The 57205-nt window shown below is 38.4% G+C and overlaps 1 protein-coding gene and 1 long non-coding RNA gene across 3 annotated transcripts; one reads left to right on the top strand and one right to left on the bottom strand.

Annotated features, from left to right (window-relative positions):
* Positions 1-479: 479 nt before the first annotated feature.
* On the top strand, positions 480-26644 carry LOC124144620. Its single transcript, XR_007219410.1, has 3 exons — positions 480-663; positions 25663-25721; positions 26025-26644. It is a non-coding gene; the product is annotated as an uncharacterized LOC124144620 (long non-coding RNA).
* Positions 23488-38649, bottom strand: LOC124144621 (glycoprotein 3-alpha-L-fucosyltransferase A-like). Of its 2 annotated transcripts, none has more exons than XM_048389536.1 (2): positions 38474-38568; positions 23488-24768 (listed from the first exon to the last, which is right to left on the bottom strand). In XM_048389536.1, exons 1-2 carry the CDS (start codon positions 38482-38484, stop codon positions 23586-23588), a joined length of 1194 nt encoding a protein of 397 aa, XP_048245493.1. In that variant the 5' UTR covers positions 38485-38568; the 3' UTR covers positions 23488-23585. The 2 variants fall into 2 exon arrangements, with proteins under 2 accessions (XP_048245493.1, XP_046370065.2); XM_046514109.2 differs by lacking the exon at positions 38474-38568 and adding an exon at positions 38589-38649 and having other exon boundaries at positions 23489-24768.
* Between the last annotated feature and the right edge of the window lie 18556 nt (positions 38650-57205).

The following is a 57205-nucleotide window of genomic DNA, read 5'->3' as shown; positions in this document are numbered from 1 at the left end:
CCAATAGAGCTACTCGTGCTTACATAAAGTTGTAGTTATTATTTCACCGTTTTATTTATTTAAAAATATATTACGTGTTCATCAATAACAATTGTGATGAACATTCAATTTCCGATCCAAGTTAATGAATAAGTGTGTTTTGCATTCTCTACCTTAAGAATATCATAGTCAACATGCTTATCCATCTCGAACTACCATCCCGCTCAAGAGGAATGTTTTATGTGTTTTATGTAATGTACAACACACACAAACACACACACACACACACACACACACACACACACACACACACACACATTAATTGTTTTATTAAATGTATCCTCGAGAGTCATGTGTTCTGTGTATCTCACAAAGTTTCAGCTTTCGCCTCTTCCTTTGTTGAATGAGGTTTCACATTTGTAAAATGAACTCTCTTATCTGCCTGTACCATCAACTTAACTGCCCTTACCTCGTGCAGTTTTCCCGTCTCATATTGCCAAACAGGTGACTCCGCCCTCCCTCAGTCCAGTTATACTGTGCCTAGCACAATATGTTGGGAATACGTAACGTTTCTGTGGCCAAACATTTTGTACCAATTTGGGAAACTTTCAAACCCTCCTGTTCATAAAATGGAATTATCTGGCATTGCCACGGACGGATTCTATTCAGGGAGTCATCATCAGGGTAAATATTTTTAAAGCGTGCACTTTTTCCTAATCTAACAACCTTAATAAGAAATAAACGAGTCGTGGTCGTTGTTTATCGTGCAATAAACAACTCCCACTCGCCGTTTGTTTCTTAATTACATGCCCATATACACTGTTATTATATTTCATGTTTATCAGTTAAAAAAAGCGATAAACTGCACGATTCCGACAACACCAGGAGCATGTTTCATTATTCACCATAAAAATGATGACACTGGGTGCTCGCAAAACGGCAAGCTCATGCCGATCCACTAGTGGCACCCGCCACAATCACATGCAAAGGCAAGCCAAATGTTCACCCGAAAAGGCACGGAAACACACGGTACAAGTCAAATTAGAGAATTGCATTAGACATCATTTTGGTCATTGATACGTGAAACCTGGAAATGCCGTCTTCACGTCCAACACAAAGACCAAGCCAGGACCCGAATCCTTCAACCCGCCCAAACAACCCCCTGAGCACGAAGCTTGCCGAAATCCAAATTTTTGTTAATTACATACATTTTCCCCTAACCTAAAGTAATCTATACCAGTTCTGAAGTAAATCGTATTTACCCGCATGAATCGTCTTATGTCATGTATTGCCCATAAACAGAATATGCACACTTTCTGACAGTAATGTGTGATAAGTCACGCATCAAACCTATACTCTCGATATCCATGTTTCATACTTAAAAAACTATTTGGCTAACAAGATACGTATATTAAAGTGCCATGCTTTCCTGATGTGCTATCATTCTAATTTGAAAGAATGACATAAATAGTTACTACTCATCCTTCAATATTTTTCAACAAACATATTGAATATATGCAAAAGCTATATTTACTTATCTTTATACTTAAAAGCATTAGGTTTGTCTGTCATACAGACCACGAAACAAATATGTTCAATACAGCCCAAAATTTGGCAATATGAAGAAAGTCTCTTTGCTCCTTTTTATTATATTTTATAACTATTGTTTAACAACTGGGTTTTTTCTGTAAAATATTTTCATTTCAGAGATAAGATGTTATTCTAGCATCAGGTCTGTGGTACGTGCGCTGTATCAGCGTTGACATTAAAACGATATTTACATATATAAATACATACAGAAGAAATGCTTAGCATTTATCTTTTAAGGAAGAATGTGGGACATGCTTAATACATATATATGTGGACATATATGTATGGACATTTGGATGAACATAGATATACCTCCTTATAAGATAGTGATCGTAGATGATTGTAGAACGTGCATGAAGAAAACGGAATCATTATGTGAGTAATCGGGTAAATACCACGTTTAGCAATATTCAGTCATTTTGCGATATTGGTTTCCAACACACAAGACGGACCATGGAATAATGACTTGAATTTGGACCTGGCTTTCTGGTGTGATGTAACACCCCATAATCTAATGTAGAAAAAGAGCTAAAAGCACGAATAAAGATCACGAGATGAAACTTATGTATACATCTTGATATATATTTGCGTAGTATTACTACGTTAATTCATCAGTATATATGTATTTTGCGCAAAAGGATATTGTAGGATCGACGCTGACATGCCCATACAACCTTTTCACCAGTGCTGTAATATTTAATTCATTTGTCTTTTGATACATATCGATAGAAACATCATGGAGAGTTTGTCTGAAGAACTTACATGCATGGGATCTTTTAGGTAGTTGTACTTCACGGTTAGACGAACGCTTAGTCTCTGAAAATATATTTTTTTGGTTAAAACGAGACACTATATTTAAATTTAAAAGGAGCCTAAGTGAGATGGAAATTTCAGCCTGAACCTGTGGAACATCTAGACTTGTTTCATTTGGGGGTATGGCATTGCAGTAAAGCCAGGGCGGAAGGGAAAATAATATGGTTCAGGGACTGTGAGACAAACTACTTCACGGTCTGTATCGCCGTCGTGATCCTTAGAGCTACGAAATTAGAGCAATATGAGACAGTGACTCGACACCTGTTGGCACCCATTAGGCACCAGTCACTACTCTCACTACTTCTCTCTCCAAACGAAGAAAAATACGAAAAATGTCGGAAGTGTATAATTTTAATCCTTCTAATTTACTATTTAGATACATGATTTAACTTTAAGGAATTGTATGTATCTCATGTTCAAAAATGTATTATCGGTAGCTGTGACGCTGGTACCGTTTTGTCGCCATTGTGTAGATTGTGTGGAGTTATTATGACTATCAAATACATGTCTTGAAATATGGACTTGTAAAAGAGTTCATCATTGAATCATATGCAGTCTAACCCATTTAATTGGCGTGTATGGATATATTATCCATTTACTTATACACACTTATTATGGACATATACAGAATTTCATTGTACCTTATTATTAAAAAGAATAAATGTGAAGATCCGGGATAGAAGAGGCCTTCAACAACCCATGCTTGTACGAAGGCGACTAACATAATCGGGTGGTCAGACTCGCTGACTTGGTTGATGCATGTCATCGTATCCCAATTGCGTAGATCGGTGCTCTTGATGTCAAAACTGGATTGTCCGGCCCAGACTGGATTATTTACAAACCACCGTTGAGTGCAGCGTTTAACAACAAACAATCAAACAAAAACTATTATTAAACACCTTCCAACAATGAGAAATTAAACATTTATTTTCTATATATTAGGTTTTATCTATAAAATAATTTGATTCATAATTTAATCATTGCGTTGCTTTCTTGTCTGTCATTCAAGGCACATGTTCAAACCCCTGATCTTTGAATATTTGATTTTTCACAAATGGTTACGTTAGTGAGTTGCCTCGATCTTTCGTTACCTACTAAACACGACCAGATTAAAATAATTTGTTTGTACAGTCATATTTCAGTTTATTTAATTCATAATACGAAATTAATAATTCATTTATCACAGTATAGATCATATTTGTTTATATCACTATCTGATGTTAAGGTTTTATTGCAGAAATTATAATGAATTCAAAATGTAGAAAGATACACAATTTGCCATCGTTTGAAATGCAACATTTCTCAACTTTTAAACGATACAAAGTACAATATAATGATTAGAAAGCCTGTAACGGACAGTGTTTAAGAAAGAAATACAAGTCGATTAGTCCGATTTTTCAGATATGCCCTTCAGTAGTATTATTGTATATCTCCAGATAGATGTTTACATTGTAGTTCTCATTATGTGTGGATAATTAAAAAAACAACATAGAAAATATATATGCTACCATGACGAAAGAATACAGAGTATACAATAGCTCGCAATTGTTCAAAAATAAATTTCAAATCACAATAACATATCTGATATAAACAGAGGTGGTAATGTTTTAATCTCTTCATTGTGCCCTTGTTCGTGAGCCCTTGTTCTATTCAGCAAACAGCCCAAACCCGAAACTCCACAATATATCCGATTACACTGACCCACACTGGCCCCAGCTGGATTCTCCCAAACGTCAGTCCTCCATGCGATACTGACGCCCTTGTACGTCTCCCAGACCATAGAAATTGCTGACAAGTGAGGATATCATATAGTAATCGTTGATGCCGCGCTACACTATAATAAACATTATAATCAAGCTGACTAGTATGTACATAACTACAGTAAACATAATACCTGATCATGTCCTGTGTAATATCAAATACTAATATGATATTGTGTGATGAATTTAACTGGTTCATTGGTGACATGTGATATTTATATTCCTTCAATTTCTTTCCTGGTTGGTCTATCCATGTCTACAAAATAAAAATGATAAAAAATTCTAACAATTCTTAATTTCAGGCTAGAGCTGGGGAAATCTAGACTTTCCCAATCATTGTAGCCTTGCGTTGGTCTCATTTTTTACTTTATTCTCTTGGGTCTACGTCACAGCTCATACCACACAATAACAAGACCAGTTATGAAAACAAATTGGTCTAACGCCGCTCTCAGAATATTCCAGTGACATATGAGGGCGGTCTGATGTATTTGAAATAAATGCAAATTGAATCTTGAATCTTTCCTTTATGTAATTGTGATTTATCACATCCTTTAACATAAAAGGCACGTTACTATTTTTATGTTAAGAAGGCTGACTCAACTTGCACCAATAACTTGCCATTCTTTAAGCAAACGCTTATACGGAGCGGTTCGCCTCCTACCATGAAGTTTGGCGGGGCCCGTCTAATACCTGCAGCTAATTTTTTAGAATTTTAGATGTACCCTTTCGACTATTTTGGTGTTATGAATGACCCATATTTCCGAATCAAAGAGAAAGATAGGGACAACAATTGTATCAAACGTTTCGATAAGGCAGTCCAGTGGTAAATGTAAATTGATGGAACGTTTTAATAGGCTCATTATAACATTCCTGCCAATTTCAGCAATATATTTAACATATGTATTCATTTTAGTATTTCGGTGTAAAGGGATACCTAAATTATTATAAATTAAATTTGTCTTTTCACCTCGAGCTGGTCTAACTAGTACTTGTTTGGCAGATAGGTTTCGTTAAGACTTTTAATCTATTTGTCTCTTGTTACCTTGGACTTTCTTAATGACAAGTCAATACGCTAGAATCCCATTGACTCTTAAATTGTCTATATGGTCTAGCAATTGTAGACCCTCTTCTTCAGTATTTACTGGGTTTTTTTCCGTAATGGTCACACATCTCATACGAATGAGTTAGGTATGGTAGTCAAAGCTATCTGACATGTTTTTTATTGACAGTTTATAAAGCTACATACCGTCCAAAATGTGTTTTTTTTCTATGATAACACACATGCTCTGTCCATTTTAAAGTATTCTTGTGGTATGAAGGTTGGTATGTGACCTGTCCCCTCCCTGTTCCGAAACATCTTTGTAAATAAATATATCTCATGATATATATTATAACAAGGATAAAATATACTCGATGTTATTAGTATGCTCAAAATACCATGCTAGGTTTTATTCCACTGATTCAAGTATGCACTAGCGCACACGCTACACAGAACGGCAGATAACCAACGAAGCATAGCACCGTGTCCTGGGGTCGGTGGAATAAAACGCCATATCGACTGTCAGCTATATAATTCAGTGAAAGAAGCATGACAAAACTTAACGATCGTGACATTTATATTACGCATCATTAATCTGACTGGGGGTGATTAAATCATGCTGTAGTGTGATAACTATTTCAGGACATCGTCCGGTGTTGTGTTCATGTTATTCACAGTTACAAACCAATCTTATGAAACCTGTATCCGGTTAAAAAGCAGTAACTTAACTTACTGTAAGAGACACCAGACTATCGTTGTCACAGCAAAATATTTCTTTTACGGCTATGTCCGGCGTGATATTGCTGGAATATTGCTAAAAGCGGCGTAAAACCATATTCACTCACTTTTACGGCTATGTAAAATTGCATTGTTTGTCAACTGCACATCAACGTTCAAGGTGACGATATAATTTATTCATCTGGAATATATAGAGGCAAACAAGAGTGGTCCACTTTCACGAGAACCGTTATATGGATTATGCTACATTTCAGTGCATTTTAGTGTAAATATTTCACCAAGTACTGTTGTTGTGTTGTTATGGTTGTCTCAAACAACAAACCTTTGGAATCGGTGGCGTTGTCTTTCAGAGGCGAAATCGAGTGCCAACAGTGGCCTGTTCGTAGCATTGATCGCTCAGCCAGACTCGAGTTCCATTCCAGATATATATCTCACTAATTTCAGAGGCGTTATCATTTTTGTCTGTACATTGCCGATATTCTCAGGGAGAAAATCACTTTGGTTTAGACAGTTATTGCAAATTAAAGTAAACTAGGCTTTTATCTATATTGTCAAAATTAAGCGAATATGACATGTGTGCAGTATATCGAGAGTTTCAGAAAAAAACGTGGTACAATCAGAAATGAGAATGAAATATTACATGCTTTTGCTTCATGTTAGAAAGCATAATTTGTATAAAGTATGTTCAATACTGTATCAGAGTCATTGTAGCTACAGTTCGGTGTGACGAGGTGGTAGAGTACTTAAAAGTAACTACAACAACAACAACAACAACAACAACAACAATGCCAGCAAATGAATTATAATGTATCATGATATAAAAGAACCCTGCACCTATCCTGCCATATTGCGTTCGAGCCATTTCTTCCATGAATAATATACTAACTGTGCACGGTTTAGTAGAACCGTTTATACTCGTCCGGACTAATGCCGGTTTTAGAATGCTAGTCCACTGAGATATTCGCCGACGGCAGGTACGAACTTTTAACGTCTTTTGGAAAGACGTGGCCCGTGATAATATTACGAAACATCGCAATGATTAATTAACGAAGATAGCTGCATTGTGCTTATATTTATACAGGTAAAACATCACCACGGAGTTTTGATCACGTTGTTACAAATTGACTGAGGACCGTCTGTCAGGTGACCACTAACGGTTGTATCCAGCTCTAAAAATCCAAATGAAATCATATCAATACGAAAAAGGAAACCCTATCAATACAAAATCAGAAACATTATCACAAATAAAACTCACAATTGATGTGTACCCTCTTCAACTCACACGCATGAGTCCCAAAGAGGGACTGGTCAGCCGAAATTGCTGAGGCAGAAGGCGACCTCTTAAACACCTAAAGCGAAAACAACAGGATTGACGTTTGAATATGGGACGGACTACATCAGGGAGTTTGAGAAACATTACTGGAATCCTTTCTACAATTTAATACAAGAAGGTTGAACACTGTTTTTAAGTGGTTGATTTTTTCTTTGTTCGTATGTAGCAATCCTGACAATATGAATACATTCTCGTCACGTGTACCTAATCACTTACCTTATTTATTTCACGGACATGTCCACTTGGTTGATATATATGATATATAGTTTATGCCATTCGATGTATGAATTCACAACGAGGTAGACTTTTGTAAGGTATCAAAGTAATCCGCCAATCGTCCGGAGAAAATTTACCATCATTTTATTTAATCCACAAAACACACATGCACGCTAAACATTATGTTCTTACCAAATGTGTTTGTCATCCAGTCGATGGTATACTTCGGAATTGGCAGGAACAAACTAAGTCTGCAACGTCTTTTAGACGATCCAAGACACAAGGGTATGTAGATATTCCTAACTTCTCCAATTTTGTACAATATGAGGATAAAAAGTATATGTTTTTTTTCGATTTGTTGTTTAGAAAGAACGTCTGAACGCTGCATCCTGACGACGGCCTCATTGATTATAGGAAGGCACTGTTCAGGATACGGATCTCCACCGCCCTATAATTTACAAAAATAACATACAAAAATAATATACAAACACGATTAACGAACGCCGATTAATAATCAAAACACAATTCGCTATCGCAGAGCATTTATTTATTTATTAGATGATGATATAATTTATGTTGAAATTTATTCGTATTTAAAGTGTTGAATTTTAGGATATCCAATATAGCTGAATTATTTCACTACCAAAATGTATTGGCAATATAATTAAAAACAAAAACACAAATAAAAAATATATTTCTTCTAAAGGGTAGAGGGGCGCCTTTATAACCCTGAGCATGGTCGGAATTGCCACAATCATGTATCTCAGTCTATTTTCTCGACTGAACTCGGGCTGTAATGGAAAGCTATTATAACTCATCCGAATTAGATATAGTATAATTTTAATCTAGTAATCATAAAATTTATTATCACTAAATATTAAATCGCCAAGCTAGTGAGTTTCCAATGAAAGATCCCCTCGTCTGTCTACTGGGTAAAGGCAACTCGCAACTGAAAATAACGACAATTCACCTCGAATAGTCTTATTTGAACGGCGTCTTTGTTTACTTAAAAGTAAAACGCACCAAATTGTTAATTATATATCTTCTTATTCTTTTGTTTCTCGTTGTAGATTAAGTACAACATTACCCTTTTATGTTTACGTCCTAATTTTATCCAAATGATACCAAAGAAACAACATTTTCGTCAGTGAATATGCGAATATATTCAAACTACCGTGCAAAAAGATTAATGGTTGTTAAGAAATACGTTGCCATAAGTATTATATGTAACCCGTTATTATTAAATAATAAACGTATTAAACTTATCGTACTATTTACGTATTTGTTTAGTCACTGATCAATCATGACTTGTCTCATCTTAAACTGTTCACTCAGAGGGCTATCCGAGCAATGTGTAGAAACGATAGGAGTGCCAAGAATAGAATGTCACGGGTATAGTAGCAACAAGAACATGCGTGAATCAGTTTTTGATAGGAAATCTCTGAAAGGAAAATCCCATCTATAGTACCTTTTTCACATTGGCAACTAATAAGATAAAAGCGACAAAACCCTGTCAAAATTGCTGAGTCCATTGTGCAAGTCCGACTATATCATGAGCATGTGTTTATGAATCCCTATCAAATAGTTATGATACCAGATGTTGGCGAAAGAATGAGCGTATCCTGCCAAACCGGGGGCAACCCGTCACAAACACGCAAAGGCCAGTCATTTGTTCACCCGAAAGACAACAACACTGAAAGAGCTAATGCTAAAGGTTTAATTCCATGGCAGAGAAGGTCCCCCTGCTTGCTGTGAGACTAAAATGGGGACAGCTTTATTACAATGGTTGATATGGTACAACGTTCATACACCCCGATGGAAAATGCCTGATATCGAACCAATGCTGTGTCAAACTTGTTGATCAGTCGATCTGCTTACCTTAAAAAGCCTCACGAAAATAACAAGTTGTGATTTCCGTAACGGCAATATATATATATATATATATATATATATATATATATATATATATATATATATGCATGCGCTTTACAGAACATTGACTGATACTATTATGGCTGCTATTGGTAGAGTAGGTTTATTAAGAAAGCCTAATGATGCCACTTTGGTACCAGATTTTAATTTTTTCAAATCGAAATTTCTCGTTATTTTAATTATTTTCTTGTTGCTTCGATTATGTTCTCGCTACTTCGAGTTTATTTCAAAAAACTCAAAATTTGATTATTTTCTCGTTAGGTCGATTATTTTCTCATTTTTTCATTTACTTTCTCCTTACTTCGATTATTTTCTCGTTATTTCAATTATTTTCTTGAAATTTCGATTTGTATCTTGTTATTTCAAGTTTATTTCAAAAACTCAAAATTCCGATTGTTTTTTCGTTTCTTCGATAATTTTCTCGTCATTTCAAGTTATTTCAAAACCTCGAAATTTCGACGATTTTCGCAAAACTTTGTAATGTTTGTTTTGACCGTCATAATGTAACATAAGGACAAAGCTTTTAAGTTTAGTTCTTGTTTGAAACGATCGAGACATTCTTGTATCACAGGTGATAGCCTGAAATATTGAAATATTGTACGGGTCTGACAAAGCCTGCGTTTCTTCATAATTATCTTTTCCCAACAAAACAATAACATTTAAATATTATAGCGTTGTGTTTAGCAAAATGATTTGATTGATATAGCCTCGACTGGTTTTTGAAAAAACAACGAGAATATTTTATGTTATTCCTCTTTAAAACATGGGCCTTTACAAGGCTTGTATACAAAACTATTTGATTGAACTATGACATAAACATACATTAAAATAATAATGAGTATCATTTGTATTCCGTGACTTTCTTTTAACAACGTAGGGACAAAACAGTGTGTATTTGTTCACTATATACGCATATGTTTGCAAGTTTGGTAAATTAAAACAATTAGTACAATAATTAGATTTTGTAACCCAAAATTGAGAAACCAGAGAATATCCATGTGGATAAACAGTTAAAAAGATAAATATATCACTGGATCACTGACGTACTGAAACTGACCTTATGAAATGCTAGTCGACAGTCATCATCCTTAAACAGCGTACGCGTGTGCTCGTCCCTGGGGGAAACATACGGGAGCTGCACATACAACTGGCGTTTAAACCAACACAAAGCTCTTTCACAGTTGAGCAGTCACTTGAATAATTGCAGTCAATTGCAAGGACGATAGACGGGTGGTGAGACGATAGATTCATTGCTTGTCACAAGGGCAAGGGAATAAAGAACACCTGGTATAGTTATCATCCCAGTGTTAGTTTTGGGGTCTTTTCTTTCACTCTATTTATACAACGCCAAGGCCAAAAGGACAACTGTAACATGAACCAGTTGACGTAACCTAATTTACTTCTGTGTGTTATTCAAAAGCCTGGACTAAACTTTCGCAACGAGGACAGAGGCAGAAATATATTGTAATGATATCTGATAAGATTGTTGCAAGGAAATTACTTCAAGATAGAGAAATGTTAACAAATGATCGGATCTGTTCTCGTTATAAGTTAAAATTATATTTATCTTTAATAAAAATGTTTCAACAAATATAAACATAACATACGTTCAGTTCTCATTGTTAGTTTACTTAATATTTTTATTCCTTAACAAATGATCGGATCTGTTCTCGTAATTAGTTAAAATATTATTTATCCTTGATAAAAATGTTTCAACAAAGATGAACATAACATACGTTTAGTTCCCATTGTTAGTTAACTTAATGTTATTAGGTTAACAAAGAAGATTGCTTTATGTCAACAAAAGACGTGTTCTATTCCTATTGCTAGTTAACGTAACAACATCCTCACAAAACGTATAGGCTGTGGTCAGTGCTAGTTAACGTAACACCAGCGTCATAAAACGTATAGGCTGTTGTCAGTGCTAGTGAACGTAACACCAGCGTCATAAAACGTATAGGCTGTTGTCAGTGCTAGTGAACGTAACACCAGCGTCATAAAACGTATAGCTATATAGGCTGTGGTCAGTGCTAGTGAACGTAACACCAGCGTCATAAAACGTATAGCTATATAGGCTGTGGTCAGTGCTAGTGAACGTAACACCAGCGTCATAAAACGTATAGGCTGTGGTCAGTGCTAGTGAACGTAACAACATCGTCATAAAACGTATAGGCTGTGGTCAGTGCTAGTGAACGTAACACCAGCGTCATAAAACGTATAGGTTGTGGTCAGTGCTAGTGAACGTAACAACAGCGTCATAAAACGTATAGCTATATAGGCTGTGGTCAGTGCTAGTTAACGTAACACAGCGTCATAAAACGTATAGGCTGTGGTCAGTGCTAGTGAACGTAACAACAGCGTCATAAAACGTATAGCTATATAGGCTGTGGTCAGTGCTAGTTAACGTAACAACATCGTCACAAAACGTATAGGCTGTGGTCAGTGCTAGTGAACGTAACACCAGCGTCATAAAACGTATAGGCTGTGGTCAGTGCTAGTGAACGTAACAACATCGTCACAAAACGTATAGACTGTGGTCAGTGCTAGTGAACGTAACAACATCGTCACAAAACGTATGGGTTGTGGTCAGTGCTAGTGAACGTAACAACATCGTCACAAAACGTATAGACTGTGGTCAGTGCTAGTGAACGTAACAACATCGTCACAAAACGTATAGACTGTGGTCAGTGCTAGTGAACGTAACAACATCGTCACAAAACGTATAGACTGTGGTCAGTGCTAGTGAACGTAACACCAGCGTCATAAAACGTATAGACTGTGGTCTGTGCTAGTTAATATGATGTATTTTCTCAACATAATTTCCCAATCCCTTCCACATGCCTCAGAAAAAAACAGGGGTTGAGATGTTTACTTAAATACAGGATCTTCTTCGCTCTCTACCTTGAGCCCCAGTGTTTGTTCTGAATGTTCCGAATAAAGGAGACGCACTCTTTATTCACTCCATTATATCGCTTCACAGCCCAATTTCTCTTCATAGCTTAATTTCAGTCCTCTTTGTAAACATGCATGTAGGAATAATAAAGCGACAAAACTCTTTCCATATCCAATAGAAATCTCTGCTTAAAGCAGACTCGAAAGGAAGCATGAACGCCTGGTAAAAAGGCTGACATGGATAAAAAGTCTCAGTATCTGCTGAAACAGTACTTTTGTAAAAAAAAACTTCCATTTTGTGTGTTTGCAAGGCTATGCATTAAAGCAGAACGCGCGATAATAACATGGCGACTTATCGATCCTCGATGTGGTGTATTTGTGAATGAATTGGTTTAACGCCGCAGTATTTCAAGGCGTGTCAGCTTCATGTGGAAGAAGTGATCCAACTCTTAGACGTGACTAATGGTTAACCTCTGAAATATACATAATTTTCATAGAAACAAACAACTCCAATTTAATTGAAAAAGAGCCCCAGTGTGGTGGGAGCCTGTTGAAAGTCTATACTTTCTTCATTTGGGGCAAAAACATTTCAGTGAGGTCTGAGCAGGAAAGAACATAGTATGGTTCAGGAAAAGTAAGACAGTCTTAGATGTGTACTGTTTTGATGAATTATATATTCAACGCACGCACGCACGCACGCAAGCACGCACGCACGCACTCACTCACGCTCAAACCCTTACTTCAATATCAGGCAATGGCAGGGTTTGAAAAAGGTTGTTGTACGGGGTGGGGTTACTTACTTACTTACTTATATTGGAGATTTAACGTGCTCTTTCCGACTGCAAGCGTATGTCGCACACGGACCCGGCCAGGCCATCTAATGTGTTTCCGTAAAGGGGAAAAATGAGTTTGTGCAACCCAGGAGGGGGGCTTTAGGGGTTGCTTATACAGTAATTTGGGAATTTTGAGATTTGGAATGAATGCCAAGAGAAGAAGAAGAAGAAGAAGATTTTATTAACGTCTCACTTGTATACCACATTTTTGTTAAAACAAATTAAAAATATAGTTACATTAAAGTTGTATACAACCAATCGCACAGCGATTTATGAGAGACGGTACATTGTAAACAGGCACATAATAAATTTCTTTTTAGCAAAAGCTAAATATTAAAATATACATACATTAATATACAATACAATGTTTAAGACTCAATGATATAAAATATTCCTCCGGGTAAATAAAATGTCATGGCAGGTTCTGGCACAGTAAAAGGTGAGGTCATCAGTTGATAGAATCCTAATATATTTATCTTGCTCTGTCAAGGAAGTAAAATCTATCCATAAACTATTGCACTTGTTGATGAGGCTAAAACGTATTTCGTCGTAAAGGGGACAGAATAAAAGGACATGCTTCTCATCTTCTATGACATTTTTGCAGGTAAGACACAGCCGCATCTCTCTGGGTATGTTCTCGTATCTGCCCGTTTCGATCCGCAGAGGGGCCACGCCCAGTCTAAACTTTGCTAGTGCACTTCTGTGTTTGCGAGGGATTGGTCGACTGACATAGCTTTCTTGTCCATATTCACTCTTAAATTGTTTGTACGACCGTAACTTGCTGCTTCCACTATGTGCTGCTTCACTTCGGATTGTTTCCTCCCATGACTGTTTGTATCTGTTAAAGAGTGGGTGGAGGACGAACTAAGGGAGCTGTGTGTGTTGGGTGGTTGTTAGATAAGGTAGTTTTGGTTTTAATATTTTATTTGGAGTTTAAATGCGACTAATTAGTCCTGTTTTAATTAGGGATATGCCTAAGGCTTTGAATATTTCTAAATTATTTTGTGGATTTAGGATTGATTCTAGTGTAAGTGCGGCTTTAAGATTTAGGGTGGTCTGTAGTGTTGTTCGGCTTTAAGATTTAGGGTGGTCTGTAGTGTGTGCAGTGAATGAGAACATGTTCTTGTGTTTCTTGTTGTTTGCAATGTGGGCAGTTTCCTGTTGTGTGTAGATTAGCTATTTTACGGTGATTATTGAGTTTGGTGTGGTCTGTTTGTAGTTTAGTAATTATTCTGTCGATTCTTTTGGATGGGTTTAGTATTTTTGGTTTAGTTAGGTTTTTTTTAGTACTTTCCTGATTTGGCTATTTGAGTTTTGTTATATATTTTGCCATTTTTTGTTGATTTTTTGTTTAGTGACACTTTTGATTTCTGATTTTGAGCTGGGTAAGTTTAAGCTTATTTCTGGGAGTTTAAGGGATAATTTCGCTGCTTTATCTGCGTTTTCATTTCCAAAGATTCCTACGTGGGCGGGGATCCAAATGAACTCTATTTGTTTACCTGCTTTAGTTAAGTTGTTTGAGCTTTTGTGTAATGGATTTATTAGTTTGGGGTGGTTTTAAGTGTTTTTAATTTTGAGGGCTTGTAGTCCACTGAGGGAGTCGGTTAGGATGAGGATTTTTTGGTGTTTTTTAGATTGCTGATTTTTGTAGTGCTGAGGCCATGCCCATGAGTTCGGCCGTGAATATGCATTGGTTGTTTGGGAGTCGGTAACATTGGGTGTTTTTGGTTGGTTGTGCGATGTGGTCTCCGAAACCTGTGTGTTTTGAGATCGGATCTGAGGATCCGTCTGTGTATATGTGACACCAATTTGGCCAATTTTCGTGTATGTATGCTAGTGTGGTGGTTTTAGCGATGTTAGGATCGGTCTGTTTATTTAGTGCATCGGCTAGTGTTGTGTCTATTTTTGGGTATTTTAAGTTTTGGAGTGAAGATATTGGATGATTTATTGTTTTGTTTAAGATTATTTATTTTGTGTTCATTTAGGTAATTGGTTATTCTTTGGGAAATTGGAGTAAGTAGTGGATTTTTCCGGGCTAGGGCTTGGTTTCTAGGGCTAATATTTTTTTTTCTTAAGTTTTCGGTTAGAGGGTTTGATTGGGACGCGGCCCAGAAGTTTAGGGTAAGTTGTTCCCTACGTAGTGTAAGTGACATTTCTCCTGTTAAGGCCTGGGGTGAGCTGGAGGAGGTGCCATGTTGAGTTCGTGTGATTAGTTTTAGGGCCTGATACTGGATTGAGTCTAGTGTTTTAATGAGAGAGTTGTTTAGGGTGTCGTAAATTGCACTGCCATAGTCTAGTTTGGATCTAATTAGTGATATATAGAGTGAGAAGAGGGTGTTTTTAGAGGCCCCCCAGTTGAAGCCGGTTAGGCATCTTAGCGTGTTTAGGTCTTTGCTGCATCTGGTTACTAGGTTTTTAATGTTAGCATACCAGGTGAGATGTTCATCGAAGATTAATCCTAAGAATTTGGTTTGTTTTTTAAATTGGATTGGTTTGTTGTTTAGTTGGAGGTTTGGGGAGGCGGGTTGCATATTTTTGTGTTTAAATAGTATTCCTGTGGTTTTTTCTGAGTTTAGGGAGAAGCCCCATTTGTCAGCCCATTTTTGTATTTTATTTAGAGATTTTTGTAGTAAGTTAGTGCGGATCCAGAGGGCTCCATTTTGATGTGTTTACTTTGGGGGATAGTCCCTCGAATAGATCGTTAATCATAATATTGAAGAGTGTGGGGCTTAGGATGCTGCCCTGGGTAGTGCCATTTTCTAGGGGACATAGGTCCGATAGCGTTTGGTCTATGCCCACGGTGATTTTGCGGTTTGTTAGGAAACTTTGGATGTAGTTAATTATTTGACCTTTATGACCTATTTTTTGTAGTTTTTGTATTAGCCCGTTATGCCAAACCATGTCGAATGCTTTGGAGAAGTCTAGAAAGATGCCTGTAGTATACTGTTTGTTAAGTTGGCCTGTTTTAATGTCCTGCTCTAGTCGGGCGAGGTTATCTAAGGTTGAGCGTCCAGGAGTGAAACCGCTTTGGTCTGGATTTATTATGTTGTTTTGTTCTAAGAAGTGTTGTAGCCTGTTTTTTTGCCATTGATTCCATTACTTTGCATAAGTTAAACGTTAGGGAGATTGTATGAATTAGTCTGGTCAGCTGGTTTATTGGGTTTGGGGATTGGTATTACCAGGGCTTGTTTCCAAGGTGATGGGACCTGTCCGTTTAGATATATGAGGTTATAGAGTTTTAGAAGAGTTTGGAGTAGTTTGGGTGGTAGTTGTTTAATTATCTGGTATGAAGTAAGGTCTAAGCCTGGGGCTGTGCCCTTTTTCCTATTATGTAGGACGTGGAGTAGTTCTTCCATTGTGACAGGGGGATTAATTTCTTGGTTATTATCTTTTGGCTCTTTGGTGAATTTGGTTTCTGATTTTAGTTGTTCCTGGAATTTTTGGTTGAAGTTGCTGTTACTACTGACTGCCGAGAAGTAATTTGCTATGTTTCAGCATTTTGAGTGGGGTTTGTTGAATTGTTTATGTTGGTAGTTTTTTTATGATGTTTAATGCCCCCAATGGCGTGGATTTTGCGCCAAACTGTTCTCGCGTCTGTATGATGGTTAATTTCTTCGCAGAATTTTTTCCACTCTCTAGTTTTAGCTGTTTTAACTAAGCTTTGTACTTTGTGATTTAGTTCATGTGCTATCTTTAGGTGTTTGAAGTCACGTTTGGCTTTATTGAATGCGGATTTGCGTTTACGTCTAGTTTGTTCTATCTCCTCGTTCCACCAAGGAACCGAGGGTTTGCCTATGTTGGTTGTTTTGAAAGGAATGGAGTTTTTAGCTGCGTTTATTATATAGTCAGTTAGGTTGTTACAGTAGATTTCGGGGTCGTTACTTTCTAGGTCAGCTAAGTTAGCCTGGTTGCAAATTTCCTGAAATTTGTCTCAGGCGGCTTTGTTGTAGTGAAATTTAGGTTCCTGGTTTTGGGTTGGTGTTGGGATGTTTACGTCTCCTATAGTTATACTTATGGGGAAGTGGTCACTACCTAGTAGTACTCCGTGTACTTCCCATTGAATACTTTGGGCTAAATCTGGGGTGCATATGGTTAAGTCGATAGCCGACATTTTGTGGTGTATTTTGTCGTATCTAGTAGGTTGGTTTTTATTTAGTAGTATTAGGTCATTTTGTTCTATCCATTCTGAGATGAGTTTTCCGTGTTTATCTATATTATCTTCTATACCCCAGGTAGGGTGGTTGGCATTAATTGAGGAGTTTTGCGCTTGAAGTTTTTGTTTGTTTTAGGGGCTTAGAAGGTTAGTTCATTTATTTCCTCGGTGGAAGAATACTCGTCTTCGTCGTTTAGGTTGGTTTTTATTGTTTAAGTTTCCATTGGGGAGGCTTGTGGAGGTGTTTTGTGCTTGCGTGTTGGGTGTAGCTGTGGTTTCCTCAGTGTTTGTGTTGTTTTTTTTGTGCTTGCTTGTGGGGAAGTGTTGTTGCCTTGGGGGCTGAAGAGTGTTTGGCTGAGGGTCGTTGTGTGTCTGTGGTTTTGCTGTTGCTTTGCATGCGGGTGTTGATGTCATGGGAGTGTGTGGTATGGGGGAGTTGGTGGGTAGCTGTGTGAGGTGATGTGTGGATGTGGTGGGTGCGGTTTCCATGTGGTTGCCACAGACAGAATCCGGGAGTTTGTGTGTGGTGTTTGAGTGTGGTGTGGGGAGGAGAGGTTTGCATGTGGGTGGTGCATATTTTCTTGTTTGGATTTTGGCCGAATCTATGTTTATGTGTTTGTTGGCCTGTTGTGTTAGGGTATGTCTGTGCGGGCACTGATTTGAGAGTGATGTATGATTTATGCATTTGCAATGGATGCACCAGGGAGAGCATGTGCCTGGGGCAATCGGTTTGGGCGCATTTTGTACATTTTTTGTTTTTTTACATTGGGTGGCCGTGTGGTTATATTTAAGGCAGTTAGAACATTGTTTGACCTGTTTGATGTATGGTTTAAGTTCTAGTTTAGTATGGGCACCGAAAGAGATGTGTTTAGGGGCTTCAGGAAATTTAGCAGTTTTTTAAGTTTACAATAACGATTGAGGTAGGGACCGTTTTGCTGTTTCTGTTTGAGGTTATCCTGCGGGTGCTGGTTATTTGGGGTTGAGGGTTTAAGTATTGATTTGTGTTTGCTTCTTGGGTGTAGAGTTCCAGGTCTTCGGCTGTTTCTCTAGGGTTTACTCTTATTTCCCCTCGGTTGCATTGCTGCCAATTTGGAATTTGTTTTGTTACGGTTACGTGAAATATTTGTACTATTTTTTTGCTGCATTGAAGGAATCTTGATTTGGGAATACTATTTGCTAACCTTTATTTGCTTATTTATGTTGCTGTAATGGATTTTTTCGCGTTTAAACTATAAACCTATCCTGTCTGGTGCGAGTTGTTTAGTTAGGATTGATGCTGAGCCTGCGGCGAAGAGGTATAGTGCGATGGTGGTGATGAAGGAAGCCGGGGTGGGTGTAGGAGAAGGTGGTGGAGTGGATGAGTCGAGCTTGCATGTTTTGGGGATTTGTGTTCTGTGGAGGCGAGTTGGCTGGTTTTGTGGGGGTTGTATGTTCCATGTCTGAGCCATACTCGTCCGGGACTATGTACATGTGTTCGACTGTCCTCCCGGATCATTTGTGCGCTTCCGCGGGAGTGGATAAGTCAGGATCTGAGGTGTCTGTGTGTGGGATGATGCTTGTGTCTGTCATGTTATGGAGTTACATACTTACTTACTTATAATTTGGGAATATTGAGATTTGGAATAGATGCCGATGGGGTTGGGGAGGAGAACTAAGGAGGCTGGGTATGGTGGATGTTTGTTTGTTTATGTGATTTTGATTTGGTAGATTATTGTGTTTTTAGATGCGTTTTATTAGTTCCGTTTTGATTAAGAATACGCCTAAGGCCTTGAAGTTTTCTAGTTTATCTTGTGGGTTTAGTGTTGCTTCTAGAGTTAGAGCCTTGTTTAGATTGAGGGTGGTTTGTAATGCGGTTCGATGTGTTAGGTCCATCTTCCGCTCTCCGGGCGGACGCTCTACCGCTAGACCAAGAAGGCAGTCATGAAAACAATAAGATGTCAATCTTAGGTTAATAAGTGTCCATAGGTGTGCAGCAAGACCATGAAATATGTAATTAGCTGTGACGTAATTGTTTACATATATTTTTATGTATTCTAAAGTAACTTAACAAAAACAGTTTGGGATAATTAATACGCATGGGAATATTTTCTGCAGTGTAGACTGAGCACACAATTTCAAAAAAGTATCCCCAAACGTTTTTTTTTTTAATTTTGAATGTAGAACGAAGGTCGAGACGCGGTTTATTTCACGATAAAACATAGTCATGGCGTCATTTCTGGAGATCCACATTTCATGAGCTCACAACTTGATGACATCGTAAATTGGACGACGATCTTTTTTAGGGAAGTATCTAGTGAGTTGTTCCTTATAGATGTAGCTGGACAACGCATATGAACGTAATGGCCGAACCATCGCATTCAAAAGTGGGCGAGATATAACAATCGGCATTTGGAGTAAGGATAAGAATTTATGGATGAACAACTTCTTTTATTACAATTAAGAGCGACGTTTCGGTGTAGGTTCTATCACCGTTATCAAGCAAGAGATATCAAGAGTGTGGTTGGCAAGTATATATACAAGTAGGAGGCCATGTTTCTACAGTAGAGTAGATATTGTTAAACTGGAGTAGAGAAGCCTGTTATGTCCACACAAGGGTAGTGATGATAATGTTTATGTCTGGATTGCACAGGAGTGTGGAGACACGGAGAGTGTCATAACCATGTTTAAACAGAGATGTGTAGATATGGAGATAAAGAAATGTTTTCAAAAGATTACCAGCTCAAAATTCCTGTCACATCATAATTCATACAAGTCATTAATAGCGCTAGAGATGTATTTCACGTCGGGTGTTTTAGATAAAGACTTGATCTGTGTATTAGCTGCACTCTTTCTCATAGTTTGAAAATACAACAACTGCATTATAGTAAAAATCACGTGAAAACAAATGTTCATCAACTGCTGCTATACTGTGACCATTTTGATGAATTAATTGTTGAGAACGAGTGCCATTTTGTACTAGTCTGTTCATATTATAAGCGAAGTATAAATGCATTCATTCAACAATATTACCATAAACATCCTTTGTCCTAATTGAATGTACTACTTTTATTACCTCGGAATGTCAGAGAATCCCGATATTACAGTCGAGCAATTCCCTTTCTGCTCACGTGTATCGGTATGGACAGGACATTTAGCCAAATGCATGCATTGTCCAAACTACCCATTGAGACCGAAAGCCCAGAAGGAATTAAACAGCAAATGTGCAGGCCGGCTCGCCTGTTTTTTTCCCCCACCTGCCTGGGTTCCACAATTTCATGTCCTCGTGTTTCATTTCTAATCCGCCTTTTTCTAACTATGTCTTCACATTCTCATGGAACTAATGTTTGAATCTGACGGTAGCTGACCATGGCATTTGAAACAGCCGCCTTCTCCCGGACATACTTGTTCCGGTTCGTTACAGTGTGACTGTTGCAGTTCTTCTCGCCTCTTGCCACTTTGTGGACGTGTCAACTTTTGTGCATAAATTAAACAATCACCTGATTCATGTCACTCCACAATATGTTTTCCTACACAAGAAATGTTTATCATTCTTGTCATTTCTGTCTGCTTTGATATGTGCAGCTTTCTTTGGTTAAACTATTGTAGGTAACACATGTTTTCGTTGTCGAGTTCAATTATAAGGATTGACTGTCTATTGTTTTCGGAACCTTGAGGTATGCAATGTGCAAGACTTTTGTAAGAATCCAAAGTAAATAATATTGATGTTCAGTTATTTCAGTGGAATGCCTTTTAGGTAAAATGGAATTATATTATGAATGATGGATACATTAACACAACTGGCATAAAGTTAGTAGATGCTATCACTAGATTCTGCCAAACAAATATTCCCCAAAGACAGAATTATCCGCCCCAGAGATGCTCCCCGGATGAATGGGAATATTAGAAAGTTCATGCGTAAGGGAAGTGGGATTCATAACAAAGCCAAACGTAGAAATTCACCTGATGATAAGAATTTTATTTTAGAAAATATCGTAATTTAGTTATAACTGTGATAAAGAATAAAGATAGAAGAATTAGATAATGTGATAAACTCGGATCACGGTAGCAATTCATGGTGGCGTATTTTCGAGTATTATCTTAAACAGACTCATAGAATAAAGGACATTTTCCAAACATAAAAAAATGATTTTGCGGTTAATGATGATGTTGATAAAGCAATTATATTGAATAATTACCACGTAGGCATTGCAACTGTTGATAATCCTAATGATGACATTCAGATGATGAAACAGTTGAAAACGCTGACTATTGCCTTCAGAGTATGTCACCTAAAATCTGAAGCGAGAGACATTTTGCTTCCTCTCGATGTTTCCAAGCAACTTAGGACTGATAAATTTAGTAATCGTTTTCTAAAGTATTTTGCAGAACAAATATCATTTCCGTTTTGCAATTTCTTTAATTCCTCTTGATTGATTCTATTCTAATTGTAGAACTGTCACTCTTACCAGTTCTTTATCTCCTGTTTGAGAAATGTGTGTTTAAACATGTCAAATAATTTCTCAGATGATGGAATTATTACTTCTTTGCAATCGTGATTTACAGCTGGTGATTGTACTGTGTATCAACTGACCCATTTATATAAAAATATAAAGGTAAAGTGGACGATGGTAAAGAAGAATAGAGAATAGGTAAAGAATAAAAAACAATTAACTGTAATAAATGGATGTAATATCACACTTTATTTTAAACTAAAATAGGACTATATGTTTGCCCTCCTTGAGCAATAGCGATGTACAAGATATTAAAACTGTGCATTATTCTTGGTAATGTGGTAAACGGTGCACTTACTTTGGGGGTTTTACGTCAACTTCACAAATATTTTATTTCGTCGACGGGCACAGGGGTGGTAGAAAAAAATCAAATCCCCCTGAGTGAGTTGGGGTGGGTGGGTCGTTGAGTGAGTGAGTGACAATTTAAGGTCGCATCGGCATTTTTACCATCTTCCCGAGGCTGGAGAGTTAACTGACTTTAAAGGTCCAGTTTCCACCCTTGCCGAACTAGGCTGGTATTATGGAGTTACATTTTGGCTGGACTAACGAGTCTTTGTATAGCCCAATCAAAGTCGCGCACCGAAATTGAAATCCGGTTCGTAAACTGTGGTGCAGATTTCGGTCGATTGCAACTCGTTGTCAGCCGATATTTTCCAAATCTTTTCATGTTTTCAATGATGGTGCTCACGTGATTTGATGCATTTCGCGATGTAAGACCCGTTTTATCACAATATAGATCTTGATTATCGAGGAGATCGTCCTGACTGGACGCCACCATCTTGTGTTAAGCAAACGCAAGTGATACGAGAGGTGGAATCTGATTGGTCCATAGGAGAGGCTTAGAAGGGACATCACTGGTAATAGCCACTGGTGGCGCTGCGATCGAGCCCAGTAATTCCAGCCTAGTTCAGCAATGGTGAAAACTGGACTTTTAAAGTCAGTTAACGCTCTTGCCTCGGGAAGATGCATCTTTACATTCATATAGTATTTTGAACAAGTTATTCATTAATAATATTACATAATCTTCACATAAAACCTGTCTACAACGGACAATAAAGCAACTAGAACTTCGCAGATTTATATTTAAAACCAACATGCGTCCATAAAAAGATATCGCTATATGCGACAATACACGATAACAACGAGCAACAGCATCTTCAGCAACCAAAGTTAGGTCACCATACTGGGCACCATTGAGACTTATAGTATTTCTGCTACCTGCATGGTACCCTAGCAGGATTTATACCATTCCTCTGGCCAACAATTATATGTACATGTAAGTGAAAACACTTGTATATTTGCACAAGACAAGAGAAAACAATACAAGCTGATAAATTTCACTGAATGTTCATGTCAAAAAGAGAATAAAAAACCTTTGGAGTATAAACACCTTTTTTAAATCAAATTCAAATATAAATACTTTTAAAAGAGAAAAATTACTAAATAGCGTCAAAAGAATATAGTTATACCTCAACTGTTTTCATTTGTGGTATAAAGGAAAGGACAGCCGGTTTTTACTACCTACCTTTTTAAGGTCATGATTATTTTCACTTCAGACCGGGAAACCCACATTGTTTTACATGTTACGAGAAATGGGTAATATATAGCATAACATCCTCGCGACTCGGAATAAAAGGCTCAGCACTTTCAAAATCAATCAATCAGGGACATATTAATTCATATTCCATGTTACTGGTTGGATATTCTCTAAATACATGTGTTAATCCAAAATGTTTTAATCCCTACGACCTTAATGGGTACTCTCGAGCATAGTCCGGATTCATGAGGTTTTTCACTGCATATAGTCAAACACTGGCTTAAAGGAATTTCGTAGGATTTCTACAAATACCATCTTTCCACCATGGAATAATGTCTGGTATTGTTTTCGAGTGCTTTTCAATGTTGTTTAGCTTCCTACAAATTTCACATAAAGACTCCTGTTCATAGTAGTGCTCAAGGAACAGAGATCCTCCAGGATCCGTGTAGAGGTACTCTTCTGCTTCATAATAATATTCCTCTTTGCGTTTGAGGATGTCGATGTACTTATCAGTATTGTTGTGTAGAAACCATAAGTACTCAGCCAGATGCTTGGGAGACTGGAAGTCGTCAACGTTGATGTATGTACCTGGGGGAGCATCTCGGCTGTAGTTACCGCCGCCACGAACCACGGTCACAAGGTCAAGGTTAAAGTTATTGAAAAACTTCTCAGTTATGTAGTCCTTACAATAATTATTTTCAAATCCAAGGTAAAATTTGTAGGTTTCGTTTACAAGTTTTAGCCAATCCTTATTTTGTTCTCTGCGAAATGTCATTTTCCCACATAGGCCATAAATATCTACTGGAATGTGTTTCTGCAGTTCCTTGCCATACGCCATTCTTTTGCTCCAGTCAAGACAATTACTGACCATCCATGCAACCAATTTCGTCTTCTTCTTGACAATAGCACTATAGTTCTTCAGAGGCACTGTTCTTCTCTTCTTCAGTAAAGCATACGGCCTGAATATGTCAGAATCATGCCTAAAGGTCATGGTCCAGTTGAATGCGGACGACCATGGTTGTTTGTAAAAATCTCTGTCATTGGCAAACAGATAAGGTGGCTCATTGTTGTGAAAAATCCACACTTGGCCTGCCTTTCGAGGTGGAAGGGCGCCCTTGATGTACTGTGCGTTAAATAAAACTGCTTCACTGCTTTGCAGAAATGTTCTATTCCGAGTCACGAAACAGTTGGATTGAGGGCAGGCACTTACAGGAACCCTGCTTGTGAGGTTGGTGGGTAAATATCTCGGTGTAAAATACCAAAGGATTGTCTTGGGATCAGTTGGGACCACCTCGTTGATGGCTCCAGGCCCCGTGTGTTGAAGTCTATAGAATGCTTGTTTGGAATTTAGGATGATTTTGGAGAGCAGTTTCCCTTGGGTATCACTTCGAGAAGTTACGTATAGTATTAAGATACACACGAGCAGCATTCCTCCACATACTGTGAACGCCCATCGATTTGCACTGAAACAAAGAAGATTATATATGAATGTTTGTCCGAAACTTTCCTGTTTTAAGTTCAAACAAGCTTCATTTATAGTCGACTCTGTTGATGGCGGAGAATTTTTATTAATATCGAAAGGGTTTTGTCACTTTTATTCTATTGTACAACACAAAATGGCAATGCATGTTATATTATATGTTCAGGCTTTGAAACACATATCTACCTTCTAAACATCATAACATAAAATTTGTATCCTGTGTGACAGATACAACATTGTACATATTTATTTTATTCACCTTCAGTATCTGCTTTTAGGTGTTCAACTTTAAACATAAATCATTAGTTCAGATAGATTAAATGTATTTAATATGTCCTTCATGTTGTAAGCCTTAGCAAACCCAAGCCATGACGTGCTCAACTGATTGGCCAAGCTAACCCTCAAAGTTGACCCTTTGTCTCACTGCATGTTCTTAATCTGCACACATTTCCTGCACAGACAAGTTGACAGGTGAAATCATCTAAAATCAGTTTAGTTTAATATGTATGTGTATACTTGTATTGTATGTTATTGCAGTTAAATGTTGCAGTATATTAAACCTATAATACTAAACTTACCTAAACGTTTTTAATATTATCATATTCTCAGTTACAATCTATTTAAATAAATGTGGTAAACAAGACTTATAAATTGTAAGCTTTGGTAATTACTAATATATCACTTTTCTGTCTCTTTATTCTTGTATGTATGAGGAAGAATGTATGTGTTGTTTTATGGAATAGGCTATGTTTTAAATGCTTTTGTGATCAGTTCTGTATAATATACAGTCTGTACTATACGGGATCCGGAGAAATATTTTAATGTGTATGTAAATAGTTGTATAAGTCATTGTTATAAAAGTATATGTTTTATTCAGATATCCGGAATTATAAGTTGCGGCGCTAGTCGGGAAGACATCCCAGTCTCACCCACAGGGTAGGCACATAATAACTTGTATAGTCAGTTTCTATATTCGTGTAACACATAAGTGTGTCACACCCGTAAAGACATGTATATGTATGTATTTTGAAAGAGATTTATAATCTCTTTACACTTAGTTAATATATAAATAATTATTCTATTTGGTTCTTACATCAGTTAGCAGATCATTGTACAGTGTAACAACTAATATATTAAGAAGATGTGTTTGTAATGTAAAATGGTTTGTAATACTGTGATGTCGATGATTGCATTATGTATATTGTTAATATTACTTATCATTCCTTTCATATGTTTCAGGTTGTAGATACTAGATGCTACATATTAGATAGATAAATATGTGACAGATCCATTGGCGAAATAAACGTCTCTCACCCGTAGCGTGTGTTTGGCTATCACGTCATTCACTGCCCTGCTACAAATTGAGCCCCCAGTGAGGACTATAGTCGCCATGGAAGGAATGACATAGATCGCCAGCAACATCCACTTTTGATGATTTCTTTGAAGTGACCTTTGTGAGACCTTGGACACTGTCACGTGACATGTGTGTGTTTATTGTGACTTTTCCAGTATTGGATATTGCTACTTCAGCTTGGACATTCAATTCAATTCATGGACATTCTGATCATGTGAGTCCCCATCATGTATAAATTCATTGTAAAAATGTTACATCCTTTGCTAGCTAGCATTTAACTTTAAATTTACTTTGTACCTGGCGCCAGTTCAGTTCAGTTCAGTTCAGTTCAGTTCAGTTCTGTAAACTGTGACTTTGTTTACGTCACATATTTCGTATTTTGTTCATGTTCAAAACTTTGTATTACAGTAGACTTCTTTGTCAGCTACTTCTCATTATTTTGTTGGTACCAACATTGTCTACGTAGCTACAGGTTCTTTATTATGTCATGTGTTTAGTTTAGTTTAGTTTAGTTTAGTTTGGTATTGTTAAGTTTAGCGTAGCTTAGTTTATTTTTGTATAGTTTTGATTAAGTTTACCATCAGCTTTTAGTTAGTTTACTTATATAACGGTACTCAGTGTGTATGTGTGTATGAAAATGGCTTGATTTCATTTCTACTTTCTCTCCTTGTTTAATCAAAAAAAAGGTTAGCAAATAAAATTTAATTGTATAAACAGCATGTAAGCTAAACATGTCTTAATTTACTGACTGTATGACGATAGACTTTTGCACTTTCTTTGAACATTTCACATTTTGATACTAACATCCCCTTCCACTCCCTCTGTGTTGTCTGTAGATTTAGTATTTAGTCACTTCCTTGGTTTGTAAATACACTTTGTAAGTATTGTATTTTCAACTTGGGATTTGTCGTATGCCTAGCATTATATTCAAGTATATGTACACCCTGTCGTGTGTGCACTTGTGCTGCGTTTCTTTCTTTTGAACGCCATGATATAACGGGAATACTGTTTAAACCGGCCTTAAACCTGCCTTACACCAAACTCACTCACTCTTTTTTTGTGTGTGAGTATATTATTACACTTTGCCGTCACACGTGCTATTTTGGGAGGGATTACCTTTCAGCTTAGTTTGTGTATTAGCTCTCTGAACTAGACATTCCACTTGTTTGTCTTTGTTTGCCCAAGTAGTCATTTACTTGAACTCGCATTATCCGCTTCATTACACACGTGTACAGCAGATATTTTCTATTTTGCGTTCCCATAGCTGTATTTCTGCACGATTGCAACATGCGTCATGTTGCTTATTTCATGCTTCGGTGCATGTGTCCTTAGTCATACTCATATAGTTACATGCCAGTGTGACCCTCTATATCACTTGGTACTTCCTACACACTCACCACGCGATTGGTGTTTCACTCATTCGACTTCCTGGTACCCTTTGATATTCCCTCTTTACCTCGTTGGCACATGGTCTGCTTTTTGAGCAGTTGTGTTTGTTGGTGAGCTTGATGGTAAGCCAGTTCGAGCTTTACTTGACACAGGAGCCACAGCGTCTGAGTCTTTTTATGAGGAACAGTTACAGCACATTGAACTGGAGCCACTCGGTAATATTATGGACATTGAGTGTGCAGGCGGCGAGACTTTACCATATAAGGGGTTTATTAAAGTGGATGTATCAATCAATAGAGGAGGTGTTGATGTGGATGCTGTTCCATGTTTATTCCTTATAGTACCAAGTACCAGATACAGTGCCCGTGTACCAGTACTTCTAGGAACTAACATCTTGAACTGCTTATTGAACAATTGCCGGAACCAGCATTGAACTAGGTTTCTACAGAAGGCCCCATTGCACACCCCATGGTATTTAACCTACAGGACTATTGTGCTTGGAGAGAAGGAACTGGAATGGAACAAGTGGCGACTTGGACTTGTGAGAAGCGCTGAAGACAGGAATGTCATGATCCCAGCTAATGGTAGATTTGTAGTGAAGGGTCAAGTAACCAAGGGATCGAGGACACCTAGACTTTGACCTCTTCTACAACCAACCCCACAGGCATCCATTCCTTCTCATGTCGACATAGCTCCAACAGTCATCACTTATGACAAGGACAGCCCAGGTGACATCAAAGTGCATGTTTTCAACATCACCACCCGTACAATAGTTATACCTCCCAGATCCTTACTCTGTGAACTTCAACCAGTGACTCTGCAGGATGCACCATGTGATTGACCTATAGATGAGAAGACTCTATTGGAACAAGTGGAAATAGAGAAAGAGAGTTTGACTTCTCAGGAGATAGAACAAGGCCTTGATGTTATCTTGAAGTTCAAGGACATCTTTTCCAAGAATGAAGAGGATCTTGGGCACTCATCAGCTGTTCAACACCGGTTTGATTTGACAGATGACCATCCTTTTAAGCAAAGACATCGTCGAATACCACCAGCCATGTTTGATGAGGTCTGAAGTCACTTACAACAACTTTTTTCTGCAGGAGTCATCCGAAGTTCACACAGCCCTTGGGCATCCAATGTTGTCCTAGCTAGGAAGAAGAATGGAGCTTTAAGGATGTGTATAGATTTTAGACAGCTTAACAACCGCACCATCAAAGATTCTTATGCTTTACCACGTATCGAGGAGCTGTTAGACTGTTTAGGAGGCATGACCTATTTCTCTGTTTTGGATATGAAGAGCGGGTACCATCAGGTTGAGAGAGAGGAGAGCCATAAGGAAAGAACTGCCTTTACTGTTGGACCATTGGGTTTCTTTGAATATAACAGGATGCCATTTGGTCTTTCCAATTCCCCAGCGACTTACCAGCGACTTATGGAGCAGTGTCTCGAGGGACTCCATCTGAAGATCTGCCTCATCTAACTCGATGACCTTATAATCTTTTCAAAGACTTATGAGGAACATGTTCAACGTCCAGAGATGGTTTTCAGAAGACTCCAGGAATGTGAACTGAAGCTCGCGCCAAAGAAGTGTAAATTCTTCAAGCTCCGGGTGAGATATGTTGGCTATATAGTTTCTGCTAATGGCATCGAGGCAGACCCAGAAAAGGTTGACAAGATAAAGAACTGTCCTACACAATCAACTCCTGAGGAAGTTAGGAGGTTTCTCGGATTTGCTGGTTATTACCGGAAATTCGTGCAAGACTTTTCTAGCATTGCAAGACCTCTGTCTGAACTGATGCCAAAGTGTGCCAAGAAATCCAGGAAACAAGCCACAAAGACTATGATATGGAAGTGGGATCAGGACCAAGAAAGAGCCTTTGAGGAGATCAAGACATACCTTTCATCCCCACCCGTTTTAGGGTATGCTGACTACACAAAGCCTTTCGAGCTCCATACAGATGCCAGCACTCAGGGTTTGGGAGCAGTACTGTATCAGCATCAAGATGGCCACCCACGAGTCATAGCATATGCAAGTAGGGGATTGAAACCTTCTGAAAGAAACTACTCTGCACATAAACTGGAGTTTCTGTGTTTAAAGTGGTCAATTTCAGAAAGTTTCATGACTATGTGTATGGTCATGACTTTGTGGTGATGACTTACAACAATCCCTTGACGTACGTTCTGACCACAGCTCGATTGGATGCTACTGGACACCATTGGTTAGCTTGTCTAGCCAACTACAACTTTACCATCCAGTACAGATCAGGAAAATCCAACGTAGATGCTGATGCCCTGTTCAGATTGCCTCAAAGAGAACATCAAGTACAAATGGAAGAGGTCAACAAGGACTCAATAAGAGCAATCTGTGAAGTTTTACAAGTGTTAGATTCTATCCACCCCTGACATAGATGAGCAAGAAGAGATAACTGAAGACAGATGCGAGTTTAATGCCAGGGATTGGAGACGAACTCAATCAAAGGATCCAGAGATTGGTATCATCATTGATCATCTCAGAAACAGGACTAAACCAGACAGGACACATTTTATTGGGAATCAAGAGATGACAACGCTGTTGAAAAGTTTTCAGCACTTTCAGCTAAAACGAGGTGTTTTGTATAGAGTCATCAAGACAGAGGGAGAAGATCAAGAACAGTTAGTCCTTCCAACAAGATGTAGATCGGCCCTATTGCGAAGTCTCCACGACAACGTTGGGCATCCAGGGAGAGACAGGACCTTGTCTCTCATCAAGGACAGATTTTATTGGCCTGGGATGACCAAGGATGTAGAGACTCATGTTCAAAAATGTGTGCCGTGTCTGCGTCGTAAAACACCAACAGGAAGAGCTCCACTGGTCAGTATAGAAACCTCACAGCCTCTAGAACTGGTCTGCATGGACTTTCTCACCCTGGAGCCATCAAAGGGAGGACAGCAACATGTTCTAGTTGTGACTGACCACTTCACCCGCTATGCCCAGGCCTACACTACCAAGAACATGACGGCCAAGACAACTGCTGAAGTCTTCTTCAACAATTTCATTCTACATTATGGGATACCTAAGCGTATTCACTCGGATCAAGGAGCAAACTTCACTGGGAATCTCATGCGAGAGTTATGTCAGCTTCTGAAAATCAACAAATCCCGGACCACACCATATCATCCAATGGGGAATGGAATGTGTGAACGTTTTAACAGGACTCTCTGCAACATGCTTGGTACTCTTGCCCCAGACAGCAAGGAGAACTGGAAAGCCTATGTTGGACCATTAGTACACGCATATAACAGTACTCGCCATGAATCAACAGGCTTTGCACCGTTCTTCTTGATGTATGGACGTCATCCACGTCTCCCGGTGGATATAGCTTTTGGACTTGACATGAATTCAGCCAAGTCAACATCAATGACCTGTTATATCAAAGACTTGAAAGATCGTCTCACCCAAGCTTATGACATAGCATCATCTGCAGCTAAAAAAGCCCAGTCCAGGAACAAGAGTTTCTACGACCAGAAAGCAAGAGCAGCTGTCATTGAGAAGGGAGACAGAGTACTTGTAAAGGTGGTTGCCTTTGACGGCCGGCACAAGTTAGCAGACAGATGGGAAGAAGATATTTATGTCATCTTGGACCAACTAAATCCAACCATACCAGTATTTGTCGTTGGTAAGGAGAATGGACACGGACGGACAAGAACCTTGCACAGGAATTTACTGCTTCCTATCGGCTCTCTTCCCCAAACAGCGCCAGTGCCTAAACCAAGACGAATCAAGTCTCCACAACCACAACCTAAAGTTCGACCAAGGACGTGTGTAAACCAGTCACCCAGAGAAGACACCACAGGCATCTCACAGGATGAAGATGAACTGGAAGATGGAGAAGATATGGTGTTAGTCACCACTCATCATTCGGACTCTGCAGGGTCAGCTCTTTATTCAGCTGACAGGCCACCTGAAGACAAGCCGAACGAAGATGTTGAGAGTGAGGACCAGAACACTGAAGTTGATGGAAGGGATAACACTGCATATGTTGAAAAACAGGAACATCCTTCAGAAAAACCTCCAGTTCCACCTGTGGATGTCCCACCAGACAGAGAACTTGCTGCTGCTGCACCGATTCCAACGGTACCACCGAATCCTCAACCAAGGAGGTCTGTTCGAGAGCGGAGACCCCCTAAATGGATGAGCGGTGGTGAGTTTGCTCTTTCAGCAGTTACTCAACCAGACTGGTTATCTCGAGCAAACTATCTCAGTTCTCTCATAGAGGAAGGATTGCTTGAGGGCCAGCCAAAACGTCTCCCTGATGCCCTACTGGATCTGGTCACAGGAAAGAATAAATGACTTGACGTTTGCACGAATAGGTCAACTTTGAATTTCATTCAGCTGAATCAATATAAACGGTAGATCGTTGTGTCGAACTCTGATGTGTCAGATTCACGGTCGGATTCCTTTAAACTTCTCATTATTTAACCTCTGATAAGTCAAAGTGGATGATGCTCTCGTCAATCACATTTCTTTGTCCGAAAAGACAACTTGAAGCACAATATTACCCTAAGATGTCTGCCCATCGTCCATCCTCCATCATAATTATCTTGTCATCAGAAACCACCGGACAAATGAAGCTAAAACTCCACACGCTTGTTCCCACCAAATTAAAAAATGATCCCAATTTGCAGACATCCTTTTCACTTTTCTTCAAATTTAGAGTTTGTGATGCCACATTTTGTCCGATGTATAAAACTTTATGTACAACATTGATGGATGCATTTTATAGTTGATCATGGTCTAGCTCTAAAGATTAATTTTGCGTTTTTGACAGATGTCTTTGATTGATGGAATTTTCTTGACAACTGATACTTTCAAGGTCCATATTATCTTCTTAGTCCGCCCATACTGGATTCAAACGCGGCAGGTTATGAACATCGTACGAATTTCGCAAGTGAATAACTTTTAGCAATTTATCAACATCCCCCGGCTCTCCTAATGATCTGTTTCCCATGACATATATAATACCACAATCGTGCTCTTGGTGTCAATCACTAGGTTGTCTGGTTCAGACTCGATTATTTCCAGACTGTCGTCATATAGCTGAAATATTGCTACTAATATGGGTACCACTACTACTGATGATACTACTTCTACTGTAATGAGTGACGTTGTATGTTTGTGTGTTTCACAAGGGGTTCAGTTTGGGTTGAGCGGCGTCATGCTTGGTTGAGTTAAGCTAGCTGTCTGACAGGGAGAAGCGTGGTTGTGGGGAGATTGGAATGTGAGTTGGCTTGGTAATTGATTGGTGGGGACTGATCAACCTTCTGTTGTGTGCTAAAGTAGACAGCTTACTTGGAATTTTGTATTACTATATGAGGGCAAGTTATCTTATTAAAAACGGGGAAGGAAAAAGAATTGGAGAGGGATATATATGGTATGACTGAACGAGGCAGTTCAGCCAAGCATTATTCCTGGAGACAAAGTTAGACAAAAAAGACAAGAACTATGTGAGACTGAATACGTTGTGAATGTGGTGTCAAGGAATCAGAGGTGACTATTATCTATATTGTACATTTGCCATATCGCTTTGCCTAAACAGATTAACTTTGTGTATGAGTGTCTTACCCAGTAACTGAGAATTGTTGTGAATTTCCTTTGTTTTAATTATTAAATCTAGCTTTAATCTTCAGAAATTATTGTGAGATTCTTGAATGGTTATTCGTGGTATTAGCAGGAACCCCTGCCATTCATCCCACGCGTAACACAACTACTACTACTATAGTAATAATATAAATATAATATTCCTTCCACCTATACAGACCGCCTCCGTGGTCTAGTGGTAGAGCGTCCGCCCGGAGAGCGGAAGGTCCGGGGTTCGATCCCCGACCGCGTCATGCCAAGAGACCTTAAAAAATGGTACTTGTTGTTACCCTGTCTGGCGCTCGGCATTAAGGGGCTAAAACAAGGACTGGTCGGTTAGGAGTTAGTATACTGTGTATGAGTGGGGTATTCATGTTAAACTGCGGCATGGTATCTCAGTGAGCTAGCACTATAAATCGGCATCAGTCCGGACTAGTACAAGCAGACACTCAAACACAAACACACACACACATGCACGTCACTATACAAGTGCAATAATCTTGGACGCGACGAAAAACCCCATTTAACCTCACCTCAGATAGGAATTGTTATCGTAACAATCACTGGGGATTGGTTTTACTTCACATTAGGGGGTTGTGATTTTTACAATTGCCCAAATAAACCTGCTGAGTATTGCTGCTTAGTGATGTCACAAGGTAACATTTTATCATTAGAGGAAATTGGTAGTGAATACTTCATACCATGTATATAGGATATCTATAGGATTGTTAGCCCTGTCACTCAATCTGTTCATGCATTCAATGGTAAAAGAAGATCAGACTTGGTTAGAATCTTCTCTCAAGCTTTCGACATGGTATGGCACGATGGGCTAATGCAAAAACTTTAAAAAATAGGACTCAAAGGTCAGATAATAAACTACATCCAGGGCTTCCTAAACAATCTTAAAATAACCGTGGGTATAGACCAAACACTATCGGACCAATGTCCCCTAGAAAATGGCACTCCCCAGGGCAGTATCCTCATCCCCACACTCTTCAATATAATGATAAACGATCTATTCGAGGGCTATCCCCTAAAGTAAACACATCAAAATTCGCGGATGATGGAGACCTCTTGATCCGCACTAAAAGCATTAACATGGCCCAAAATTTACTCCAAAAATCTCTTAATAAAATACAACAATGGTCTGACAAATGGGGCTTCTCCCTTAACTCAGAAAAAACAACAGGAATAGCATTCAAACATAAAAACATGAAACCCGCCTCCCCAATGCTCAAGCTAAACAACCAAACAATCAAATTTTAAAAACAAACCAAATTCTTAGGACCTATTTTCGATGAACATCTCACCTGGGATGCTCACATCCAAAACCTAACAACTACATGCAGTAAAGACCTAAACACCCTAAGATGCCTAACTGACTCTAACTGGGGAGCCTCCAAAGATACCCTCCTCTCTCTCTACATATCACAAATTAGATCAAAACTAGACTACGGCTGCGCCATATACAACACCCTAAACAACTCTCTATCTAAACAACTTGACTCAATACAATATCAGACTCTCAAACTAATTACACGCATCTAACATGGCACTTCCTACACTTCACTTCAGGCCTTAACAGGAGAAATGCCACTAAGTCTAAGCAGGGAACAGCTAAGCTTAAATTTCTGGGCCTCGTCCCAATCAAACCCTCTCATCCACAACTTAATAAACCAAAACATCAGCCCCAAAAACCAAGCTCTAGCTCGTAAACACCCCTTACTTACCCCAATATCCCAAAGATTAACACACTACCTAAATGAACACCAAATTAAAAATGTTAAACAAAACTGCAAACAATCAAATATCTTCACCCCTAAACTTAAAATACCCAAAATAGACACAACACTAGCTAGCCAAATAAATAAGCAAACCCACCCAAACATAGCTAAAACCACCACACGAGCATACATCACGAAAATTGGCCAAATTGGTGTCACATTTACACGGACGGATCTTCCGAACCGACCTCCAAACACACAGGTTTCGGAGTCCATACCACACAACCAACTAAAACCACACAATCCTTCCGACTCCCAAACGACCAATCAATATTCACGGCAGAACTAATGGGCATGGCCTCAGCCCTCCAAAATCAAGAATCCAAAAACCAGAAAAAAAAATCCTAATACTTACCGAATCCCTAAGTGGACTGCAAGCCCTCCAAAACAAAAATACCAAAAACCGACCCAAATTAATAAATCAAATACTTAAAAGCTCCAGCGACCTAACTAAGGCAGACAAACAAATAACCTTCTTGTTGATACCCGCCCACGTAGGAATATACGGTAATGAAAACGCCGATAAAGCAGCTAAACTATCCCTCAAAATCCCAGAAATAAGCTTAAACTTACCCATCTCAAAATCAGAAATTAAAAGTGTTAACAAGCAAAAAATCACCCAAAAATGTCATAACCTATATCTAAACTCAAATAGCTAAATCAAAAAAGTACTCAGCAAACCACTAACCAAACCAAAAATTGTCCATCCATCAAAAAAAATCGACAGAGTCATCACTAAACTCCAAACAGGACACACCAACCTAAATAACCACCTAATTTTTTTTTTAAAAACACTACAGGTAACTGCCCACACTGCAATCAACTAGACACCCCAGAACATGCACTCATCCACTGCACACACTACCTAATATAACACATCGAACCACATTACAAACCACCCCCAATCTAAACAAGGCTCTCACTCTAGAAGCAATACAAAACCCACAAAATAAACTAGAAAACTTCAAAGCCTTAGGTGTATTCTTAATCAAAACGGAACTAATAAAACGCATCTAAAAACACAATAATCTACCAAATCAAAATCACATAAATAAACAAACATCCACCATACCCAGCTCCCTTAGTTCTCCTCCCCAACCCCATCGGCATATATTCCAAATCTCAAAATTCCCAAATTCTATATAAGCAACCCCTAAAGCCCCCTCTTGGGTTGCACACACCACTTTCGCCCCTTTCGGAAACACATTAAATGGCCTGACCGGGCCCGTGTGCGAAATACGCATTAGTCGGAAAGCGGTTAGAATTCATGTTTATCCGTGACAACTTCCCACTGACATTTTAGTGAACTTGGCTAGTGGTGATGAATTTTGTATATTCATATTATTATAAACTGTACATAAATATGTAATTTTATGTTAAATCATAAAATTCAAGGGGACTGTTCCCTACACCCATCGATATCTTAATGAATGGTCATTAGTGTATTTTATGGATTATATATGGATCTCACTGAGTATATGTTTTGCGTTTTGCATGCATGAAAGATGGGATTAAGGGAGAAAGGAAATATTTTCCTGAACGTTTCCAATAACGAGTTGAAATGGCTGTACCTGTAGATGGCACCAAATCCGTGATAGATTTGACAGATCTCACAGCGTAACATTCAACATGATCATCACGTTGTGATCATGTCAACGTTTTTCTTAACTGTTTAGAAAAAGAGAAGAAATTTGAAGGGAACTGCATTGAGAAATGAGAGAAGAAATTTATAGTCAATGATTTATCAGAAAAGAACTCTCTGTTCAGTAAATAACAGTTGTTATTTTAGTACTTTCAAGAGGAATCCCAAACCTTCTCTTACTCTGTTATGATATATCATGTCAAGGTAAAACAAACAAAAAAACATTAACGTGCAACAAAGCATTTTCCATGGAATTGTTTATTTGCTTACTGTTGATATTTATCAGATTAATTAAAACATATACTTTATCAACTATAAATTTCTTCCGTGTGTGAATGCGTGTAATACTTGCTTTAATGTTTCATCCCCGCGATCTAACGTTATAACGTTTCAGGTCATAGACATCCTCTTATACACAACAGATGCCTTCTGGACATATTATCTCTCTGCTCCAAAGCTTGTACTGTCTTAAAATTGTCTTTATTAATCTTAGGATGTTACTAGAACACACAAACAGTACCGTTTAACCTATATAAGGAATGTTTCAGTCAGTGGGTATTCCAGTTAGCTGACTTACTGTTGGTAATATCCGTTTTCTTATAGCAAATACGAGGATAGTAAGTAACAAAAATATACGATATACAACGAATATTTCCACAACTATCACAAAACCATTCGACACTGACGCCACATCAAAGCCCGCGGTAGACTTCACAAAGTACCAAACAGAAAGTTGGGTGTGGGGAAATGGGACATAATCCTACGTGAAATAATAGGACATAAGTTGTGGAAACAGTTCTATCATAATTGTACTATCTAAAGCATAAATTCGGCGAAAGAAAAACGTTATATTTGCAGTCACCTGGGATGACTCACGTGGGCAAAACTTAAAACGAATATGTCCGCAAACCACAAACGATCACTATTAAAGGCGAATATTTACCGACGTCATATAGCTGGAATATTGCTGAGTACGGCGTTAAACATCAAACCAACCAACCAACCGACGTATGCAGGTCGGCGGGATATGTTTATCCCAGGCAGTTGATCATCATTATTTTTGTTTAGAAAGACTCTGTCACTTATCCAACGATGATACAAAGATACATTTTGCAAAATTTCTAATGTCCGTGTTCTCAACAAAATTAGGTCATATGTATGCTATTACTATATTTTGTACAATGGGTCAATTGGCCTTTATACAAATAAATCTGTCTATCTGTCTGTCTGTCATAACATGACATGACATGACATACTTTATGAGATATGATATTATATGATATGATACGATATGATATATGATGTCAGAAGTTACAGTATGTAATGTAGTACAAGTTAATATAAGTTATACATGTGCTCAAGATATACATAAACATCCAATTCATTTGAATTTTCGCCACATCATATGTTGAGGTCAGGATGCGTGCCGTTCAAGGACAATCGATACAGGTAACCTTCCTGCTACAATGGCCGACGGTTGCTGCAGCAACTGTTGAGATCTCCATAACACATGCAGCTGCAATCTAACTTGTCTTGTACGTGATGTCTCAAGAAATACTCCTCTCTTTTTCATAAGAAAGCCCGGATATAACCGACAGAAGTAAATTAACTGGACGAGCAACTGGTTATTACATTCCTTTTGTCGTCTTAACGGTTCTGTTTGTGGAGATATGTAACAGACATACTATTTAAATACAAACGAAATCAGTCATAAGACATGAGGGTGCCTAGATGGATTGTGTGGTCAGGCTCGGGGACTTGTTGACCGTATGTCATAATTATTATCGTATTCCTATATTGTATGAATCTATGCCGTTTGGAGTAGACTTAAGTATTTACAGACCACGTCATACATCTGGAATACTGCAGTTTTAAACAAGAAGCAAAAATAATACGTACATTATCTTCATTCTCTAAACCTCTAAATGTTCAATATAACACTATTTCAGAAGGATCCTTCGAGTACATCCCTATTTCCAGACACTGACATGTTAGAAAGTCGAATCAAACTTACAGTTTCGCCATCGCCCTCTGCACTCAGTCTGTGTGCGTTATTGCATAACTATCCATTACTGATTCACGCATGCGTACAATTTAAACAACCACGTGACATATCTTCAACACAGGTCGTTTATTAAAGCAGTTCAAAATCGATCAACAGTAGTGGGCCTGAAATGGAATAATTTTTAGCATATTGCATAAGATCATAAATCTGTCTTGATTATTTCCCCAATGCATCACCCAGTCATAAAACATTCATGCTCTTTGTTAAACAGTATATTTAAAACAGATACAGCTATCGAAACAACCTTAATGATAACCGATAATTATGATATTGGAAGCCATTGTTTTTAGTTTAGGTAGTGTTTTGATTTATTGTCTCTAGGTACACACATAATTTGTGAGTTTTTGTGTCCTCGTTTTTGTGAGTATGCAAAAGTGAGAGATCTTATTAAGTATTTACCTCTATCACCCCAGAAGACTTCCAAGAATCCCTCAGTACACCCATCCGGTCCAGGACTTCTCCTATTTTTCAGACATTAACTGCTTCGAAGACCTCATCCTTATTCAGTTCGACTTCATTTTTGTGACACAACTCAATAAATAGTTTTCGAACTAAATCCTTGACACATCGTGTTTAGAGTAGAGGTTGAAAATATATCCTTGACACGTCGTGTTTAGAGTAGAGTTTCGAACTAAATCCTTCACACGTCGTGTTTAGAGTAGAGTCTACCATACAACTTGCATACTTCCTAAAAAAATACCCTCCTGTTGGTCCACGATGTTACCTCGATTATCTTCTATTTATAGATTTATTGGGGTAGTCATTTTTCTTTCGTCATGTAACATCAATGTTGCCTAAAATCCATCCATGTCGCCTCAGTTTTTGTGTGTAATATATGTTGTATGTCACAAACTCACATATCACACACACACACACACACACACACACACACAAACACACACACACACACACACACACACACACACACACACACACACACACACACACACACACACACACACACACACACACACACACACACCAAACACACCAAACACACACCAGACACATACACACAACTCACATATGCACCGTACACATATCACACACATGCACATCCACTCTCGCACACACACATACATACTGCCGAGGCTAAACACCATTTGACCTCACCTCACCATCTCCACAGAAGAGCATTTGAAGCTGTTGTTAGAACGGGTTTGTTAATATTTTACGTCCGTTTCAGTTACTTTGCTCATTTTACGACCCATTTAGCAATACTCTCACCATATGATGCTTAAATATCGCACTGTCGTTTCACGTCGACAGCTGTCTGTAATTAATCGAGTGATTGATATCATCTTCGACCTGGCTAAGTGGGTTTTACAACTTTTAATCACAGATAATCCGTAAATACTCGTAGCTCGGAAGCTATTCTCTATATATAGAGAAATATGCCCTATAGAAAGAATCGACAAGCCTAGGAGTTGGAAACTTGTATCGTCTTGTGCTGATATGTTTGATATCAAACGACACTCGGCAAGCATGGGTTGCTGAAGACCTATTCTACCCGGATCTTCATGGGTTGCCTGACAATGATCTACGTCATGGGGGCGCGATAACACTTCTGTCTCACACCAAAAGGAACAGAATGCGAAAAAAATGCTTGAGACAAGAGGTAAACATGAAACCCCCTTCCTTAGAGATAAATATGTAAATGTTCGTTATTTTTTCTCATAAAATTTACAGTTTGGGCAGTTTCGGTTATTCTATACAACATTAAAACAAACAAAGACGGTTTGGATGATAGGCATTAAAGGTATGATATATTGGTATCGATCACAAATAGACAGCACATGCGTTTGCACCAAGGACACAACCTGTTCAGGCCAACTTTGTCTAAATGCCTGGAAAAGATTGTCGCTGTGCAGCTACAACATCATCTGAAACAAAACAATCTCGGTGAAAAATTCCAGTCTGCATATAAGTCAAGTCACAGTACTGAGACAGCACTCGTTCGGGTCCACAATGACATCTTGACATCTTTTGGGCAGCGGAAAATCACTCTTCTTGTTCTCCTTGACCTCTCATCTGCTTTTAATACTATTGATCACGCAATTTTATTACACAGACTCAACACACGACTTGGCATTCGGGGAACAGCTCTCCACTGGATCCAGTCCTACCTGTCTGACCGGACCATGTCTGTTAAGATCCATGATCGTCATTCTACAACATGCAAAAGTCACTATGGTGTACCACAGGGTTCAGTCCTTGGACCTCTGCTATTCACAATTTACATCCTGCCAATTGGAGATATCATCTAGAAACATGCTCTTAACTTCCACCTCTACGCGGACGATAACCAGATCTACATTTCCTTTAAAACTTCCGAACTGTCTCTGAACCACGCCGCCCTTGAGCGCTGCATTGATGACATACGATCCTGGATGAGCTTCAATCATCTCAAACTCAATGAAGAGAAGACTGAGTTTTTTATCCTTGGATCGCGACAGCAAGTCAGAAAGCTTCACCTTGACTCTCTGTACCTTCATATTGGTTATACCACTGTGTACCCAACTGCCAGTGCCCGTAATCTGGGAATCACCTTTGATTCAACAATGGCCATGGACACTCATATTTCACTAACCAGCAGAGCATGCTACCATAGCATCTATAACATTAGTAAAGTCCGCCATCTACTTGATACTCTAACAGTTAAATTGTTGATGCAATGTCTTGTGACCTCCAAACTGGATTACTGGAATGCATTGTATGCTAATCTTCCCATGAAAGCCATATCAGAGCTACAACGCATTCAGAACTCTGCAGCTAGATGCATCTCTAAAGTTCCAAGATCCAATCACATCAGTCCTGTCCTCAAAGCACTACATTGGCTTCCAGTCTTAGTCCAGTAATTAAAAGGTCCAGGTTCAACAAAATTGACGGAAAAGGTTTATTGCTGGAGTTTGGTGCCTTGGCACCCATACATTTAAATAAAAAATAGTTTACCAAAATCGGACATGGGGAACCATCCGAAAATAGGTCAAATCCAAGATGGCCACCAACAAAAGTAATAATAGTCATAAACGTGGAACCAATAACAATAAAAACATTTATGATGAGTCTATCTATATTAGCTTGCCAGGATAAATGCAAAGGAATGTATATTTAACAATTTTGAAAGGAAAATTCACATAGAAATTTAAAATAATGCTTCAAAATGACGAAAAAGTACATAAATTTGTTAATATCAGTAATTCTTGCAGAACATGAACGGATTTATTATAATGTTGACGTTTTACATATAAAATATAAATCTCCTTTCGTATAAACTATAAGATATGTATCATCACTCAATATCAACAATAGTGACTATCCAGACTATCTCAAAGATCTTTTATCCCTGTACTCTCCAGAGTGTGCTCTCCGATCCTCTGGTGGAACTCTACTGTATCAGCCTCTGTCTACTTCTGCTATGTCTGACTGTGCCTTTTCCTTTTGCAGTCCACAGTTATGGAACTCTTTGCCTTTGAATCTGAGAAACTCTGCTTCTAAGGAAACGTTTAAGTCTCTCCTCAAAACCCACTTCTTCACTTCAGCTTTTCAATAGATCTCCTGATTTTTGGCATATGTACATATACATTACTTTTTAACTTTGTCACAGCGCCAGTGAGCAACTGTCGATAGATATTAGGCGCTTTACAAATCAATTATTATTATTATTATTGTTTCCTTGCAAAATGATCCCAGTGCTGCCATAACAATCGATTCTACGGCAGATATTAAATCAATTCCAGGACATATCCATCGGTACAGAAATTAACATGCTAGGAGGCCGATTGTCATTTTTACATGTACAATATAAAGACCTTTAGGCTTGATCACACTGAAATACTATCATACAGACACAATGCATATTTTAAAAAGGGTGGATACATTATAACAAACAAAGGAATAGGAATCTGTTTTGGCAAATATTCGGAGCTCATTATCCTCTGACGCTTTGAATAAGTAAAACAATGGTAAATTCGAAAACATCATGTAGACAAATAAATTAATATTTCAGTTAATTAAGAGCAACATTAATCCTGTGAACGTACTTGGAACACATCCTCCTTCCTCGAGTTCTATGCCACAATGATCCTCAACACTGCATGGCTATCTCGCTGGTGCCAGGGATCAAAAGGGGGCGTTTTGCCTGTTATGTGTAGTGGGCCCGTTTGCTTTTGTCACAATGACTTACGATAGTCGAGGATTTAATTTGGAAGAGCTGATTGCTCGGTTATCACCTTGAAACAGAAAGGAGAATGTTCAGTCGAGTAGTCTTTATTCGTGGCAGTTAAAATATATAGAGAGACAATTTTCAAACAACATTTAAATGTACAATGTAGATATGATGAAATGACTTAAATGTTTTAATATAAACATTAGTAATCATAAACCTTGGATAATAATGATTATCTAATTCCGATTTCCACGTTAAGTAACACCAGTAATTTTAATTGGCATAATTTTTAAATAATCAAGATTTCGACTAATACCTAATTTACATAATGTATAATATATGTTATACGAGTACATCAGAGCAATTTCAATAAATAATGCATTAATAATAGACCACAACAGTTATTTGGATATGTACGGTGTGGGGAGGGCGGATGGATTGAACGTTTCTGAAGTTAATGGTTATTTTGATAAATACGGTAATGTAATTACAATACGCGAATGGTGCATTAACAATAGACGTTTATATTCAATCTGTTGATCATGTGACCTTTTTCTTATCTGAAAAGGAAGTAGCTGATTGCTCGACGAACTTTATAAGTTGTGTACAGTACACTACAACCCAAACGTTTGTAGTTTGCAGTAAAATTGCGAATAATCCGCGGATAAGTCCAAGGATTTCAGCGAAAACTATTTTATTACTTTATTGCACTAATTAGGAGTTTAATGGGACTATCACGCCGTCAACGCGTGTCGGGCCAGGAAATAGTCTCCATGCATACCATGTACGCTCCGGTGCTACACTGTTAATGGATTGCAGGTTCATGTAATGTTCGATAAATACATGGAATATATTCCTGCAATAATAATGCTCTAATTAAATATTCTTATTAAGATGCATATTTGTTATATGATCGACTTGCGTCGTTCCTGTCTTGTACAGATCTACATGTATACATGTATGTACTAGGATATACTTATGTAGTGGTTTGATGAATACCACTTCGACACTGGTTATATCACAGTTGATGTATGTACATGTACATGTACATGTACCTGAGTACAAAACACATACCCTGTACATGTATGGAGGGACGTCCTGATTAGTGTGGCCACACAGTTAGTCCTACAAAACTGATTATCATACACGCATTTGCATTGGACACAAATACAATTGCCATGTTATGTAGATAGAAACTATTTATTATATACATAAGTATGAAATATATAGATATATAGTGAAAATATAAATGGTATTGTGAAATAAATTTGAAAAATGATATTTCACTGCAGTAAAAATATAAGCTTATATTTTCACCGGTGAAAATATAAGGTTTGAACCGGATCTACTTTCATCTCGAGTTACTTCCCCTTGATACAAAGGGATATAATTTCATGATTACCTCCCTTGGATCGTTTGCTCGCCAAAATGAGCGACAACATAGAGAGAGGTGATGTGGATAATTTATTATCTGCAATAGATTACAGCATAGTTTGTGATAAAAAGTATCAATCTATCAGTGATGATGATGTTTCAAGGTTTCTTCGAGATCTGGACAATGAAAACACAAGAAAGTAGACAGATAGAGACATTAGAATTATCAGTGAGTACCTAGTGATGGTTGAGGGGGAAACTAGAAAAATTCCAGAAATCGATGAAGTATCTTTAGATTCCTATTTGTCAAGATTTTTTCTGTCAGTAAAAAAGAATGATGGATTAGCATATGAACCAGTCAGTCTAAAAAGCTACCAATCTTCCCTACAAGGACACACACACACACACACACACACACACACACACACACACACACACACACACACACACACACATACACACACACCATGTATATGTATCGATCTTATATCATATATGCTCTTGACTGAGCAATATTTATTCATGATAATCAATTAGTCTCGTTCCTAATTCGAATGAGCACATTCTGACTCTATATCTGCATAATGACAGACACAACCCTCCTTTGTACAATGCATTATCATTTGTTCTCGTTAATCTATTGTACTTAACATTTGAAGTCACTGTAAAGCTTCAAGGAGTACTGTAATTGTGTGGTATTATGAATGAAATTAGAATATGAATATTGAAAAACAGTACCCATATGGGATGGATGAATGAATGAATAATCTTTCTCCCCCCACAAGTATCGGAGAGTAAAAACATGGAAATTAATTAATCAGTATGACATGCATGATAACAGATATGTATATAGTCAGGTTACAAATAGAGAATAGACGTCAGCTGCCATGAGCTTATTTCTTTGCTGACTTATGCTTATGAATTGAGCCCACGTATCGAGTGTCATCTTCCCTACAAGATGCGTAAAGCCACCAAGTAGTGTCACAACTCTCACTTCGTTGTCTGTAAAAATCTTCTATTTTAAGATATTGGTTAAGGCCGAGTAAATCAAATAGTTTCTCACAGAGGTTACTTCTTTCTTGCACCAGACTGTCACAGTTTACTAACTGGTGCACTACAACATCGTTACATCTTCGTCACACATCAAACACATACCAGTTGTTTCAGGTAAAATACCTAGACTGACGAAAGCATGGGCGAAATATTTTGATAATGCCACAAATTAGTTGAATTAAGTAAAAATGAGTTGAATTATGTGTCATATTTGTAGACACACTTTTTTTTATTTTTGAAACTGTTGAGCAAAGGAAAATATTCTCGCTCATGGGCCAGGTTTTCTCGTCCAGGGCGAAATATTTCAATAACGCCGTACAATAGTTGAATTAGGTTAAAATGAGTTAAATTACATGTCATGAAACCTCTAAGAACACCTTTATGTATTTGCGAAACAAAACCACGAGTTTTGAATAAAGGAAAATATTCCCGCCCATGGGCGAAATATTTCATTAACGCTATGAAATAGTTGAACTAGGTTAAAATGAGTTAACTTATGTGACATGAAACTTGTAAGAACACCTATTTGTATTTTCGTACAAAACACGAGTTTTGGGCAAAGGAAAATAGTCTCGCCCATTGGCCAAAACTTTTTCTCGCCCATGGGCGAAATATTTCAATATCGCTATAAAATCGTTGAATTAGGTTAAAATGAGTTAACTTATGTGTCATGAAACTTGTAAGAACACCTGTATGTGTTTGGGAAACAAAAACATGAGTTTTGAGCAAAGGAAATATTCTCGACCATGGGCCAAACCTTTTTCTCGCCCACGGGCGAAATATTTCGATTTCGCTATAAAATCGTTGAATTAGGTAAAGATGAGTTAAATTATGTGTCATGAAACTTGTAAGAACACCTGTATGTATTTTGGAAACAAAAACATGAGTTTTGAGCAAAGGAAAATATTATTACATGTTCTGTGGTCAATAAACTCATTTAACGTTCTACTGCTTCTTTTTGTTGCCTTAAAGTCCATTTAACAATTGAGTTTAAAATGGAGTGCCCAAACGCAGCCTACAAAAGTGCAATGGGGCTCAGTTGCGGAAAAGTCTTGTCAAAAACATAATGCACGTGCATATCGTGGATGGTGTGGGTATAAAAGACACCCAAAACTGTTAAGCTGGCTTTCGTTATTTCGATTCATCAGCCATGCCAAGATTATCAGGAAATGAGAGACAACAAGGGATCGGAAGACTGCCAACAGGCCAGAGTGCACAGGTCGTTGCAAATGCATTCAATGTCAACGTCAGAACGATATATCGTTTGCAACATCGCCACAACACCACCAACACCACCGACGGGTCACTACTCCCAGACAAGATCGGTCAATGATACGCCAACATCTGCAGAACCGATTCCGAACGGCCACTGAAACAGCTCGGCAAACCACTGGCAACCACCAGTGTGCCATCAGTGATCATACAGTCCGACGTCGCCTAACTGCCAACAACATCTCGTGTCACCGCCCTGATCGTGTACCCATCCTGAGAGATCGTCACCAACAGGCCCGACTGCAATTGGCCAGGCAGCATCAAAGTTGGTGTCAACAGCAACGGAGAAGAATCATCTTCACTGATGAAAGTGTTTCAACGGTGGATGGCAGAGTCAGGGTCTGGCGAAGGAGGGGCGAACGTTATGCTGATGCTTGTGTTATGGAACGAGACCCGTCGGGCGGCCCAAGCATCAGGGTTTGGGGTGGAATCGGACTGAACCAGAGAGTGGGACCTGTAGTCTTTCAGAATATTGGTCCAGTCAGGGGTAATGGCATCACAGCTCTCCGCTGCATTGACCAAGTCCTCAGTCCCCAAATCGTGCCTTTTTTGGCCCGTCATCCAAACCACACCTTTCAGCAAGACAACGCCCGTCCCCACACTGCCAGAGTCACCAGGGACTTCCTCGAGCAGCCCAACATCCAAATCATGCCTTGGCCTGCCCCCAGTCCGGATTTGAATCCCATTGAACACTTGTGGGATCAGATCCAACGCCGACTCAACGACGTACGCCCAAGGCCGACAACTGCAGCAGAACTGCGTGTAGCGTTCCTAAGGATATGGGCCCATATCCCAATGGCCTTCATCAACAGGCTAGTCCACTCCATGTACAGGAGATGGGTGGCTGTAGTCAACGCCCGTGGTGGCCACACCAGGTACTGATTTTGAACCACCCAGCTGTGATTTCTTCTGGTGCCTCCCCAAATTCACAAATCGCAAAAACATTCCCCAGACTGTTAATTTCATGTGGGTCAAACACAGACTAAGCATTTGAAAATAAAGATATTTGTATGATACATCCACATGACGTTTCTTTTCCCTTTCAGTGTATATTCGAAAAGATGTTGACCTGTTTAGAAAGCAGCTAAGCTAACAGCTTCTCTGAATTAAAATATTTCATAAAAAATATTAACTGGCTTTTGATACATGATTAGAAGGCACATGTAGAGAGTATGTCTGAAGAAGTCTGGACTTGCAACACATTTTTAGACTTTGATGGGGTCTTTTGGACATTACTGCTTCACGGTTAGATAAACGCATAAACTCTGAAATATATTATTTTGATGGACACAAGCCAATGCATTTAAATTGAAAACGAACTCCCGTGAGATGGAAATTTCACGCAAACCTGAGGAAAATCTAGATTTGCTTCATTTATGGTTATACCATTACAATCAGGGCTGGGCAGAATGGAAAATATTATGGTTCAGTGACTGTGAGACAGACTTCTTTGCGTTCTGTTTGAGCCGAGAGCTGTTTGCCGTCGTGATTTTCAGAACTAATCAAATCGAGCCATCTGAGAGAGCAACTCGACATCTGTTTGCACCCATCGGATACCAGTCACTGTTGTCACAACCTCTCTTTAACAAGGAAGATTAAAAGAGAAATGTCGGGTGTGTATATAATCTACACAATTACTATTTAGATACATGTTTAATCTTCAAAGTAATCAAAGTACCTCGTGTATAAAAAGGTAACATTCATATATGTAATACTGGTACAGTCTTTTTTCGCCATAGTGTAGCGTCTGTGGAGTTATTATGGACATCAAATCACAATAAAAGAACATACGATTTGTGTGGTGGTACTGCTTTAATCACAACATTAACGATCCCGAAAGAAAAATAACTAATTATGTTTCTAGGTTTTTCAGCACCATACCTGTGCGTGTGGCTTTCACCGAAGTGGTAAATGTCTGAGAGCATCACTTTGGGCTTTCCTCCCACATTAAGCTGACACGCCGTGATATAACTGGAATACTGTTAGAAGCGGCGTACACCCAACTCTCACACTCACTCACTCACAGTGACAATCAACTTCTGCGCTAAATTAACATAATTAACTGACACTGAACTGTATAACACTGCAACTTGAAATTCAAGCAGAATTTTGTGATAACAAACGATGTTGCTTGTGATTATCAAATCTGAAATACAACAAAGCATGTAGTAAGCATGATAATACAATCTACAGGACTAATAATATAGTCAGCTTCTCTGACTCTTGGGATCTGTCGGTATCGTTGAGTGAGTCTCGTCATCAGGTCCCGACATTGGTACAATGTGTGAAGCCGTGATATTGCTGGAATATTGCTAAAAGCGGCGTTAAACCATACTCACTCACTCACTCATCAGGTCGGGGTTATATCATTGCAACTGACCCAATAATTTTGTGAATAGTTGCACTCCAACCATTTCACACGATAATTCCACATTTTGTCACACTACGTTTTTCTGAGAATCCTGTCAATGGAATAGTTCTGGTGTCTCTGGGAAATTGTGGCACAGTGTTTTGGGTACAGTTTCAGCAGGCTCGGATTGTCTTCATATATCACTTTAGTGAAAGGCACAAGAGTGGGGCATATGCTGACAAATCAAGGATCATAAAAGGGCGAAAACCAGATTCGAATGTCATTGTTTTTCCATCAGTTAAGCTGGAGTGGGTCTATGTTGCTTAACGCCGCACTGAGCAATAGTCCAGGTACACCACGTCGGCCTGTAAATAATCGGGCCTAGAGCAAGCAATCCAGTGACTTCAAGCATGAGCAACTATGTACACTAACGGGACATACTGACAATTTGCAGGCCAAACAACCACTTTAGCCTTACGTAAAGCATAGGTTAATGAGGAATGATGTGTCCCCAGATTCCGTCGTTTTAAAGCAAACGTTTAAGTACAGTCACTACATCCCCACAAAAAAGCAACACAGCAACTGTAGACAACATGGCTATGCCTATGTAACCTACATTCTGTGCAACTGGTCTGTGATCTTGAGCGCTGGTTTTGCTTCTGATGTAAGAAGACAGCTGCTCACGGGAGAGTGTCAGGTTCTTCTTTTTGGCCAATAGCATCTGTTGGAATTCCATGCTTGTCACGTTGAGCAATGCCTGCGTCTTCCGTTGACAGTGACATTTCTGAGATTGTGATGGCGTTTGTAATCCTCTGGTGGTCGGAATTGCCTTGGATTTGTGTGTCATACTCGGCCCTGCCAAACAAAGGGTGACTTTTTAAGCAAGGGTTAAAGTCTATTACAAAATTTCAGTTTTATAACTTTGTGCCAGCTTGATTTTGAAGGAAAGCCAATAGGTCATAGACTTTGACTGTGATCGTTAAGTCGATGACGACGGGTATCATAATAAGGGATTCGAACCCACGAGTAGCGAATCCTGACACACCTAAGGGATATACCTTTTCGATGTGGTAATGATTCAGTTAATTACAAAACAGTTTCATTACAAATAATCTATTAAGAGCTGCATTAAATCCGGTTACTAAAAATGTTGAGACAAACGTGGTGAAAAGAAGACGTGGTGAAAAGAAGAAGTCATGCCATCCATATTCGTTACAAAAAGGGATATGCAAGGATATGACCAAATTATGATCAAGTGAAATTTTAACAGCATCTTACTCAATACCCAGTGAAAGGTTCGGAAAAATAGCCTGGCTCTGAATCTATCCCATTAAATACGGTTTCAACCATTTTCATTGCAGTATCATTTTGGGGTGAACTTTATCTTCATTTATCTCACCTTGTATTATTACTCAGAGAGGACGAAAAGATGGCATACCTATAACAGCAGATATTGTCGAGGGTGAGCGCTGGGTGTCGTCAGGAGAGAATGTCAGCTCCAGTTGATGTGTTACACTGCCAGAAGTGACCGAAGGGGATAGATTATCTGATTGACTTGTGAGCGCATCGACAGGGGCGTTATACGTGGTATAGGAACTATCTTGGAATAAATTCGACGAAGGAGAAATAGATACTGTAGCTTCTTGGTTTAGTGTAAGATCGGCTCCAGAAGGAGTGACGTCTGTTGACTGTGATGATTGTGCTGAAGTAATGATCCGAACGGTGCCTGCAGATACCAACCTCCTATCAGAAGGTAACGCAGAGTTTGAAGAAATGACATTTGAAGCAATATATATTGCAGATTCCGCGACTGAATCAGTATTAGACGTTGATGTTGATGATGTTAATTGTGACACAGAAACTGGAGATGAATCTGTCGTGGTAGATGTGACCAGGACAGTGCCGGAAAATACCAGGCTGTCGTAAGATGCAGAAGCAGAAAATGAAGACGAATATGAGGAGGAAGAGGAGGGTGATATTGTTGGGGTATTAATAATCTGAACTGTTTCTGAAGATACAAGGTTGCCATCAGTAGCAGATACAGTAGAAGAAGAGGCGAAGGAAGAAGAAGAGGAGGAGGAAGAGGATGTGGACGAGAAGGGTGATGTTGTCACAGTACTAAGAATCTGAACTGTGTCTGAAGTTACAAGGTTGTCATCAGTACTTAAACCGATGAATGATGAAATGACAGTTGAAGCTATATACAATGATTGGTCTGTTTCTAAACCAGTAGTGGATGTTGACGAAGTCGTAGACAAAGACGATGACGAAGTAGTAGACAAAGTTGATGCATTTGACAGAGAAAGAGAAGATGATGAGGATGACGATGATGAAGATGACGAAGTAGGGCTCTCAGTCACAGTAACTGAAGATACTCCTGTGGTTAAAGTTGAAGGCAGTGGAGTCGTGGTAGCAGCTGCAATATAACAAAATGATAATATTAATTCAACACATTTGGTCCCCAGAGAAAAAGGTAACTTCAATTAGTCTGCTTGCTGTTCTGATGTAAAGCAATACACTCACTTATGATAAGAGGAGGATAATTGAACAATGAATAATGTGTAGCCCAGTGGTTAAAGTGGGTTCAATACCTCACTCACGCACTCACTTTTTTTATTTTCAGTCCGCCGTTATATAGCTGGGATATGTGCCAGTAAACAACATTCGCTCCCTCATTCTTACCTGTTGATTGCTCAGGGATCGACCTCAATGCATGATAACTTATGCCACGCCCTTCACTGTACCCATAAACTACGGCATCGAACACTGCAGAGAAATTGGTGCTCTGTGCCACGTGGACACCCTCAGTAACCGCAAACCTGAACAGGCTTCCGACTCCTTCCAGATGATCTACAGATGTGAGAGTCAAGATATCGGTGTCATCAAACACCAATGTTGAGTCATCTTCAGTTTTGATCAGAATATTTACATAAGTATCAAATCCATCAGCCGCTAAAATATAATACTTTGGAGAATAATATTCCACTGTCCGCAGTACCATCATGGCGGAACCTCCACTGCTGTCCACCGACGAGCTCTTACTGAACTGGACAACAAGTATGGGCTTGTTACCTCTGATTTCATCGCCTTCGGAAACCAATTCCCATTCCAAAACATCCCCCGATTGAAGATTAGATACACTCCTGTCACTGACCCTCTCTATGTTGGTGTCATTATATGCCGCCACAGCCCTGAAGATGTCACCTCCGGTACGTCCAAGAAGAGGTGCTGCTAAGTAACGGGATCCCCAACGATCTACAGAAGGCAACTGCTCTAGGATGTTATCACAAGAGCTCTGTCCAAGAGGAATGGCAGCGCATACGATTCCTACATATACAGCTATAGGACCATTACTCTTAATTACAGTTCCTGTCAAATCTCGTTTGGATTCAAGTTGGAGAACTTGCAACTTATGCATGGTCAATTCCATGTTGTCGCCATCAAAGTATTCTTTACCTTTGAATCTGACTTTGTCATCTGTTTTCACTTGTATATTAACCACGATGTTGTCTTTCGATGACGCAATGGCAAAGTATACAAACGAGAAAGCGTTTTGGTCGTATGTAACGATGATGAAGCATGGCTCTGGAACAACAGGAACAGGAATTGCCGAATATCCACCAGCCGACGCTGAAATTACATTCTGTCCATAGATAATAGAAACGGTAAAGTAGTCATCGGATGAAAGAAGAACACCCTTCGTCTGCACGTCGTACAGTTTTACCTCGAGGTAGTAAAGGGATCGAGACACACTTTCCTCGTAATGTCCAGTGTCTCCCAACAGCAGAGCGCTTCCTCCTGGTGTATTATATGGGCTCTCGATCGTCACCGTTGTTCCTGGTTCGCCGATGATGTGAATGTGATAGTGGTCTCCTGTTATGTCGAGTTGACTGGGGAAGGTTATCATGTACACTGTGCTTCCGTTAATGAGGGTTGCTGAAAACAGATACACATACATGTAGGTTACGGTATTTGTAACATTAAGACCAAACCGGGTTATATTTTTGTTCTACCGTGTATTTATTATGTGTATTTATCCCTTTTGTCTGATAACAGATAACTCGTTACAGAATGCCATCTCGTTTGCATACACGCATGTAAGCTGTAAAAATCTTTGAGTCTTGCTGTTTTCTGGTGGTATATTTGCCTAGAGTCGTGTGCCCTGAAGGCGTTTGATCATGGGCCAATCTGGTAGATTCTAGTGTTCTGCTGGAGTATAACTTTCCTCTATCCCTATGGTGTTAGTTTGCTGGAATATCGCTCACATCTGGCATCGTCTTTGTTTGCGCTCTGTGGTGGACACTGAACAGGTTTGCTGATCCACAATAAGTACAACCCAGGCAAAATAGAATCCGACAACTATCAGAATGAAAGGCATTTTGAAATGATACACATAAGGAAGAGAATATAAATTAGTGTAGCAATTCATAGAATCTTAAAACATGATCAAGATATGGGTAATATACATGTATTGGATTAACTGATATATTATAATGAGTAGGCTGATAATTCTATTCATTCTTGTCAAATTTATTAATACTACTATTCTTCATTTTTTACATACATCTTTTAATATTTTTATGAAGAAAGAATTGTGCAGTGGAATTTCTTAATGCTTGACTGGTGAAAGTTTCTTTTGCAAGAAGAATCATATGGTTGAAAAGAGTTCTTTTTGTTGTAGCAAAATAATTTATCTAGACAGGTAATATGAATATCATATGCAAGTTTCGAGTTTAGGTACACTTCAATGTCTAGCCACAATTCCTTTACAAACATGCATTCAACATATACATGGCATAAATTTCAGATTTAGAGATACAAAACGAGCATACATCATCAATTAACTTCATTTTCAATCATTCCTTTTTGGTATATATAGCTCTATTTATGAATCTGTACTGGAAATTTTGCTAGTTCGACATCATTTGTACACATTTGACAGTTAGTAAAAACATTATTCCATAACAAGCTTTGCTTAATTATATATTCCCATTTATCACACGTCAGAGGAAAGTTAGTTGTAACTTTGAGTTTATCATAAAATATTCTGGATCCCTTTGTTCTTATCAACAATCTCTCATAATGTTATTTATGTATAAATTAGCCGTAATACAAGATCTGCCATTTATTAGTTTTTTCAATGATTTAGGGATATTTAGCATTACTCTGTTGTAATCAAGTAAAGTACCTTTAATTTAAAATGTGTCGTGCAATTCTTCAAATGTTAAAAACCTGTCGTTGCTACATAAATCTCTTAAACTGTGAATAACCTTATCAAACCGATGTTTTAATATGAAATTATATTTAAATTAGTGATTGAACCATTTTGGCCCTGATAAAATATTTTCAATACTGTTTGTTAACTTTATGTTTTTCTGTAACAATTACCCAAAATATTCACAATATCCCTTTCAAAGGGGATTTTTCAAAGTAATGAACTTATCAAAAGAAATATCTGTTTTGATTGAAAGTTCTTTAATGATGACGAATGAAGGTACAAAATAGTGTCTTCAATTTTCCAGTAAAATAAAATAAAATTTCAGTATATGAACTAATGTTGATAGAGTCAGAGTCTTCATAACTGTGACTTTACCTATTAATGTTAGATATCTTTTTTTCCAGCTTCCCAATAATTTATTAATATGTTCGAGTCTTTTTCTTGTATTTATCACCCATATATCATGTAGATGGGGGATGAAATATTATTCCTAAGACTTCAAAGTATCCTTCATGCCAGTCTAGTGTTTGTCCTCACAGAGTTTGATGCTGCTTCCTGACATCGAACCTATCCATATAGCTTTAGTTTTGTCCATATTTACCTTAAGGCCAGATATTCTATAAAATATATTCAAAGTATCAATTTCATCTCTAAGACACTCTTGAGATCCATCATAGGGAAGATAATTTATCTTATTCCAAACATCAATGTGGTTTCCGGAAAAAATAGAAATACTACTGATTATTGAGTACAATCAGAATCCTTTTGTAACTTATCTTATTGTCAACAAACAACACGTCGTGTCAATATTTTAAGATCTTGAGAAAACTTAAGATACGTCCTAGAAGCATGAAATTCTGCAGAATTTACATGATTTTGCTTAAGAGGTTGTTTACCTCATTTTATATCACAGTTTCTATCAGACAGGCAATTTCAATTCCGAGTGGGTTCCACCCTGTTTTGACCATTTTAATCAGGATCAGGATATCCCGCAAAGCAGTATTTTGTCTGTCACTTTATTCTGTATTACAATAAATAGTATGTCGAAGGTTTTAAGTGATTCAGTATATAGATAACCTTTCGTGGATGATTTTCTTGACCAAAAAAAATTTGTATATATTTCTGCAGAAAATATAAGCCGCATAAGGACCCTGAACTATTTTTAAATGGCACTCCTATCAAAGTTGTAAAGGTGGCCAAGTTCTTGGAAATTATCTCTGATGGCCATTTAACCTTTTTACCACATGTGAGATACATGTACCTCACCGCTAAATGCCTGAAGCCTCTTGATTTGTTGAAAGTCATTTCTACTTCAAACTGGGGAGGGGATCAGACAACCCTCTTGCTCTTGTACAAATCACTTATCCTCTTTTAACTTCATTTCGGCGCCATCGTCAATAGTCGAGCATGTAAAAGTAATTTACAAAAAACTAGATAATATTCATCAAGGCCTGATATTTTGCCTCTCCTATTCATAGTTTGTGTGTGGAGGCAGATGAGCCATCCCTTAAACAACGCCATCTGACATTACCCTTACAATACATCACACAATTATATTCTAATCAGTCAAATCCATCAATTAATTCCATATTTAATCATCGCTTGTTCCGCCATGCTGAATCAGAACCCACTCTGCCACCTAGGCTTCTAATATCAAACTTCAAGATATTGCTCTCTCTCAACGCTTTTCATCGTCTCCTTGACAACCTGTAAAGCCTGAGGTAGACCTTACATTAATAAAACTTAAGAAAAAGATACCAACCAACTTATTTACCGACAAGAATACAATGAATTAAGGAACACCTATCACACTCATACATCGATAATTACAGATGGACCATGGGATGGTGGCGCAGCTGCTAGTGCCACTATCATTGGATCCAGAACAATATCTTCAAGATTACCAGATAATAGTTCCATTTTCACAGCAGAGGCAAATGCCATTTTAACAGCTCTAATATATAACAATAACCAATATAAACATAAACAGTTCATATTTTTTTATATTATCTTTCTTGCCTTCGGATTATTAAAAATATTTCTTGCACACATACACTGTTAATCGAAATTGTTAGATTGTTTAATGATCTTGCTACTGGCCAATACGATATCGTTTTTGTTGGTAACCGAGCCACGTTGGAATCATTGGTAAGACAATGGCTGTTGCTGCTGCTAGAGCAGGGCTCAAAAAATCTGTGACACCACTTCTAATTCCATACAGCGATTACAAACCTGTGACCAGATCTCACATCAAGGGTCTTATACAAAAGAAGTGGGACACCCAAGTAGGTATCAATAAATTACATCAAATTAAACCAACTATCATTTACACCTACTTGGGTTGTCAGTCCAGATTGGAATAGGTCGTATTGGCCATAGTAGATATACTCATGAATATTTATTGAAAGGTGAGGATCCTCCTTTTGTATCCTTATGATGAAAGAATCTTGGTCAAGAATGTCATGCTTGACTGTGTTGATTTTTCAATCACAAGAGATACATATTGCAGTGTTAAAACAGTCAAGGACCTTTTTAGTCATATTAATTCTAATTTAATAAGTACTGTGCTTTTAAAAGAAATAGACTTAATTCGTAATTTTTTATGTAAAAAGTGTTACCGAACTTTGTAGTGCTAATAAGTAACTTGAATTGTTAGTGGATGTACCTTCGAGGGGGTTTGAAGAAGCGTAAAAGTATTGTCCATGTCATTCAAAGTATTTTTTAATGCATGCCAGAATTTGACAAGTAGTAAATCTGTCATTTTACTTTGGCTGAACACTCGCCAGGAGCTGAAGGGATGGTTTTAATCCTGCTGGGGAACCGTGCAGGTAGCAGAAGTCTTCAGTATGGTTGTCTCACTGTGGTTGCTGGCGACCTTTAGCCCATTTTCATATTGTGTTGTTACAAAATAATTTCTTCGATTGAACTAGTTTTAAGATCGAAACGGTGATGGTCTAGTTATTGCACTGTTCATCACTGACAGGTATTTATTCAATCTAAATATATGTATTATAAATGTATAAGTTCTCATCACGATATGGCTGAAATAGTGCTGATGTGACCTTAAATTTTATCTCACTGACTACTTTATTGTATTGTAATTAATTAAAACGATCCACATACACCACAAC

This window comes from Haliotis rufescens, unplaced genomic scaffold (genome assembly GCF_023055435.1).
Source record: "Haliotis rufescens isolate VD_foot unplaced genomic scaffold, xgHalRufe1.0.p SCAF_8, whole genome shotgun sequence".
Lineage (NCBI taxonomy): Eukaryota > Metazoa > Mollusca > Gastropoda > Lepetellida > Haliotidae > Haliotis > Haliotis rufescens.
This window is presented reverse-complemented; position numbering and strand designations above follow the sequence as displayed.